The 72,089-nt window shown below is 38.9% G+C and overlaps 1 protein-coding gene across 2 annotated transcripts; it reads right to left on the minus strand.

The window, feature by feature from the left end:
* Positions 1 to 28,153: 28,153 nt before the first annotated feature.
* AMIGO2 (adhesion molecule with Ig like domain 2) lies at positions 28,154 to 36,932 on the minus strand. 2 transcript variants are annotated; one of them, XM_084206097.1, is made up of 2 exons: positions 36,555 to 36,932; positions 28,154 to 29,859 (listed from the first exon to the last, which is right to left on the minus strand). In XM_084206097.1, the coding sequence occupies exon 2, from the start codon at positions 29,787 to 29,789 to the stop codon at positions 28,224 to 28,226; it is 1,566 nt and encodes a 521-aa protein (XP_084062223.1). In that variant the 5' UTR covers positions 29,790 to 29,859; positions 36,555 to 36,932; the 3' UTR covers positions 28,154 to 28,223. The 2 variants fall into 2 exon arrangements, with proteins under 2 accessions (XP_084062223.1, XP_084062222.1); XM_084206096.1 differs by having other exon boundaries at positions 28,154 to 29,862; positions 36,555 to 36,931.
* Between the last annotated feature and the right edge of the window lie 35,157 nt (positions 36,933 to 72,089).

Below are 72,089 nucleotides of genomic sequence, written 5' to 3' on the forward strand. Positions count from 1 at the left end.
AAGTGTTTGGTAGAAAAACATTTGCACTGTTTTTGAAGTTAACATAATGAAAGATGAAGCAGTAATGATTCACTGAGAGAGCTGTAGCATAAACAGCTCTGTTTTCTCTGAGGGGAAAAGAGAAGTGGTTTGATAACTTTACCCAATAAGGTGGCTAAAAATTTTACCTTGAATTTTGGCTTAATTTGCTTCATTTATTTTAGTAGTGGTTAAAAAAAATAGAAAAAGGAGAATGCCCTGATATAAGGGAAACATCAGTTTTAGGGGAAGGACAATCAGTCATCTTTTCCAGCTTTTCCAGGATTTGGGAGAGCACTAGGAGGGAAAACCTCACACAAATTTTATGGGGAAAAAAACAATTTAATGAAAAGTCTTCCTGATAGATATTTATTTTTCCTCATCAGTTTTCTTTTGTTTAGAGCATCATTCTGGTTTGGAGAATTAAAATTTTACCTTTTGGTATCGTGGGGACTGGCAGGCACTCCTGCTCTTTATCTGATTGGAGTAGAAACTCACCCAGCAGAGACTCTGTTTCAGTAGCATTGACTCTGCTCTGATTTTGTCCAACTTGAGTCCTCAAAACAAGTGCTAGCTGCATGGCATGGTATATAGTTTGAAGTTGGTCTGGGCATCTATATTACCTGAATAAATTTTAATGAAATAGTTATGGTAAGAATGCAGTGCTTTGTGGCTTTGTGAGAAATAAACTGCTCTCTGTAAATACCTTTTTTTTTGTTCTTTTACTTTTCACAATATGGATCTTGTCTTTTTTTTTTTTTTTTTTTTGTGCACCTAATTATCTGTCTTGCATTTTCATTCCTTCATTGTTTTATCATTAACTTTTTTATCATTCACTTTGTTTGTAGTCATTGACTACAATCATACCATTTGTCACAAATTTCTGCCATAATTTTTTTGCCACACATCCTCATCTTGCCCCATCCCTTTCCGTGGTGGGCAGGGGTCTGGTGCTAGAAGTGGATTGTGATGTTCACTGCCACAGCCTAAGGCTGATAGCATCCTCACAGGGGATGACACCACACACATGTCAGATGGTGCAAGGAAGGTCTCTCCAAATCTTGCTGTGTTCTCATAAAAACAGAAGCCAGTGGAGTAACCTGGGTATTTTGATGGGATTTCCCCACCACAAAGCTAGAGGGGGTGATGAAGAGGGAAATGAAGGAACAATGCTCCTAGATCTTGCCATGTGCTTTTTCTTTCCTCAGTGCTGGAAGGTGGAGCTACAGGAAGAAAAGATGCTCTAAGACATCTTTGATCAATATCTACAAATTTATTTGATGGCTGCAATTAAAACTGAAAATAAATGCAGTAGATTCTGAAAAGAGTAGGACTGATCTAGTTTAATGAAGAGGTTTGACAAAATTATATAACGTGGTACAAAAATAGTACTTCTATTCATCTCCATAGTAAAAGAACAAAGCAACTTACAGTGAAATTGGAAAAAATCCATTTTAAAGCTAATAAAAGAGAATGTTTTGATGCCCTGTATGCTGTTAGCCTGGGACTCCTCACAATTTTTATCACAGGCAGCTTTTGGCTGGACTCACCATTACTTGTGGGAACATTGAGACAGCTGATAATAAAACACTGAAATAAACTTGGTACTTAAAGGTACATAGGGACACACATGAGTATTAAACCATATATTCTTGTCTTCCATGAAGTCCTTATAACAAAGGTAAGTGAGATGCTTGCAAAAATATTAGGGTTTTTTTTTTATTTTGCTCCAATTTCAGGCCTCTTGATTAAAATATATGTCTAAACAACATAGCTTGTGCCTACTGATTAAGATGACAATATTAATCTCTTACAACAACTCTACAACTCTCCAATAAGCTTTAATAATAATAATAAATAATAATAATAATATTAAACAACTTTTCTCTACTATTTCCTTTCCTGTGCAGGAGGCATATTATGTGTACATTTATTTAATGTTTCTCGACTCCTATTTTGAAATTAAAAAGTATATTCTGTATGTAAAATAAGACTTTAACAAAATTTTTAGAGTAGAAGAAACAGAAAGGGCCAAATCTGCAATTATCCTGCATTTTCCATGGTTAAAGGAGTCTGTAAGACAGTAGTGAATTCATAACATTGTTAATTTCTGTTTTACACTTGTGTCTCTCTGCCATTCCCTTTTTATCAGAAGTGTTTGAACAGGACTCACTGGCAACCATCTGCCATGGATTTTATTTTCATTGCACTGCACTAATAGCAAAGTTGTTTATCTCTGAGAGGCTTACTCGATACAAGAATTTGTCTAGCAGTGATTGCAGGGGGGTGGCTCTCTCTGCTGCTGAGAAGAGTTCATAGAAAGAACATGAGTTTCTTTCCTCTAGTGCAGTGAAATTAAAATCCACGTCCAGCTGGTTCATGTGCCATGTCTGGTAGCTGAGTGTGGGCCATGAGGACAAATGACTTTTCTGTCACCAGCTGGCAGTGGGATGGGACTTCAGAGAGAGCCACAGCTGAGGTCCATCCTGGTGCTCACCCTGACCCCTGTGCAGGCAGCTGAAGGTGTGGGGCAGCAGCCAGAGGGATTGCAGGCAGGGAAGGGCTAAAACCACCTCCAGTTCAGCTGCCTTCTGCTCAGCCTCTGGGTTTGAAGGGTGCTGGAAATAATCCTCAGAGAATAAAAGACTTTTCCTTGCAACCTCTCAAGCAGCATGCCATAGGGAAGCAATCAACAGCTAATTTGGGAAATATTCTCATGAGCAAAATGCTAAATCTGTTGTGCACTGTTCCTTGGTGGCATTTAAGCAAGTTTCATGTAAATGTTTTTCTCTGCCTTCTTTTTTTATTGGTGATATTCTTTAATTAAGCAAGTTGGCCTGATTTTTTGTCTATTTCTATAACTTCCTGTGATCCAGTGCAACCATTCTATCTTATTTTATATATACACTATTATAGAGTGTGTACCTATATATTTTGTTTAATTCTGTCTACCTTAAAATGGAAACCAGTTCACAATTATGCACATGGAATTTAACCCTTAACCCATTCCCACCAACAGTGGAGTTTGCATGGGTGTTCCCTGCTCTGCTTCACTGACCATCAGTGTTCCTAAAGGCTGGTTTGACTTGGCCTGATAGACCTCTCTAGAGCAAAGAAATAGATTAAGATGCATGGAATAAGAGCTGAACTCTAAAGGTACAGAACTGGACTGTTAAAGGTATGATATTTTCTTAACAGCAAAGCAAAATTTCCTGGAACCACCAAATTACAATACTATTTGTAAAATATTTTAATTTTCTAATTATTAATGTATTATTAATAATGTAGGAATTTAATTAAGATTAATTATTTATCAATTGAATTATTATTAATAATAAAATCATATATATATTAATAATATTGATAAATATTATTTTTTTAAATTCATCACTTTGTTATTTATAGGTTAATGTGCAATGGAACAGCTATTTCCTCATGTTTGAAAAAATATGGTAAATGGCCATCAATGAGTTGGGTCTCAATTCTGAAGTAGTTACCTATGAGTTTATAATTTCTATTCTTAAACTCATGTTAGATTTTAAGCTGTTTACTCTGAGGCATGATTCACTGCAGAGCACGATGCAAAGTACACTAAGTGTAACCCCCCCCATCTTTCTGTATGTGTATGAAAATTTTTGTATTTCAGAGCCTTGGTGAATGTGGGAATTATACACATTTAGAATAAAAAAAGTAATGGAAAAATACTTAAGCCCAGAACAGCATTAAGAAAGATAGACTGGCTATGTCTATAATGGACTTGTGGACCCAGTGTGACCCAGCTGGGCTCTCTGCCTCCTCTCTGCCTCTGCTGGCAGGGGACACCCTTGGAGCACAGCCTTTAGCAAAGTGCCACTAGTGAAGTGCATTGACCCTTCCTCCTCCTCTCTCTGCACACTGGGAGGATGGGGAGAGGTTCAGCCAGAGGGACTTAGTGCACGTTTTCCAAAGGGAGGAATGGTGTGGACCATGCTGAAGGTCATTGTTATTTGCATCTCTTGTGACCTTTCAGTAAGACCCACTGCACACATGGCTGACCTTTCCATGGTCCAGATGCTGCAGAGTTTGCAAAGAACGTGTTTAACTTTGCTATTTGTAACAGGAATTGTATATTTATAATGCAGGTTAAAGTCTTGCACAAAGACCATAGGACTTAATATCCTCACCCCATATCCTCTCGACCCAGGATAGTCTTAATCTGTTTTTATTGTGTCCCTTCAAGTGATGCAATGATGATATTTCAAAAATTATTACATTCACATCCAGTTTGAGCCAAAATAGATGTAAAGTTGTCCTGGATAGAGCTATGGAAGAATGCAACATTTCTGTTAAATGTGCTATGTCCACAGGTCATCTGTGCCTTTTGCTTGACTTGCTGTTGATCTTCTCCCCATAGCTGCCTGGAGTTGGGCAGACTGGAGCTGGGCTGGTTTGGGGTGCTCTTCATCCCTTTTATGTTGATGGGTTAACACAATATGGATCTAGCAGGGATCCTTGCTACCTGCATAGTTACAAATACTCTGTGTTCTACTCAGTGATGAAAATGGAAGCACTAAATAAGAGAAAGCAAATCCTTGTAATAAAGGGACTTTGGAAATAAATATACTGTGAAAAGATTTCTTACATAATTGTAATCTGAAATCAGGAAACTGTGAGAGGAGCTAAATGAGGGAGAATGGGGAGTTTGGCTCATGGTGGTCGCCTTTGGAATAATTTTTCTGGACAGGTGTTTACCTGCTAGTTTCACTTGGCCTTTCTGTGCAAAGTTGGTTAATGCACATTTTTCCTTTATCTATCTTAGAATCTCAGAATCTGCTGTATACCTTGTTCTTCATTTCCATTGTTTCAGTAAAGTGGCACAGCTCTGAAAGAACAATTCTGATGTATGAATTAACCAAGCAACACATGGCTTAAAATAAATAGTTTTAGAAGGAAGTCAGGAAGAAACTTATATTACATATGCTCATTATAATAGGTCACTGAATGTAAGACTAAAAGGCAATTTAATATGGAATCTGTCTTGCCTAACTCTAGCAGTCAAAGCTAAATTAGGAACACACAAGGCAACTAGGCTATCAAAGACAGTCATTTAATGTCTTTCATATAAAGGGAGAGAAAAAGATACCATCACAGAGAAGTTTTTTAAAGATACTTAGATATGTATTTTAGATACTCCACTGGTTATGGAAAATCCAAGCTGATTAGCTTAGACTGTGTGATGAACATGTAAATTAAATGAGGCAAATCTTTGTCTTGGTACTGTAGCAAAGCAGATCACGAGATAAGGCAACAGCAAGTTATTAACAGCCATGGCTAACAGTAATGACATTCTAATCATTGAGATGATATTAAATAATGAAGAAATAATTCCTGAAGAACCAGCAGAAGTCTGTCATTGACTTACCTGCTTACAGTCTCCCACATTCACCGTGTCCATACTGTCCCTCTGCACAGAAATGGTTGTTTGCCTTTCTTGTCTGGTCAGTAGGATACAGGGAGCACTGGGTTGAGATGTGTGGTGGTTAGGTTATATAGATCTGTCCGTGGTGTCTAAATTGACAGAGTTGTAGCTGAAACACATTTAATGTGAAAAGAAGCAGTCAGCATCAATGAAAAGATATGACCTTTTGTTTGGAACTGAGGAATGGTCATTTAGCAGTGACTGGAGGAAAGATGAAAATGCTGATGTAGAACCCAAGAAGTCATTCAAATATTTTCTGTTTTCCTGCTTTGTATTTCAGTTCTGAACTTAAGGTTGCTGCAAATGAGGCACGGTAGTCAAAATGTGTTAGTGGCCATAACAGTGACAGACATGCTTGTTCAAAAAAATTCTCTCAATATTAACTCTTGTACTACACAGATAAAATACTAACATTTTTGTTTCAGATTCTAATAGCTTGATTGAGTGAATACTTGTGATAGGAGTTCTTTGGGAGCTACTAAAAAATGACACTTAGAAAATTCTGGTATGCCAGCAGGGTTGCTCAGCTCCTAGGAAACAACATCTCACCAGCACCAAATCAGCAACAGACTCTGTGCATCAAGAGGGTATGTTGCTGGTTACTTCTGCTCAGTGGCTGTTTTGGTTGAGAGTTGGAAAGGGAATTAATGAGCTCATGGTGTTCCTTGCTGTCTTTGTAGCTGGACAAACAGGATGTGCTGAGACTATGAGAAAAGTGACAATTCTTTATGACTAAATGACTTTAGTTTAAGGCTAAATAGGAAGGCTGAAAGTATTAGCTTTGAGAATGGGGAGGCTATTAAAAAGCTATTTAAATGCCGTGTAGCTGGAATAGATAAACAGATACTGGACACTATTGAGAGGAAAAAGACAGAAATGGCAGGAAATTCTTGTGGTGGGATTGCAACTTGCCTGTGTGTAAGAGGTGTCATTGAGTTAGCTGTGAATCATATGAACTTGGCACTGCACTGTGATTTTTGGCATCTATCAAATTGCAGTGAGTGACCTGTGCATTTGGTGGCTATATTTTCATGTTCCCTCTAATAATTTCTTGCATGTCAGTCATTTTGTAATTCTGTTAAAGGCTAAGCTTGAAGAGCAAGCCATATGCAAATCCTCTGACATCGCTGACTTTCTATCTGTGCTAGAAAAAAATGACAACACAAGTACAACGAGTGGGATGACCCTGCCTACTGACAGTAGAGCCAGAAAACATTTCTGTAGGGGCCATGAAAAGTGTGAGAAGCAGAAATAACTAGGACAGAAAGTATCTGTATGCCCAGAATAAACACAGAGTGGAAGTCAGTGTTTCCTCTAAATGTTAAGCTGTGGCCATTCTAAAGTCCATATTTGTGTCCATCCAGATGGCAACCCCAACCACTGTTAAGAGAGTATCCTGGAATGCATGACAGGAAGCTGCTGGGCAGCTCAGCATCCCATGGGCTGTTCTCCCAGATGCTCCTCTGCCAGTCTTTGAGGGTTCTGGAGATGTATCTGCTGCTTCCTCCAGAGCCACAGCTGAGGAAAGAAGGGCTGACTACTTCCCTTCAGCAACTAGGTGTGTTTCTCCTGAAATCAGAGGGATCTGCAGAATCTCAAAAAGGAAAGGTTTCTGAGCCCTCCAACCTCCTATGCAACTCTGGTCCACTGAGAATGGTGCCCTTGGAGGTAATGCTGAACCCTGCAGCATTTCCCACATTTCTGCTGCTGAATACCCAGAAGCTGGGTTCTAGGCACTCTGTGTTTCTAAACATGGATTGCAAGCTGTCCTAGTTCCAGCCAAGGACAGGGTTAAATTTCCCAGTAGCCCTTGAGAGGGTAGTTTGGAGCCATGTGGGTGTTGTGTTGCCCCATACCATCTTACAAATACATTGTGTTACCCCATACCATCTTACATCATGTCTGGGGTGGGGGAAACAACTCTCACACTTCTGAGAGGAAGGGGCACCATTTCCAGTCGTGGAAAAACGTGGTGGATGTAGGGCCCAGCTGCCATGTAGGGCCCAGCTACCATAATTCCTTGTCTCAGCTTGTCTCATTCTGCTTGTAAATTGCCCTCTCTTTATACACAGTAGCTATTATATTTATGCTGTTACTGTTCATTTTCTTAGCTCATTGCTGTTTCCAGGAAATTGTTCTTATCTCAGCCCAATCTCTGCCTTTTGTGTCTCCCACTGGAGAGGGAAGGGAACAAGCAGTCCCATCTGATTTGGGAGAGTCTCCTTGTAAGGGGACACTGAACTAGGGAGTGCTGTTCCTAAAACACAACACAGCCCAAGATCACCCCTCCAAGAGGATGGAACTCACAGTGGCAGACTTGGAGTACCTGCTCACTTCATCCCTTGCCTGTTCTAATTCCCTGAGAAATCCAGTGCTGGCAGGTAGTGCATTTGCGACATGTAACATAGAGGCAAGCCAGAGTGATAGCACATGTCACAGTCATGTAGCCAATATCAATAGTTTACAGGACAGTGAGTCTTCTAGTATTTGAAGCTAGGATAAAGAATAGAAGTCAATTAAAACCAAGATTATTGGTCCACCAAGGTGAAAATAATTTGCCTAATATGTGAGTTTCACTTAAAAACATGAAATTTTCTAACTGTTGCTTTCCTTGAAAGAAAGGCATCATGAATTTTACAGTATTTATGAGCAAGTTTCATATTATTCATGGATAAGACTTCTTGAGCCAATTACACTTTATTCCTTCTCATTTGATTCTGCTCTTCTGGAGAGAAGTTATATTTATGTTTCAGTCATATTTGGCTTTGAGATAACCCAAACATGGGTTTTCGTGATTCTTAGAAGTTTGCTCCCTTCTGGTCTTGCTCTTGATGGTTTAATTTTCACACACACACACACACACACACACCAAAAACACACACACACAAAAACACAGAGAGCCATGTAGGGCATGTAACTTGTACTGGACAAATGCTTCTGTTCACCAGCTATCAAGGGAATCTAGATAACCAGCTCAGATGTCGACATCAGCTGAAGAGATGGCTGGGGTTTTCTGCTGAATTTCACTGTAGGTATGCTTCTGTTCTCCTCTATTGCTCAGCCTCTGCATTTTGTAACCTGCCAATGCCCCCATTGGGAAATAGGGCCAGCAGAGTCAATGCTTGGCCCTGCTGCTGTAAGTTGTTCCACAGAACACAAGCATCCTATGGCCCCAAAGACATGGTGCTCTCAACTGGTGTGTTGATCTGCTCACAAATTTGTGATGCTTATCACTGATTTTCTCAGGGTACATTTAACCATGTTCTTCCCATATTTAGGGTTTCATGTCTCAGGGCTGGATAGATGTTATATTTGTGCAGAAGGTTTTGTGAAAGGAGATTTTTTTAAGGTTTATGTCCAGGCTCAGTACAGATGGAAGCATATCTGATCTGCTTGTCTGGCTGATTGCTGAAATATATTTCACCCCTAATCTGGAAAAGCCAAGGCTTTTCTTTTGAAAAATTGGCATGCAGAGGCAAATCTGGTCCCAGCACTGCAGAGGCATAAAGCATTTAGCAGAGGGATAAATGTGGTTTTTCTGCACAGACTGTGCTTCTTCTCTCTGCAAAACCCAGTCCTTCTCTCAGAGGATCTCTGCAGGAAAGTCAGAGTGGTGCTGATCTTGGGGGATAGTTTGCAGCTTTTCACTGTCTCCTTTGTCACTGATTCAATGCATGAACTCAAAGCCTGCAAGAAGAACTCTGAAACCACTTTTGCCTTTAATGAAGATGAAGGACAATTTGGAGACTTCAGAAGAGTCATATTCTTATCAGTCAAGAGTCAGAAGAAACATCTACTACTAATGCCTTTTTTTTTTTTTTTGGTACAAGATGGCATTTTGAGGTTGTTTTGTGCCTCTAAAAATGTCTGTGAAACATACATGGAGAACGGAGAGGGAGATTTTGTCTGAATGCATTAAGGTGAGATATAACCATGCACTGGCATTTTAGATTCCCTCTAAACAAAGGGCTGAACAGTAGAGCACAAGGCCCAGAACAGGAAGAGCATTCTTTCCACGTCCTTCTCAAATTATTCAGGATAGAAGTGGAACAAATAATTTTCTAATGGTGGACTGGGAATATATAATCATTATTTTGTCCTTAGCTATTATGACAGAGGCCTGATGACTCTTCAAATGAACTCCTGCAGCTGAGGATGCATTAATAAAAATGTCCTGCTTATCCTGCTTTACTAGACTTTCTAGAGTAGCAAACTGGGAATAGCTTAGTTTTTTTATTTTCCATAAAAACACCTGGAAATAAGTTAATCTCTCTTAGAATGGGCATTGGAGTCAAATCAATAAATAAAATATTGTAGTTCCCACATGGTCATGTAACTGAACAGAACTGTATTTTGATAGTCAATATATGAGAGCACTGAAAGACAATTATATGCATAGGGGAAATTAAGGCAATTCTGTGGTGTTTTATGACAAGATCTGCATGAGTGAGAAGAAGTATGTACAAACTACAACTAGATGTGAAAGCACTGCCTGTCACTTTGGTCAGAGTTTCATGAGCTGTCAGACCAGGGAGAAGCCATCCAGAATGAAAATCATCTCACCTACATAGAAACTCAATGTCCCATATCAATGTGAATTGCCCAGCACACACTTTAGAAACAGGTGCTTCTGGCAAACAATTTCTCTGCCCTGTTTTTAGGATTGAACACAGCACCCTCTGAAGATGCTTAATTTTTAAGGAAAGGACCTTAGCCTGAGGTGCTGATTTGAGCTGTAAATGATATATGTATGTTTAGATCCCTAACTCAGGGCAGTTGAATCTCACTACTAAAATAATGTGAGACGTCTGTGAAATTAAATTTTTGACCTAAAGCATTTTGTGGAAAAAACCAACAAATCTTGTGTTTAAAATGATGAGTCATGAAGGATATGCTGCATTTTCTAATAAACCTAGTAAATTTTCTAGTTTTTTAAAAGCCCTTTGCTTTATTTATAGCTTGGTTTAGTCCACCTTCAACTTTGAGCAGATAGATCTCATTAAACCCTGGCCTGCTCCAGTGAGCTACTGCACAGCTTTGCTCCAATGCAGTGTATGTGAGGATTTATCTCTTTTTAATTCACTTGTCTCAGTATCAGGTGTCTAGTCTGAATAAATCATTTACTTTCCCCTCGTGGCCCACGGAGACAGATAATGATTTGTCCAGGTTGTTTGGGACATTTGTTTCTGCTGGAGGAAAAGCATCCTGGGGTGATGACACTTTCCTTCAGTTACACAGGAGGCCTGGAAGAGGTGACTTACATAGGTGACACTAGATCAGTTAAGATCAGGTGGAATAAATTCTTCTCTGAGATGAGCTCATGACATTCCTAACCTTGGTCTCATTAAATTAAGCACACTAAATTAAGCTGCTGGAAACAGCTTTTAAAGGTTTTCTTAAATGATTTCTCCCCTTTCCTTCCCTCTCTTCGATAGTTTGTTCTGTTATTCTCAATTGAATTCTTCTGAATTTCTTAACACTCCTCTCAATGAGGGGACACCAGAAGTGGACACTCTTGGCTCATAGGAACATACTGTCCTGCTCCTACTTGGGATTCCCACTTGAAATTGTAAGGATTATGACAGCCCAGTGCTTTGGATGATGCTCAGTTACTCATGCCTCAGTATGACAGATTTTTCTCCCATGAACCTCAAATTCTATCTAAATAACCACATCCCAAAACCTGGTTCTCCAGCCTGTGCACATGGCCTACATTCTTTGAAAGGATAAATGTTTTGAGGGACTAAGATAAGCTTATTTATTTTAAATTCCAGATCTCAAGACACATAAGGCAGACACTTTGTAGAAGGGTAATATTTAATCTGTAAAACTTGACCTTAGCTGAAATCACAGGGATGTGGCTCAGAAGAGACAGTATTTTGTGAACCATATGTTCTCCACTTATGGAATCACAGTGAGTAGAATCACAGAAAGTAGCCATAAAATAACTGTTTCAATGCCTGACAGTCTGTGATGAAGAGGAATCCTGCAGGAATTCTGCCTCCTGCTTACACATCCCTCATATGTGCAGTGGCAGGTCTTTGGAAGGAGACCTACATTTTCTGTGCACATAAATGTCACTTTGGATGGAATCTGATCTCAGCTGAACCAGCCTGAATCTAAAGGAACATCACTGACTGTGCAGCTGTCACTCTAGGTTTACACACTTGTAACTCAGCCCCTTCTGAAATCTCAGTCAGTCTGCATCTTCAATTATACTGAGGGTATAATTTACTGAAAGTTTGTCTGCAGGAGAGAAAAGACAAAGGATATACAGAAAAATTACTCAATTTCTCAGATGTCCTCAGAATCTTAGGAAAATGTCAGGTGCTTTTAAAGGGAGGATACAGAGACTGATTTGGTGTATGTACAGATGTAACTTGGTGGCTCTTGGACTCCAGGCCAGAAGTTACTTGCCAATTGCTGTTGCTTGTGCTCAAATACCAGGTCTTGCCAGTTTTTGTTTTTTTTTTCTGGAATGGAATATAACATTAGCCCATGGTAAGAAGAAAAGATTGGAATATTTTAACCCCATATATTTTTAAGGAGCTCCCAAGTACTCCAGTGTCACAGATACAAGATTTCCTATGGAAATATATAGCTAACTTCAGTCCTTAAAACCTAAAACTAAACTGTGTTATGCTTGAAGTTGTATATAAAAGCTGTGGACACCTGCTCCCATTTCTGTTCCATACTATACCAGTGCTACTGGGATGGTTTTCTCTTTATGTCCTGTTTTTATTTTATTTACTAAAGTCTTCTGGTTATAATAAAGAAAAATATTCATGAAATTCAATATGGTAATTAAAAGAAAATACTTGCTTTCTACAAAATAATTGCCCTACATTTTTTCTTCTGGTTTATTTATTCACCTTCCCTCCACTTCTTCCCACATGTGGGTCTTTTACTCAGCTTTTTTTTCTCCCTGAGGAGTTAGAGATGAAATCATCATCATTAAACATTTAATTTTATTCCATATCCCTCACAGCTTCAGATTTACTCCCCTAAGAATGTGTTTTATTTTAGCCATAATGGTTTGATGGTGCTTACCAGAGGCTAACTTTAATAAAGGTGCCTAAAGGTTTTCCTAGAGAATAATTTTCTTTTGGAAATACTCCAAAGAACAGATCTTTACCAAGAATGTATCAAAAGGTGAATAAATTGCAACAGGAAAAAAACTGCAACAATAAAACTGCCATGATCATACCAAAATGTTTTATGCTGGCTATGCAGAAATACAGATTTTTGTTTTTTTTAATTTTCATTTCAATTTGCTGTATGCCTAAACGTATCATGAAATATGTATTTTTTACTATTTAGTGTTAGACATTTTCAAACTGTCAGAGTAAAATGATCTTAAATCAAAATAGATTATAACAACTATATAAATTCTTGCACACTGCATCCAAACAAGACAAGACTGGCTCATTTCGGAGCTGGTGCAGCAAAACAACACCCAAGCCCCATCAGTCTTTCAAGCACCTCAGCCAGCATCCCTGGAGTTTCCTGTGTCCTGAAGATGGCTTGGCTCACACCTGAGCAATGCCCTCTCTAATTACCTTTTTTGTTCCCATTCCTTTTCACATTCCTACCTTTTTCCCCCAGCCCATTTCTCTCTCCCTCCTCCAAGCCCCTCCTCTGTGTCCTCTCACCCTCTGGGACAGAGTGATGTGCCCCATCTCCTTCAGGGCATGGCAGAGCTGTGGGCTGCCCTCTTTCTTGCTCAGGCAATCACATCTTCCAGCTCACAGCAAAAGCCCTGTCAGCTGCTGAACAGAGCAGAGAGTTGGGACTGCCTCTGAAATGCATTTCTTATTATAGAAGATTTGGGCTTGAGGAAATATAATGATAGCAGGTGGCTTTAATGAAAATTGTTTTGGCATGATATGACTCAAAAGCCCTAGCTCTAGCCACCATTTGCCCCTTAATATGCTAGTACACACTCCAGGAAGATTTGAGTCAATTAGCAAGCCTCAGTCACAACTGACTTGAGGAGGAAGAGCCTATCCACTTGAGACTCTTCAGATGTGTAACTAATAACAAGTTGTCAGCTTACATTAATTTTTACACGTCTTGGCTACATCAGAGATATACAGGCAAAATCTAGCGTTCAGAGAAATGACATGGAGCTGAGGGCTCCACAGGGAACTTAATCAGTGCACACATTATATTGATCACAAGTAGTTTTTTCATTGTGATGAGATTTCTCTCCTTGTGTAACTCTTTTAGAATAATGTGTAGGAGAAAAGATAATAGAATGGAAATTGCATCTGTGAAATACAAGAGGCAGTTGGAATATTTTGGGCAATGCTGCTCAGTGAAGCAAAACATCTTTCACAGTACGAGTTCTCTGTCTGAACAATGCATCCAATATGCATAAATGTAGGTGACTTTCAGCCTCAGGAACATGGATTGTCACATAATCATAAAATAAATCATTGAATGGTCTGAGGTAGATGGGGCCTTAAAGATTATCCAGTTCCAGCCCCCCTTTCATAGGCAGTTACACCTTTTACTAGACCAGGTAGTTCAGAGCCCCACCCAGCCTGGCCTTGAACACTTCCAGGGATGGGCAGCCACAGCTTCTCTGGACAACTTGTTCCAGTGTCTGACCACCCTCACAGGAAAGAACTTCTCCCTAATACCTAATCCAAACCTACTCTCAGTTTGAAGCCATTCCCCCTTTTCCCATCACTTCCATGTTCTTGTGAAAGGTCTCCCTCCATCCTTCTCACAGGCTCCCTTTGGGTACTGGAAGGCTGCAATTAGGATTATTTATGAAGGGCTGAGTCTGATCTCTGTTAAATCTGCATGATCTGAAATGAATTGGTTTGATTTTACTAATGCAAATGGGATCCAAGACTGGCATCATGTTTAACCTGAGGAAACTGTTGCCCTTTTTTGCAATAGCATCATATTCTCGAAAGAAATTATTAAAACTGATTACTAAAAAAAAAAGTCTTTACAAAATGTACAGAAAATTGAAAGTGTACCTAGACCCAAACCTTTCAGACATCTACCTGACACCAGGAAGCAGCTAGTACAGATTTCTGTTTTAACTCCTGCAGTAGGAAGACAGACACAGAAAGCACTGAGGCCAAGTCCCATTTTATCTGTGAAATATCAAGGCACAGATGAACTCAGTGACTTTGCCTGAAAAGTCACACAGATAATCTCAATATACAGGATACTCCCAGTATAAAGGCTCATTCCTTGCTTAAAACACAGAGTTAGTTCCAGTATCAGTGGAAAGAGAAGCCTAGACCAAAGTACTGCCCACAGCTTGGACCATTTTGTGCTCTCCAGAGTTGACTTCATCATCTCCAGTTCTCCCACACAGCTCCCTGCAAAGGTATCTGAGAGTCTCACAAGTGCCAAGTGTCCATAACCTAAAGGATGGGAACATCATGTTACACAGAAAGAAATTGTTCAGATCAACACTGTTAAATCTTATTTATTTTTATTCCATTCTCATGCTCCTGATGGCTGAATGTGTCTAGAATACTGCAATTTATTAGAAAACACATAATGTAGGAAATCCAAAATTTTTCAGTCGGGTTTCATACTTGGGCTAAAAATTAAGATGGATGTTACTAGTTGTGCTGAGTTCCATCTTGCTGTTGCTTTGCTCTTCAGATCTCAAGAGGTTACTGACTATATTAAGGGCCTTAATTCTGCTCTTAATCTAGTTTATTGTAATTTTATTAAGTTTAATTTTTTATTCTGGTGCTCTGATGCAGCCATCTGAAAGAGCACAATCAAGCCTAAATCTGTATGAGGGCAATATATGAGGCTTGTACTCTTTAAGAGGTCCCCCTTTAAATATAAATGTGGCAATTAGTTTTTAATAAAATCTCATTCTTTTAATAAAGCAATAGTTTTTTAAGATGTGTTTAACATCCCAAGCTTGTTCAGACTCTTAATTCTGTTTTTGTTATGATATAATTGGCAAAATATACTCTTAATAGGTCTGAATACTTATATATTCCACTACTAGTGATATATGAGGAGCTTCCATTTTTTCCTAAAAAGGTTCTATCCACAAAAAAGACCAGGCAGCAGAAGTAGCAAGGAGATGCTCTAGTGGAGCAAGACTCTGCCTTGCTCACTCAGCAGATTAATGTTTCCTTTGAGAGGATGTGCTATTGGAAATGTGTAAGAATTTCCTACCATTTGGTGATGAAGTATTTTACTACCTGAAATATTGACTAGTTGTTACACCACTAAATAATAGACAGTCAAATGAGATACATAATACACAGTGAAGGCAACCCTGCTTTTGAAGAGACAACATTGTCTTTCAAAACTGGTCACACTCTCACAAATACAGGGGAGTAATTATTCATTTCCATTTTGGGGCACTCTTAGTGACAGGCCCACATTTGGAGAGGTGAAACAGACCTCTCTCATTTTTCAAAGTCCAACCCAGGCTGTACAGTTTCCTCTTGCAGAGTAATAGAACATCCTGCCAGCAATCCCACTGACCATGTCTCTCTTTCATGCTGACTGTGTTTACTGCCAAGCAGACTTTAGCCCACAAGGCCCCAAGAAGGTATCTGTGTCCTCCAAGGCCAGGTTAAACCTGCCTGCACTGATAGAAACTGTGAAACAGAGAAAGACTCATCTTGGATGGTCAGCATTTACAGCTAAGGCAATATTGTGGTCCAGTGACCTGGAAATATTTGAAAAGTGTACCCAAATGACACTGCTTGAGGAGCTGCTTTGAAAGCAGTAGCATGGCACAAGATTTTCTCAACATGCTCATGTTTTTAGTGCAAGGCAATTTCAGGAAAAAATTACATTCACTTCTGCAAGAGAGTGGCCACAGTTTTTCCCCCAAAAAATGAATCAGTCATCCTGTGTATGACATTAGTTTCAGAGGTACTGTTGAGAAAGAGCAGATTTCAGAAGTACCATTTGTATAAATTTAAGGAGCAAAATCAAAACAAACTTCTGGGGGAAAGTACTGCTTGCTTTCTGCTAAAGTTTCCAAAGGAAAATGAAGCACACATGAACAAATTCAATTTCAAATCAATTTAAGTAAAAGAGTTTATATGTTATCCCAGACAGTCTTCAGCAGTCTGCATTCAGGGCAGAAAACATCCAATGCAAAACATCCAAAACATCATGGGGCAAAGGGGACCTAAACAAACACTGCCTGTGTAATACTACAGACCTGGAAAAGATCTTGCAGCTCTTCCAGTACAATACCCTACACTGAAGAAAGACCAAAGATGCCAATAACTTTCACAGAAGTTGTGTGCCCAGCTTTTCCTCAAAAATTCTCAAGAGAAAGCAAAGAAAAAGCTGCAGCAGCATCTGTCAATAGTGTCCCCCACTGTTTCAGTGTCCTTTGCCCAAAAACCTGTCCTTACTATTCAGTCAAGGCCAGCTAACTTGTCAGCAGTGAGCAGGCTCAATACAATTCATTCTTGTCAAATCTGTCAGCTGTTTTCACCATTTTAATATGCTCTAGGCACTTTATTAATGGGTTACCTAACCACCTATTCTAGAATAATTCCAGGAAGTGGTGTTGCATGGAATAGTCTATAATTCCCTGTTTGTGGTTGGATATGTTTTTAAAGGTAGGTATTGCATTTCCTTTTCTTGCATGGGATCTACCCATCTTCAAAGTTTTCAGAGATAACAGAACATTTCAGAGATTTTTTCATATTTTTTCAAAGGACTGAAGTCATCAGGACTTCATGGGTTCAATTACATTTAACTTATCCAGACATTTTTTAACCTAATTTAACACTACTCTGGTCATGCTCCTATTTTCACATTAAATTTAATGTAGTTAAGTATCTGATCAGAAATTAATCTTTTTATGTGAAGACAGTGAAGACTTCAGGACTCTGTGAATTGTCTATTGGGTTATGAACTTTTACTTTGCCCTTCTTTTGCTTCTCATGTACTTATTTCCCTTTGCAAAATTTTGCTACCTTTATGTTCCAAAATAATGTTAACACCTTACCCTCAAACTTTCTCTATTCCTATTAAACTCATATATCATTATGTTCTTTATTTCTACCTTCTGAATGACTCCTTTTGAGTTTAGGCTCTTAGGAAGGTCTTGATGCAGTTATAATACAGTTTGCTCCTAATATTTTATCTCCTGTAAGTTTATATGCACGTTTGGTATAGCTCCTTCCATTCCTATGTGCCTTATCTCTCAGATTACGTATTTCAGAAACTCAAGTAACACTTCTTTTTACTGATCTCTACGCTTCTCTCATTGTGCTTTCTTCTAAAATTTAGCTCACTTCTAGCTTTAACAACCTCACTGATGTAGTGATTGCTGGTTTGTGGGTGACTAAATTAGAGGGTTTTGTTACTGAGATTCTTAAATTGGAAACAATGATAGAAAACTGAAGTGCCTTTGTGCTTCAGCTGTGAAACTTAAAATTGCTCACAGACACAGTATATTTATATATATTGTTCATGTAAAGATTACTGACAATCTCAGAGGATTTTTGAAACATTCAAGAAACCCTGCTTTGAATATCAAAAGTCAATTTGAAATTCTGTCATAAATTGAATAACGTGTCTTATGTTGTCAGATCATACCTGGATATTATTCACCTTTGGAGGGAGTCCTCAGGAGTAAAAGGCCTTCTTGGACCTCTTGACATGTGCAACCTCATCATGGTCATGAGCAAGGCCCATGAGGCAGGGAGAGAGGAAAATAAAGGCAAAAGAGGTTGCACAGGGACAGTGTAGTTAAGTCTGGCTTATATTCATGAATTCATGTAGAAATTAAATAAAAGCAAAATGTAAAGAAACCTCCAATGTAAAGAAACCTTCAGATGCTGCTCTTATTTGAAGAAGGAAGTACAGCTGACAGAAAGCAAAGCCTAAACTCCAGTTGTGTCAGCAGATTAATGTCAGGAATATTGCCAGTGTTACTCCATAGAGCAGTCAGTGATGACAACATTTTCTCAGCAATAAGAGGCTTCAAATCCACAAAGCCAAAATCAGCATTTCTCTGACAGCCTGGAAAGGGCAGCTGGCATCCAATCTTCACTGATCAGTAAGGCTCCTTCCTGGCTACTATAGCACACAGCTCAACTTCAAGGACTGGCTTCATACGTGAGTTTTTGGAGAGCCTTTCAGTGTGAACACCACAGACAAGCACTTGTCACAACTATGAGCATGGCCTTTTGAAAGGATTCAGAGTTAGACTCAAATGGTCCATTATGGCAACATTCCTGCAGGCTAATGTATGCTAAAGGACATTAATCTCCCATTTATTTTCTGGTGTGGTCAAATGCAGAGAGAAAGGCTTTCTGAAGCTCTAAACTGTCTTCTGGAGGAAAAGATCTCCAAGCTAAGCAGATGGCAGGAGGCTGCAGCATGGGATTTCTTGTATTAAAATGCAATAGCCACAGACATTGTATAGGTATTAATAAATACCTACCTGTAGATGTATTTGCTCCTTAAAGTACAATGCATGTTTATTGTCCTTCACAGAAACATGCAAAAAGAATCCAAGGTGAGGAAAGATCTTAATATGCTACAGGCTACTATAATGCTTTCTGTCCCCAGAAATCAAAATGTTTTGCAGCTACCAATGAACTATGCCACAAAGATGCTCAGAGTCAGATTTTAAAGTAGACATTACCAAAATACCATTAGCACAGTACTCCACAGTGGTTATCAGTGATCAGGAATAGTAGCTTACAGCTTCCTAGACGTACATTAAGCTTCTTTTTAAAGTCTTATAAGCCTGGTCAAACTCCTCTCATATACTCTGGGAAAAAGAAGCATTCCTTATCAGAAAGGCAAGGCTAATCCTACTTTGCTGTGTATGAGTGTGTTGGAATACCTGAAATGTGGTATCTGTGCATTCTGTTGGCAGCATGCAGTTGGTGTAGAAGAGCTGTGTTTCTTCTGCCCTCCATGAGAACACAGTCTCCCATACTGGCTGTTCAGGAAACCATCCAGAGAAACCGTCATCTTTTATGTTTAGTCTCCAGAGATACACATGCATTTTCCCCTCTTACTGTGTCAGTTCTTCTCCTCCCACTACAAGGGTAAAATATTAATTAGCAAAGCTGACAGCAGTACACATACCCTGTTGCAAATACATCTCTAAAGAAGAAAATGTTACATTTTGTCTTTAGGGCACAATTAAGTCAGTTACTTCATTTTCTGCAGAGGAAAAAATAAAAATCCTAAATACTCCTACTTCAATTCCAGTGTTTCAGTATCTTACAAGTGATGGCTTGGAGACAGTAAGGGAATCTACTCAAAACCACAAAAACTTACAGAAATTTCCAGGTCACTACTTCTCTGCCACTCTTAGAAATCAGTCCAGTTATCCACTGCTTCTTAGGGAAATCATGGATTAATATTAACATGGTTACCTACTGGGAGCAACGTGGCCTGAGCTCATGATGACAATTAAAGATAATCAGAAAGTACTTTTCTCTCCATATGTATGATCTTGTTTTTTCTGGGATGAATGATCTGCACCTGCATTATTGAGACAACAGTTCTCTATGCAGGAGGAAATTGCTACAGCAGTATGAAAATTTAATATATTTTCAAAAGCCTGAGCCCCTGTGAAGGTTCAGGTACTGCTTTTGTTTTTCACTTTTGACTTTTGACTTCTGTACATTATTTTCCCACCTTTACTCAAAGGGTAGCATCCTTCTTCTGGCAAAATCTTCCCACTGCAATGTTTCTATTTTTAACAAATTGCAGCCTGTGCTCTCCACAAAAGAAGCTCATTGCTTCTGGGCAGCAAGAAACAGCACTCCTCTGAGGCTTAGTCTTCACTCTGCCTTTGAACAGTTTTGATGAGGAAAAGGAGCCCCCTCACACATCATCACTGTGAAATGCACCCTGCATAATACAGCAGGTGACACATCCACACAGATAATGCAAGTTAGGGGAGTCCTCAATTCCTTGTAGTAGATGAGCATAAATATTGTAAGTTATGCCTTACTGAGAAGAATCTGTAGGAAAGCTTCAGGAAATGTCCCCAAAACTCTGAGTTATGACCAGTGCCCATGGTATCTTGTATAGGCTTAGTTGGATAGGGAGAGATTTAAGGGTATTTTGGAAGAATATGAAAACTACACAATAATGACAGAATAGCTTTATAACATTTTTATGCACCATAATAATGAGAATTTTAAACTTCCTTCTATCACTTTTCTTTATTATGAAGCAATTATAAATCACTATGAATGTGCCAAGTACACAGCACATTGATTCTTTTGGCATACTTTCCAACAATTTCTCCCTGATGAATATAAAAGGAGCAGGGTCTGGTCATGCTGGAGAGCTGGCCATGTGCATTCTTATCACTCCCAGGCACTTAGATGAGGTGACAGGCATATGACTGAGCTGGAAATTCATCACAAGCAGTCCAGCAAACAGCACTTTGCAACAGCAATTTTCCACACAAAGCACCAATGACAATTAGTTTTCTTTAATATGAAATTATAACGCCAAGAGCCACGCGAACCACCCTACAATAAAATTCCTGGTGAATAAGTGATGAAAATGTATCTCCTACACTCTTATAATGTAAATGTTTTGCTTGCCATGTGAAGGGAAGAAGCTGTTTTCACACCTGATATGAAGCAGGTTCTCTTGAGAGCCTTCTGACTCTGCATTCAGTATGAATTACTAGGTGGGACTGCTAAAAGACAAAATGTTACAGTGTTAAAGGAAAAAAAAATTACTGTTTTCAGTAAATGTAGTGATTTCTGACATTCTACTGGATTTTTAAAATCTGTAATGGAAAGGAAATTTTAGAAAAATTATATGCCACAAATGTAGCAACAATAATAACAGCACATCTAAATATATTTTTAAAATGTAAATTATATACAGGACAGCATAATCAACAAATTGGCTTATCTCTACAGAAAATATGCATCACAGAGACCATTCACTGCAACATGATCATTTTGTTTAAATTATATGGGCTGATTATCCATGCTTGAAAATAAAAAGGGGAGGGGATACACATGCATTGAAAAATAGTTGCATTATCTTTTTATGGACAAGAAGGGAAAGAGAAGACATAAAACATAATCCTTTCATCCTCAAATTACAAATCAGCTAATAGAGTTGCAACAACAAATGCCACTCACTTGCATTCATGAAAGTAGTTTAAAAAGAAGATTTTAAATTATTTCAGGCAATAGCTCAAATGTATTAACTTATGCTTAGCAAAACAAGGTCAGAGAAGCAAGTTTACCCTCTGCTTTTGCAAGGGTGTTTTGCAAAACACCTCCTTCAGCAGGATCCAGCCTTGACTTACATTTGTGAGTGGTGAAAAGCTTTGTTTCCCTTCCACCAGTGTTTTTACAGGCAGTGGTGGACTGCTTGGAAAAAGGCTCAAGATTTTGTTTGTTCTGAGTACTAGTAAAAGAAAAAAAAATATATATAACAAACCTAGTGGCTCTCTGTTTCTAATGTCAGGTAAAAAGAGCAAAGGGGACAAAAGTTGGATGTAGCCGGGTCTGAGGCTCTAGCTAGTACTATAAACCCTCTGCTCCAAAGGCAAAAGGCTAATTGAGCTGCTCCAGGCAACAGCAGTGCTCACCAGAGCTGATTTATTTTGTGGTCTGTGATTGCCGACATCACCTCAGCTACCAGGGAAAGTGCCAGGAATCCTTTTGTTTTCTTGTCTTATGCAAAGGCAGCCTTGCTGAGGCTCTCGCTTACCAGAGCCTCCACCCCCTCTGGAGGGGTTGTCAAAAATTTGTTTGGATTTGATGAGCATTTTGAATTTAGGACGATTAACCCTTGAGAAGAGAAATTGGCAGTGTACCATACTGTGCAGTTCTCAAGCAAACACGGTCACTCCCCCTCACCTGCTCATTCCCTCTCCTGATGTCCCTATCCGTAATATATGCTGTAGCAGCCTGTTATGTTCCATGCGTAGTTCCAAAGTGCAAATGAAAGCACTGAGTTCAAAAAGGAATCTGTAGTAAGGCCTGAATGGGGACTGCAATTGAATTTGTTAAACTAATCTCATTGGAGAAAACATCTTCCCAATTGTTGAGGAAAGGGCTGTATGATGCAATTTGGCTCTGCCTTGCCAAGGAAATACCATTGACCCTTGGCTGTCATGAGAATTCATACAGACTGGACAGCCTCCCTATATACCAGAGCCATTTTAGGCTAACAGAGCTGGTTCACATCCCTGATGGCTTCTATATCAATTTAGTTATGTAGATGTTATGTAGAAGTTTCAAGAATAGTCTTTCTCCTTTAAAAAACCTAAAATATGCCATTTTGCATTATTCAAATGAGACAGATAATATCAGTAAAATTAAAACAACCCACAGGTTTATGCCTGAATAATCTCATGTTTGATCAGAGAATACTTAAATCTACAACTAACTTTTCCTGACATCTCAGTAATGTCAAGCTGATTACATAATTCTTGACCCTTCTTGCCTTCCCTACTAAATGCAGACTTCATTAGGAGAACTAAATGAGAAAATATTATTCCCATTAATCACATTATTCTGCAAAGGACAGGAAAATAAAAATTCATACAAGGAAAAGAATCTTCCTAACAAAAGCAGAACATAAATCAGTAATTCACAAGAAAAATACTTTCTCCATTGCACCTGTTCAGTTCTTTACTGTTAATGTTAGAAATTTCTTTTAAGTAAGGAAGAGAGGTATGGTCCTTTTATCTATGACATGACCTCTTCAGCAAATTTGGGATACCCCTTGTTCAGAAACTATTAATAGTACTCTTATGCTTTGATTTTTGTATGGATCACTTTCATAGCTTTATTACGGTCAGAACTCTCTCTGTAAAGATACAGAACCCCCAAAACACCCATTAAATCTGTACTTAGATAATAAGTGCTTGGTTTATTATTTTTTTTTTAATTTTAAACATGTACCTACTGAAGACAAGAGCTAAGATATTAACTGTCTTTTAAAATATCAAGTGAACTTTGGCTCAAATTAATTCATGCCCTCATCCTCTTCAACCTCAAATTTCTTCTTTTATTCATATCTGAGCCCTGCTGGACAAATGGAAAAAAAGAGTAACAGAGGGAAAAAAATCCTTAAATATGCATTTTCTTTTTCTGTGTGTTTAATGATTCAAGTGCAGTTTACCAGAAAGAGCAAAAAGAAAGTAAAATCTAAATTGCTAAATCTGTAAAATGAATGCGTATCCTAAGCTACTACTTACCAGTGTCAGCTCTCATGATTTAGAATCCACTTGGAAGTAGTTGCTTTAATTTATCAAATCAAATAATCCCTTACAGCAATTTTGCAGTTCATCCAGAAATCATCTTCAGGAAGCCACTCCTTAAGCTGGAAACTAGGAAGGAAGAGGCTGGAACAGGTTCCTGCACCTGCCACGGCCAACTGGTGAGGACTCAGCCTTGAAGATGAGAGCAGGAGTGTGTGCTGGCAGGGATGGCCACTGGCTGCAGTCCACAGGGGAGTGTCACTGCTGCATTACTTTAGAGATGACAACAGTATGGTTTGGCTCTTAAAGGCTGGTTTATTTTCATCCAGATCAGAGATATGAGAGGTGCATAGGAAAAAACTCTAGAAAAGGTACAAAAGCACTCCAAAGGAGGTTGATTTATTCTAGAGGGAAGAAATCATCTTGTGAAATCCTAATTAAAGTTCTTGGTTTAATTGCAATTTTGCCCTAGGGTTTTGACTGTTGAGAAGAATGAGCTATATAATCTGTTATAGCTGCAAGTTCTCTGACACTCAAGAATTAGCAGTCCTTAGAAATCTGGCTGTTTGAAGCAGTGATGCTAAGGAGACAGACACATTACTGACCTGGAGCACCACTTGCCTAGCAAGCAGGAGGTATATTATGGGGCTAAAAGCCCATAGTACCAGCTAACATAACTAACTGCAGATTAAAGGTTGCTGTCAGGAAAGCACTTTGGTTCACCCTCAGCTTCCAGCATGGATGGCAGCTGCTCAGTGTATTTGAGGGGCTGTCAGATACTGTATGTGTTGTTAGTGAGGTGGTCTGAGTCAGACACTGAGTCTTACCAAGGTCAGAAGAGATGACCAGCAAGCAGCTTTACCTGTCTCCTGCCACTACAGGTAGAGAACTCAGGGACAATGTGGCTGTGCAGCCGCTGTTGTTGCACTCCAGACCGACCAGAGAAGTTTCATGCTGGCTGTACATGACTTGTTTCCAACACACTCCACAAAAGCTGATGCCTGCAGTCGTGTGTGGTACTGAAAACAGAGGCAAGGACATAATTTCCCAGAGCTGCCTCCAGACATTATCCTTATTTTTGATCCATGAGACAGCTGGAACCAATGTAATAGGCCCTTGAGTAGGAGAAAAGCTGCTTACAATCATTAAAGCAGTGGAGGACATATATTCAAAGGAGCCCCCACAAAAAAGACAGTGTTAAACTAAAGCTTACAGTTTTGCCTATGCCCTTGTATGGCAGAGTCTCAGGCTCTGGAAAGAAGACAAGGGAGAGCAAAAGCACCTGGGGTCATCAGAGCTTGGTGGGGAGTATCTCACTCCAGGCACCTTGCAGAGGCAGTGAGTGACCCCATGCCCAGCCACAGAATTCTTGCCAGTTGTTTGGTACCTCTGCCTAACTGCAAACTCATTTTAAGAGCGTGTCTGGACTGCTGCCAGAGCATTCAGCCCCTCACAGAATCGTGCTATCTCTGCAGGCCTGTCAGCAAAGCCCTTCTAGGAGGGTGGATCCCAGTGGAGCTGCAGGTGAGGCACCTGGGCAGCCCCTTGTGCCCGTGTGACAAGCAGGGCGCTGCAAGGAGCTGGATGGCAGCACTGGCTCCCTGCTCACAGCCCTGATGGGGCTCACATTGCTGAGGGAGGACAGGAACTGATGAGCTGCAGGGGCTTCCCACAGCCTTCCAAGACAAGAGGTGACTGGGGATGTGGATTATGGCGTTGGTGCTATAGAAAAATATTCATTAATGATTAAAAATCATTAAACCTACTGAACTCATGAGGCTATGATAATGTAAAGAAGCAGCAAAAAAGCCATCTCTTCCAAAAGATCTGTTTTTACCACCTTGTAAAACTCGGGGGTTTCAACTGTGAGCACTTTGAAGGAGTCAGTAAAATACAGTTAGTTAATAGTCACAGTGAATATCTGCTGTTTAGATCAATGCTCAGCTTCTCCAGTCATCTGTCAGGATTACTCTGATCCCACAAATCCCCATGCCTTTGCTGCAGGGCAGCAGCCCTGTGGAAGAAAGGCTGAATGATCTCTATCCTTTTTTGTTTAGGGCTACCATACAGATTTACCATGCTCGGTGAGTTTGATACACGATACTCCCACTGCCTGTGCTGGAAACAGCAGTGGAGTTCACCTGCTCAGCTGTAGCTGCAAAGGAGAAGTGTGTCAGCCTCCCAGCCATCCTGACAACTGCCTGTTTTCTTTTTCTGCCCAATTTGGAACTGACCATCCAAGCTCTTGTGTAAACACTGAAATCTGGGTCAATCAACCTGATGTATGACAACAGAGTGTAACATCTGCCCAGAGCTGTAACTGATCTGCACAACTGTCTGCAGAGTATTGGTCTCTCTGCTCCTACTCTGCCTCACCACCATTTCAGCCCTTTGGCCATGGGTCACCCATCATCTCCTTGCACAACACAGAAGACATCCACTCGCTCACCAACCATACATGTGAAATAGTAGGAAATCAAGTAAAATTGTAGGGAGAAAAAGAGTCTTTGAGAAGGAGACAATGTCAAACCTTTGCCACAGTGACATATGACTCAACCTGATTTTAGCAAAGACACTGTTTTTCCATCATACTTTATATGTAAAAATATAGATTTTGAGTTACTGCATATACACAGATGAAAGAGGGAAGGAGCTTTATGAAAGGACACAAACCTGCTTGACAGCAGAAGCTATTCCTATATTTACACAGATAAATGTACAAATAAAAGACCCAAACTTCTGGTCATCTTCCTCTCCTCAATATTTATTATCCTCTACCTAGAAAGATAATTTCCATTATCCCATTCCCGGAATATCTGAGTTAATGTCTCCAGCTTTTTTATGATTCCACATACTTTGTATACAATACAGAGACACTGTTTGCTGAACTAATCTGATAGCTTCAAACAATTAGCTACATCAGGATTTCTTCGTAGCAAATCAATAGCTTTGGCTCAGTCAGATATAAGCTTTAGCATGCTGACACGCCTCTCAAAATAAATCACAAAAAATGGCAAGTGGCTGTTACAGTAAGCTGCTTAAAAATAAATTACAGTTGCCATACCATGTAGCCCTTTGATTCTGATTTAGTTTATCCTTTACCCTTTCAGTATATTCTCCCAAAACAGAATGAGACAGACATGCTCCAGTTAGTCTTTGGTAAGCTGTAATTACTTGAGAAACTCCTTTGAAGTTGCTACTTATCAATGTGAGGAAGATTGGAAAAGTCCAGCCCAGCCCTAAGGTAAACAAGCCTAAAAAAAAAAAAAAGGGGCACATATAATAGAAAAAGAAAAAGCTAATAGAACAGAATGCTCATTACAATATGTGCTTTATGCAATTTGTATTGCATAACAAGTCCAGGTCAGTTTTGCTAGACATATAAACTTTCACTGTGATACATGCAAGAAAGAAAGCAGTATAATACAGACAAGGGCCAACTCTAGGTAAAATCTGTGTTTTCTGAATTTAGAGTGTGTAAAATCTTTTATATTTTCATGAGTTTGTCCAAATACTGCATTTCCTCTTTTAAGAAAAAAACTCTGGGATCAAGTTCAATAAGGCTCCAGAAACTGTGTGACACTAAAAAAAAAAATTAAAAATTTCTGTGATTTCACAATTATCTTTGAAGAGAAGTCACTCACCCCTAAAATGAAGCAGAAGCCCTGGTGACAATGGCAGATTTGTGTACCACATGTGATGCCAAGTGAGCATCAAGTGAGCAGCAGAGGTTAAGACAATTGGTTATAATTAATCCAGTTATCACTGCTTAAAATGTTACTGCTGATTTGTGTGTCCTCATGCCTGACAATTTTCATTTTTTGACTGAGGCAACTGCAAAGGTAGCATATTAACTTTTACCTGTTTTCGTTACATTAAACATTTATAAAGAAATACAAACACACTTCACAAGTTATCTCATGACTATGTTTTGAATAAAATTATTGTAATGCCCCTCATTTAATGTTTTCAAGCAGGTATTTGCAAATACATTATCAGTTGAAAGCCACATTTACCCAGTGCTGCTAGGTGTTTTGTTGGCAAATTCAATCCTTTTGTGCCAAGCAGTCCAAGAAAAATGATTACTTTTTCCTGTGGTGATTTTATGTAAAGATTTTATAAGGTTTTGAAAGGAATTGCAGGAAGTCTGGAAATTTTTCTCCTTAGCCATAAGCTGCTTCTGTGCACACTTCAGAAGAGCTGAGTTATCAGCGTGACTGGGTGTTGCACAGGGGTCAGCCTCTGCCTCTGCAGAGTCAGCTGTGTGCACTGAAAGTGTCTCTAAACATGCACGAAAAATTGCTGTGTGTGGACCAGAGAGTAAAACTGAGGCTAAGCTTGCATTAAAAACATTCACAATAAGGACAAGCTGCTCGCTTTTCCCGAATGAGCTATCACTGTTGCACGGCCCATACAGAGAGGAGACGCAGCTCAAGGACTGACAAAACATTCTTTTTTTTAAAACATTTTATCTCTTTTTATTTGTTTGTCCTGATGGTTTGCTACAGGCAAAGGAGGTATTCAGAAATGGAACTGCACGATACAAACACAGGCAGCAAACTAAGCTGGCGGCATGAAAGGTGTATCTGAGAACACAGAGTTGACAGAGTCAGAGTCAGATTTTGTTCGAGTAGTTTTTAAGATACTCTCTGTAATGACACTGTCATTGGGGAACAGTTTTACTTTCCCGTTCTGACTCTGTTTTGGTTCGTGCACGGGTTCCAGGAAAACCACCCGTTTACCAGTGCTAGCCTTCTTCTCGTCGGCCGGCAGCTCTTGCGGCAGTGCGGAATTCAGTATGGACGGGTGGGCACTGCTTTGGTTCAGCTTCCTCTTCTTCTTTTTTGCCTTACATTGACACGGGCAGGGGGTCAGATAGAGATACAGCAGCACTAAAATAATACTGGCCACACAGGCAGCAAGGGTGGTAAAAGCTGTATTAAATGCTTCGTGAGCGTGGGACCTGTTCACTGTGAAATTGCTAACATTTATTCTGACCTCTATGGTTTCATTTAATAGTCTTTTCTTATTTATTGCAATGCAGGAATACAGCCCTGAGTTCTCTAGCTGGGCATCTGTTATCTCCAGGCTGCCATTAGGAAACACCTTGAAGTTATCGGTGTCCCTGTCTGGCTCCAGCAATCTATTGTCTGGACTAACCCAAACAAACTGTGTGCCCGTATCGCTGATTCTGCTGTCACAGTGTACAATCAGCCTGTCACCAACCTGGGCATCATGAATAAACCCAAAGGCTTGGAAAGAGCTGTTGACAGTACTTTCAGAGCAATTCATAACGCTGTCGTGCAGTAAAGGCAGTTTATTATGATCTCTTGGGTCTGACTGCAACAAACAGCTGTATTCATTTTTGAAGTCCACGACTGAGCTGAAATGCCTTTGATACCAGAAGACTAGCATGGAGTACAGGACACAGTCACAATAGAACGGGTTGCCATGAAGATAAATTCCACTAAGTTGTTTGGCTGGCACTGAACTCAGGCGCTGAACAGGCATCGTCTGGATGTGATTAAAGGAAATGTCCAGCAACACAAGGTCAGTCAGTTTATGTTTTCCAACATATAAGTCCAGTGGGAAATGCGTGACCAAGTTGTAGCTTAGGTACAGTTTCTGTAATTTGTACAATCCTCCAAAGGCTAAAGACTCGATCTGTGTTATTTGATTGTTGTAGAGCAGGAGAACCTCCAACTCCTTTAGCTCCTGAAACACAGGGCTGCCCAGTGTTTTCAGGCTGTTGGACGATAAGTCTAGATACTTCAGATTTGGAGTTGTGGAAAAGCTTCCAGTGCTAATGCTGCTAATGCTATTATGATTGACTATTAAAGTGTTCAGTTTCTCAGACAGCACTGGGACCCATTCAGGCTCCAAAATCCCAATTCTGTTATAACTCAGATCCAGCCTTTTCATACATTTATAAAGATTTCCTGGCACTCGAGTGAGGTTCTTATTAGTGCAGCTCACGATATCACTGGCACAGATGCAGGCTGCTGGACACATCCCCGGGGCACTGCCACAAACACTCACGGTGAAGACCAAGAGGCATGCGAGTCCTTTGCAGTTCGCTTTAAAAACTCCAAGTCGAGTAGGAAGTGTCCACCAGTTTAAAGACATTGTCACTGTCTTTTAGTTGTCTCCCAGTGCTCCTCGCCACAGATTACTTGTGCAGTTAGCTTTGCACTCGCTGCTGTCAAAAGAGGGACACAGAGGTACAGCATGTTAACATTTACTATTCATACTCGGCATGATTTCTGATGCCTTTTGAAAAATACAAGGAATTAATCCTTAGGGCTTCATACAATTAATGGTATAATCTAGTTCTAAGGTGATGTAAACTTAACATTGTTTTGTGTAAACATGAAATTCTGCATTCATGTGTCAATATATATACTTTAGATACAGTATTTGTTGTCTTCAAAAAGAATGCAACTGTTCTTCAGTCTTCAACAAAGTAATGCAATTTCTGACAGTTCATTAAAAAAAAATGGAAATGTTCCTCTGTGGAGCATGACTTGGCAATGGCAACTCCTACCTGTTTCCAAACCAACACAGACAGAATTCCCAGCAGAAGAAAGAAAAAGCCTCATCCTAAAATGTTGTTTTTCTTGTCAAGTGGGAAGCAGTTATAACATGCTTTTCTTTATAATCAGAAAATGTCACATATTTTCAAGCAAAGGATTTTCTCACCCTCTCTAGCTTTAAATGTCATATGAATTTCTTTCCTTTTTTTTTCCTTTTAATTTAGTAACCTATGGTTCAGGTAGCAACAGCCTATTTTTAAAGTTATTAAAGTTGTTTAATAACAATATTTTGTATTCCGCTTCTTCTACCTTTGCCAATATAAGTAATGAGGAAGAAATCTACCAAGTGCTTACCTCAGGCATAAGTTTTGGGACCATTTAGTAAGGATGAGTCAGCTCTTTCTCAAAACATAGTAAGGAAAAAAATATTTTGCTCATATGCAGATAGAAAAACCCCAACAATACTCTTTTCTGAGAATATTTTAGAGTCAGTATTGTTTGAAACAGGGATGCAAGATTTGGCACAGTAGGTATTCTGTGCTAAGGGATATGCTTTTCACCATCTTCTGAGAAAATGTAGACATACATAGCAAAGGAATAAACATTTCTGTTGATTCTTGCTCTCCCTGGTACCTGTTTAGAGTTTTTCAGTACATTCACAGGTGAGTTTGTCTGCATTGATTATTGTCACCCCTTCAGAGTTCAGATGTGGTATTCAGCCCCCACATTATTATCCTCAAACTCATTTCTCCATCTCACCCACATGTTGGAGCAGTATCTGAGCAGGGCAAACCCTGCAATGTCTGCTCTGTGCTGCTGATAGTGGCTGTGGCCAGGAGCCTGTGGACAGTGGGATAAGGAGAAAGAAGCAGCCTCAGATGGAAAGGAGGAGACTAAAAGAAGAAATTGTATACTCTGATGATGCAAGACAGATGAAGAAAAGATGAGCCTTGAGGGCAAAAAAATTAAAATCAAGACCTACATGGTGGAGGGCAGCAGGGCAGAGGGACAGTGAAGGAAGGGAAGAGAGAGAAGGGTAAGAAACTCAAAGGGAAGGAGAAGCAAAACCTGGGGAGGTGGATTCTAGTGGAACATCATCACTGTCACTAAAGAAACTGAGGAGGAGGTAGTCTGAGGATGCAGAAATCAGTTAAGGCATATGAGATTGGAAAAGCAGATGAGAAGGGTCTAAAGGGAAAGAAGAGTCTAAGCAGAAGACAAACAAGAGTTTCAGGAGGTAAACCTTAGAGCATAGCTCTCCAGAGAATTTACATCTGCTACTTAAGAACCTAAGACTACCAATGCAATTAATTAATATATGAAAAAAAGAAAAAAAAAATTCACTCCTCCTCAGTTCTTTATTCCCCTCTTCTGTAACCTCTGCCAATCTGTCAGGCTGCTGTCTTCAGCTGACAATCTACTCCTCAGTCAAATGGTAGAAGATGTGCTATGAAACTAAAGAGCTGAACTTTCTAATGAAGTTAGAAAGAAGAAATATGAAGGCATCAAAGGAGAATGGGACATGAGCATAGGAGAATGGGACATTTCACTTTTTACAAGAACTTATATATTGGCTTTGTTTGCATTCCAAAAAAAAGAAAAACATTAAGAGAATTTCAAGACTGCCAAGTAAAATGTTCAAAACTGAAGTGTCAGAATTACATTTTTCTTTCCATTTTAGAATTTATATATAGTCCTTGGTTACAGGATTGTTCAGTTTTCCCCCAAACCTTTCCTGACACTGTGCACCGGTTCTGAGGAAGGATAGGGAAAAGAATGGGTGATTACATCAAGAGCTTGATAAATCCTTATCCCTCAGAACTGCAGCTGCCCTAGCCTTTGCCACAAAATTCCTGTGAGATCAGGCAAACTATGTGAGCTGGTGACTATTACAAAATAATGAGCATATTACAGCCACTAGCTTGGCATTTATAAAATATGGAACTTCTGCATGTTAAATTTGGGAAGGACTGATATGAGGAAGTCCTGAGGTGAGACTAAAAATGCTGTGACTCTATCTGGCACTTCTGATTGCACAGGGATTCCTTGTTTATACAAGGGATACACTAACATGATTTTAGCTATAGAAATATTGGAAAAATAAATTGATTGGTTTGAATTAAAGTTCAATGTGAGGATTCATAAATTCTTCGAGGCTTTTAAAGTCTCCTGAAGCCTCTAACTGCATGGGGTTTTCAATGGAAAGTTAGGAAACCAGAGGAGCATTTTTTAACCAGTCCTAAGCTTCTTACTTAGTTGTTTTTACTAGTTAGGTAGTCTATAGCAACAATCAATAGATACAAGTTCTTCTAGAAGGTGAGACTTATGAAGCATTAGAGAAACTGCCATCAAAAATAATTACATACCACGGTGTAAATTTGTGTGGTATATAGACATAAGGCACAATGAAAAAACCCTAGCAGATGAAAAAGCTATTTAGCAATTGCTCATTTAGTTAGTCTACTGTATGAAGCAAGGCATCTGAAAACTACCATAAAGCAACACACCTGAAGACTGGATTATAAAGAACCCACAAAACAGGAGATGAACACATGCTGCAAAGGTTGCCTTTCCCACTAACATGTGAAAGCCTGACTCAGCAAGCTGTGCAGCCTAATTTTTAATGTAACTGCACTCACTCGCAACAAGTGAATGGCACTTGAAAAAATCATCTCCCATGCTGAAAATAATTGTGATCCTGGAGATACTCTGAGTGGGATGTACTAGATCAATGCTCAGGTTTGTAAGGGTTACCAAATTTAGTACACTAGATAACCTTGCATGTTTGCTTCTGTCCATGGCTACAATTATCTCATCAGAAACTCCAAGCTAGTCTGCAACAAAAGCCCACGGGAAAACACAGATCAGTCACTGGTGTATATCAGCATAATACCTTTTAGTTCTAAGGAGCAAAAACAGTTTGCAAGGGCTAAAAACTGGACTGTCCATTTTCAAAGCTCACTGGAGTTGCAAAATGAAAACTGTTTCAGATAACTTGTCTTGTCTGTGTGGGCAAATCCAAACTATAGACATCCTAAACATACCACAGAACACACAAGAATATTTAGAGAGTACTCTGATTAGCAGAAGCCTTCCTTTCCATGCCCAACACCCAGAGTAGTGACTACATTCCCAACAGGTTCTTTGCTCTTTTGGAGAGTAGGACTGTTGAGCTGCAACCCGCTCTTCAACCTGTGTTTCCCATGTCTATTGCACAAATTATCCAGCATGTTCTGCAAAGCCAAGCATGTTCAACATAAATATTTACAGAGTATGTGATCATTTGAACTTACTCAAAATGTCTGCATAACCATTTCTGGGTTGTAATGTGTTAAGTGACAAGAAGAACAAAGCCTACAATAAGCCCTATATTAAAAAACCTAGCATTTTGTTTCATCCTAGTAACACTACTTCAGGTCTTAGAGAAGACTTATTTTACACATTTCAATATTGCATATTTTCTCAAGAGAGATACTGCTATTGAATACTATCAGCTAATGTGTGCCAACAGACTTTCACCAATACTTCTGAATGAGCTGGGTAGATACCTTTTCTGATTTATAGTAAAGTGAAGGACACGGTTGGGAGTTTTGTTCTTGAATTCCGTTCAAAGAAATAATTTCTTTGTGACATTAAAGTGCAATATTTTAAGTTCAGTGCCAAAACCACATTACTCCCTGAGATGATTCATCTGAACAGTAATGGTGCACATGCTTCTTAACTGGTCAAGAAGAAAGGCGGGACATATCCTGCTATCATAGGGAAAATCCTCTGTGGTCAGAAACAGCAAAATTGACTACAACCAATCACATTCAAGAGAAGCTAAGGATTCAGTTCTTGTTTTGAACTTTTTAATGTGTTTATTCCTGTTTTCTGTTTATTTCTGAGGGGGGTGATTGTTGTTTTGTTTTTAAAAGTAATGAGCACTTAGACCCGCTTATGGAAAAGAGGACTGCCGGGCAACATACAGTCTCACCATCAGTTATCACTTGAAGATCAACTAATGTCCTAAACACTCCTTCTCCTTTTTCTGGGCTCGCTCAGCAATGTGACATTAATAATATCTACAGCCGTTTTCTTATCCTCAATAAACCTTTAGGCTTATTGTTGTTTCTCCACTGGAATCTGTGCATCAAACTACCTCTCCCAGTTCATTTGAGACCTTGCTAAAAAATTCTTATGTGGCACATCTCTTAATTTAGGCAGTGAATTGGACTGGAGATCACAATTCACCTGAATGATATTTTGCAAACACTACTACTAGTCTTTTCACTGTTAAGAAAATTGGATTGGTAGATGTTATTCTTACTGTAAAGCATTTTCCTGTACATTGGTGATGCAAACAGCCCCACATCTGGCTGGGACTTTCTGCACAGTGAAAATGCAAGTATTTGCACTGAACCCTGCTGCCTGCTGTACTGCTGCAGGAATAGTGTTGAGCCTCTAGAGAGATCAAGCACTTGAAAACATTAAAGCCCTCCGTTCATCCTTCAGAAGGTTCACACATTTTCTACATCCCCTACCTCCTTCCCTTGCACCACATCTCCTGTGACTGTCTTCTCTTGAGTCTTGCCCCAGTCTCAGCAGCCCACAAGACATTAACACATCCCTGCACCTCTCACTGACTTCTGATGTTCACAAAAGTGCTCTCACCCTACACCAGTCTACATATCAGATGAATTAGGGCTGTACTAGTCAAATATAACAATACATTAAATTAAAAAAAAAAAAGATGGCTCAGGGGTTCGTTTCACCACAACCCTATTTTTTTTTTTCTGGCATGACATTTGACAAAGGTTCCTCATGAACTCAGAAGCAAAAGTGATTTCTAGAATGGGGTTTTATTAAATTATAACAACAACATTATACAAGTATAATTATTCATGCTTTTAGTCCCAACTTTATGAATCCTGTTCAAGTACATGATACAGCCATTAATTACATATAGACTAATGGCATCTTATGCAATTAGTATTTTAGAAAGTTACATTTTTAAGGAAGGTCTGCATAAATTCGCATGCCTTGCGTGTGTGTGATACTGTCAGAGGAAATATTTAGCCACCTCACCTCAGTCTCCAGGCTCTACTCTGCCTTTATCACTCCTGAGTGGAAAAGGCACTCTGCATCCAATCTTCCTGACAGCTGTGCTCAGCATCTCTGACTCAACAGATACAGATTACCCAAACATCGTAATCCGTGAGATTTAGTGACATGATGGATTGAACAGCAAAGACTGTTGGTGAGCTACATCTGGGAGGCATCTTGATACACTGGACTAAATCCCTGAACTGGGCTACACTGTGCTTGGTGCAGGACCTAACAGTGATGAAAAAAACAGCTTTACATCATATTTGCAGCAAGCTGATCCTGAGATCAGCGAGGCAAATGGAGTGCTCCCTCCAGCCAGCATCTGGCCAGACCTCAATCGTGCTGAATTAGAGATTAATTTGTCCTAGTAACCTTAGCCAGATAAAACGATCATCTCTCACTAATCCCTCACTAAAGATTGAAATTCCTTGAAGAGAGATTTTTTCTTAAAACATGATAACTCTATTGTCTTAAAGAAAACTGAGACACAGAAGAACAACTGGGTGACATACAACAGAGCCTCAGTTGGACTAATCAACAGTCTCTTTACAGCAGTACCAGCTATGTAAGTCAACATCTCTGCACCTCTTATCCCTCTGAGAGAGTACAAAGGAAATATGCATCAGTGAAACGACAAATTCATCCCTTTTTTTTCACGTTACTTTGTAAATCAAGCTGCAACCAAGCTTCAACCTTGCAAATTACTTCAGTTGCTAAGGAGATCAGCAAATAATTAAGAAAAAATGCAATGATAAGTAGCAGTGCCTATTACAGTACAGGTAACCACTTTCCAAGCAATGTCAGATCTTACCAAAGTTTAGTTGCCCAGCGAAGGATCCTCACCGCCCCCAAAAATTTATTAGAGGGCTAAACTTCACAGAAACCCCTTGGGTACGATTTGGGGGGGGGGCGGTTTGTTTCCTGCCGGTCTCACGGCGGGGACTGTCCGCTGCAGCCCCAGATTCCTACCGGGAGTCGGAGGAGGGCGAAGTTTCGGAGAGCCCAGCGACCGAACAGGCTAAACCGGCACCGGACCGGGGGCACCCACAACCATTCCGAGGGGTCTCTGACCGATATCCCCGGGCAGGAGCGGCCACGGCCGCCGTTCCGTGGCGGAGGCAGGGACCGGCTCTCCCCCGCCCGCTGCCGGGCTGCGCTCGCCTCCGGCGGCGCCTCTCAGCCCCGACTCCTGCCCCTCCGGACCCTGACCCCCGTCATACCCCGGCTACCGGGGGGACGTCTACTCCGCCACCCCGCCGGGCAGCGTTACCTGGAGCTTCCGATGGCCGCTTCATGTCCGGGGAGCGCGATGCCGGCCCCGCCGCCGCCTGCAGCCCCTGCCCCGCATGCCGCGCTCCGCCGGGCTCCGGGGGAAGTTGCGGGACGCCGGGAGCGCGGCAGCGGCTCCGCTGCGCTCCCCCGCGGACGCAGGCAGCGCTGGCCCGCTGTCCCCGGGAATGGAGCCGAGGCCCGGAGCCCGGCACCGGCGGCGGGTGAGCAGGGAAGGCGAGAGACTCCCAGGCACAGCGGCGACACGGCGGGTTTTTATCCCCTCCTGCCTACGCCCTCCCGGTCTCCCCAGCCGCGCGGCACCCGACCCGACTCCGCGCCGCTCGCCCCGACGCCTTCCCGGGCGCTTCCGCGGCAGCGGGACGGAGCCGTCGGTGCCCCGGGGGAGGAGCGCCCCGGCTGCCCCCGCCCCGCCCCTCGCCGCCCGGGGCTGCCGCCGCTCCGCCCCGCTCCGGCCCCGCTCCTCGCCCGCCGCAGCCCCCGCCGACAGCGGCGAGGCTCCGCCGCCCGGGTGGGCTCGGCCCCTGCGCTGCAGCCAGCACAGCCTCCCGCAGCTCCTCGCCGCCCGCGGGGGGGCAGAGAGCCCGGGGAAGCCCCTTCTTCTGGGGGGGCGCAGCCCAAGACACGGCTGCTCGTCAAAAATGCACCGAAACTCCCCGTGTGCGGAGATGGAACCGCGGGGTGTTCCCAAAGTGGTGTGCTAGCTCCTAGAAATCGTCCTCCCCTTAATTAAATGGTCAAGCTCCATGGAAGCTCCGTATTAAACTAGGCTTTGATCAGAGCAGTGGAGTCTATCAAATGATAAAAGGCATTATCTAAAATTAATTGCCATGTAGGGGGATTCTCTTGACCATGGAATCTGTGGGAGAACTGCTGCAAATCCAATTGAGAAGTGTGACCAGATCATGAAGAGGCTAAAGCTGAAGATGAAAGTCAAAGAACACGTTTACTTCTGTTTCACACCGATTTTAACCTCCCCCGGCCAAGTTACTCACGACATCTCCATCATAATTCAGAGTACCCTACATTTAGAGACTGAAACTGAACACGGGCTACTTTAGCAAATAACAGACATTGTGGATTTATTGTCATTCAGACATACAGTTTATAGAACATATAATATAGCGCATATAATATGCACTTGCATATTAAAGCAGCTGCAAATCACACTTTTCTTTTAAGGGCACGTAGCAAAGTGGTTTTTAATATGACGGTTTGTGGCTATATATAAAGCTAAAAGGTTCCTTGTCCTAGAATTCACCCTACAGGCAAACTAAAATTCTTTACTGTGTTACAAGTTATATGTTAAAGATCTAATTCAATATAGATCAAAGCCTGGTAAGATATAGATGATACAGCTATTGTTTTAAAAGACTTTTGGAGCACTACCTTATCATAAAAATTTAGCTTTTTATTCATTGTTCTTATTTTGTGCTCAATTTCTATGCTGTTAGGCTATACACCACTGAAGTAATTTTAATCTTGAGGTTATCGATTGAACACTGATTTGCTTCAGACTCTCCACTGGAATATTCATTTGTTTAAAGAAGTATGTTGTCTTCATTTATGCTAAACCATTAAACTTTCCTGATGACCTTGATACTACAAAATACTGGGTGAAATTTAAGTTGATCACATTACCAATACAGTCTGAGGAAGAAGGTAATCACTTTTGTTGTCTTCCTTCCCCTGTTTTCAAAACTGAGAATGTTGAGCCTGAGTTCTTCCTAAAGACTTACGGAATGAAAATTCCTTATGTGTTACCATATGGAGCAGCTGTCCATTTGTGAGTTTTGTGCACACTTTAATTGAGGTAAACTGGTTTTAAAATACTAATGATTTTTATTGCAGCTTGTTCATACCTCAGTAAATGTGGAGGACTGGTAGGTGCAAAGTGACAGTACTGCTTGTAGCTAAGTTATTTAGATTCCAGCCATGAGATCTGGACATAGGAATAATTGCTGTGGGGAAGGCAGGATCCAGATCAAAGTGAAGTGCAATACTTAAGGCAATTAGAATTTTGATTTTCAATTTTATTTTTTCTCATTAATGCTGTCTGGAATACGCTTTTTATATTGGAGATCTCAGGGCCCAGATGCTCAAAAAATTGATGGGAGTTGTGATCATCCTTTCATGAGTTGCTCAGCTTACAGAGAAGTCATCTGCCAGTAAGCAGACATTGCAGAGAAATCATGATCAGGGGATGCATTGAACAACCTGAAAGGAGTTCAGAACCACAGGATTCTTGTAAGTCTAAAGGAGTTCAGAACCACAGGATTCTTGTAAGTCTAAAGGAGTTCAGAACCACAGGATTCTTGTAAGTCTGGAAAGAGCTGGTTGTAAGCCCAGCAATTCTTTTTTCTACTGCATGCTGACAAATTTTAACGTGGCATGATACAATCTAATTTATTGTGCTATTTCACAACATAAAGGTGCTTTTGTCACTAGTTACATACTAAATTAAAAGGAAGATTGCCTTTTAAAATCTAATTTGGATGAGAACAATTGGTATTTGTCTTTCCTCTACCAAATAGCACTGATGTGAAAACAGTACCTCTCCAAAATCTTTGTTGATCAAACATGGGCGCAAGCTGTGTGAAGCTGACAGTACATTAATTAGGATGTGAAACTTCTCTTTTGATAATCTGTACAAATGTAAGGTTTCTAGCATCACCAGTAGAGCTTCTTATTGCAGAGAATTGCTGATAGCTGTCTGCTCCTTCCATTCCATCAGAAATGTGCCTGTGTTTCCCTGCCCCTGCACTGAACTGTCTATTAGAGTGGAAGCTTTTCAGTGCTTGTTTTCACATCCTGTGCAGTGCCAGACAGACTGATGGGGCTTGATACGATCTTTTAATAACAATATTTACCACGTGATCTTGAAAACCCCCACAAATACAGAAATGCCTCTAGTATCTTCAATATTAAGTTTCTTTATTAAAACCACAAATTTATTACAGTTGAAATTGATCATTAAAAGACTTTCAAAAGCCATTTGGCTAGAGGGAGTTTACAATACCTTCATGAACAAGCAGTGTAACTACTAGGCTAGAGGGGTACTGAAAGAAAGGAATATCCTCCTCCTCTACTCTTGCACTCTGCTTCTGGCAAGGGCATGATTTTTCCACCATAGTGCTCATGCAGGAATAAGGATTGCCAGCCTCCATTTAAGTCCAATCTGGGGTTTAGGGTACTTCAGTGAGCTGAAAGAAGTGGCCTGCAGTCCCTCGGCATGAACTCTGAGCCCCCAGAAGAAGGCAGGGATGCCAGTTGCACAAGGATTTAAACACAGATTTGTGAGTACCTGAAGGGAGTCATCTTCCCCCAGCTGGCACAAATATTTTCACCAAAATCCACACCAAACAGTTGGACAACAGCTCATGGGCCAACCCTTTAGCAGCAAACACGAGGGCCATGGATCCTGTCTGGACTTCACTGTGAGACACAAGCAAACATGCTTGGTCCTGTCAAGGCTCTGACACTTTTGGCATGCCCTGGAGCAGAAAATGTCCTCTGCCCTGTCTGTGTGACTCTGGGAATTCTGCAATGCCTCAGCGGATGGAGAGAGCAAAAAGCAGGTCTGGCAGGTATGGCTGTGGCAGACAAGTGTTTTAAGGCTCTTATCAGCTGATAACAGAAAACTGTCACTTGAAAGTTGCACTTGCTCTTAGGATAGTTTATAGGGTCTGGCTGAGATGGAGTTAATTTTCCTCAGAGCAGCCCTCACAGTGCTGGTCTTTGCTTTGGTAGCTGGAAAGGGGTTGATAAGACACCCGTGCTTTGGCTACAGCTGAGCAGTGCTGGCACAGCATCAGCCTTGTCTCTCAACATCTCCCTGCTCCATGATAGGATAGGCTGGGGGTGGGCAAGATCCTGGGAGGGGACAAAACTAGGCCAACTGACTCAACTGGAGGGATATTCCATACCATATGGTGTCAGCTCAGGTGTAAAAGCTATTAAAAGGAGGAGGAAGGGGGGACTTTCATTATTTACAGTGTTTTCTTTCCTGAGCAACTGCTACATATGCTGCAACCCTGCTTCCTGGGCAGTGGCCTGACATCACTTGCTGGTGGGAAGTAGAGAATAAAATTATTTTTTTTTTCTCTTTGTTCATGTGCATGCAAACTTTCACTTTTGTTTTACTAAATTGCCTTGTATCAGCCTATGAGTCATTTTCAATCTTATTTTCTCACCCTGTTCAGTTGGGAAGAGGGGAAGGGGGAGTGATCGAGTGGGTACCATGGTGGGTACCTGTCATCCAGCCAAGGTGAAGCCTCCAAAAATGATGATGATAAGGTTGAGTTCCTATGGGTAGGGATCAGGGGAAAGCTACTAAGGCAGACATCCTGGTGGGAGTCTGTCACAGACCATGACATCAGGATGAAGAGGTGAATAAACTATTCTCTAAGCTGCTGGCTGACACTTCATCAGCCCTTGTTCTTCTGGGAGACTTTAACCTGCCTGATGTCTGCTGGAAGCTCAACATAGTGGAGAGGAGGCAGTCTAGGAAATTCCTGGAGTGTTTGGAAGGAAAGTTCCTGACTTGGGTCACCACAACCCCGTGTAATGCTACATCCTGGGACAGAGTGATGGGAAAGTGGCCCAGTGAAAAAGAACCTGGGGGTGCTGCTAACAGTGGCTGAACATGAGCCAGCGTGTGACCAGGTGGCCAAGAAGGCCAATGGTATCCTGGCTTGCAACAGAAATAGTGTGGCCAGCAGGACCAGGGCAGTGATTGCCCCTCTAAACTTGGCATTGGTGAGGCCACACCTCAAATCCTGTGTCCAGTTTTGAGCCCCTCCCTTCAAGAATAACACACAGGTGCTGGAATGAGTTCAGAGAAGGGCAGTGAAGCTGGTGAAGGGTCTAGAGAGTAAATTATATGAAGAGTGGCTGAAGAAACTGGGGTTGTTTAGCGTGGAAGAAAGGAGGCTCTATAACCACATGAAAGGAGGTTGTAGCCAGGTGAGGGCTCATTCCAGGCAGCCAGTGACAGGATGAGAGGACATGGCCTCAAGCTGCACCAGTGGAAGCTTAGGACATAAGGAATAATTTCTTCCCTGAAAGAGGAAGAAAGGGAGGGAGTGGAGTTGCCAGCCTTAGAAGTGTTCAAGAAACTGGAGATGGCACTTAGTGCTATAGTTTAGTTGTCATGGTGGTGTTGGGTGAAAGGTTGGACTCAATGATTTTTGAGGTCTTTTCCAGCCTTAATTATTCCATGATTCCTTTTGGCTCTGCTTTCCAACTAGTCTGAAGCTGAGAACAACTGAGACCCTGAGAACAACTCGTCTGTTCTACCAGGACACTACTCACCAGGCTGCTCACTCTCCAAGGAATCAGACCCTTTTCTTCTTTTCTCTTCTTTGTCTTCTTCTTTTTTTATTTTCTTTTTTTTTTTCCTGCTGAAAAGCTCCTTTTTTACTCCCACATGGCATGAATGCTATTTATTATACTAAGGACAAAGAAAATGAGTCTTTAGACCAGTGTGGGGATATGAGAAGATTGTGCTCACTCCATACCTGCACAAGTGGTTCCTCACTCTCCATACTTAGGCATTCAGAACAGACTTTTCTTCCTGTCACTCAGACATATTCTGTTGCTCCCTGTTTTCACTTTCATAGCTCTGCAGATCTAGGGGGGAAGTTTGAAGACACTACCTGCCCACCAGTGCCATCTTTTCTCATTCTATCCTCAGAATTGCAATCAGCTGGCAAATACTGTTGAAAAGGGAGTAAGAATGGCTAATGTTAAGTTGAGCTTCTCATTAGGAGTGTGTCTATTTCAGAACAAAATCTTAATACTACTTTTATTTGTTGATATAGCCCTGACTTCTGGCCCTTTCTATGTTCAAATGCCTCTTTATTACTCAAAATATTGGTTCCTCAGTTTGGCAGATTTGCTGTTACTTGCAGTCCTCCCTGATGTCTTTGTTTTGCCAAGGATTTCATAAGACCAAAGATGGTAAAGATATCATCAGATACATCTTAAATATCTCTGTTTATCAAATTGATTTACTTTACTTGCTGTGTGCTGGCACCATGAAGTTTGTGTATAACTTACTGAACCTGCAGTTTATGTCCTGGATAATTTCTAAAACATTGAAAGAGCTTCAACTGAGATATTCTCCATCCAAAGGTGTGTTTCATACATTGAATAAAAAAAGAAATGAATAGTCTCAGATTTCTTATTTTCAGATAGATTTGCTCTTGAAATCAAAGTTTGAAAAAATGTAGGTGTCAGCAGCTTTGTGTGCCTTGTGGATTTTTAGGGTCTGTAAGTCTTTGAATTTGTAGATCTCAAAAACACCCAAAGACTTTGTTAAGCAGTATTCAAATCTTCCTTGCATATTTATATGCAAGGAAGGCATTGTTAAGCACTAGAAGATAATTTATTTTCATTTTCTGTTCCATAGGCAGAACTTGAGAAAATGTTACAAATTAACAGTAAGTTATTGGTTCACTGAATTGAGCCTTTAAATATAAGGACGTTTGGGAGAGTAATTTGTCATGGCCTTGAGCAGTCTATTTTAAAGCAGTGTAGTAGCTTTTCTATGATAACAGGTAACTTAACCTTTAAAATGCAGTTCTTCATGCAAATAAACCTGGGTAATGGACTTTAAAAGGAGATTTTGCATGCCCACAGGCATTATTATTTCTTGGAACTCTGTGTCTCTCTCATATATCCAAAATAAAGCAGGAAATCTTTTTAGAACCCCAGATTCATTTTGCATTATAATGGAATGTAGTGATGTCCTACAATAACTGTAAAATATTGTCTAAAGAGAAAACGTGCGAGTGGATTTTCTAATGAAACATGGTTACTACCCCACAATAATATAGAAACTATTTGTGAATACTCTAGATTTGCAATCTCAGTCATGAGGTAAAGGAAGATGGACAACCTCACTCTTGCCTTTAATTGCTCATGGATACAGCACTCGAGTGGCTGTATTTGTCAGGAGTTATAGTTCAAACCCATTTTGTGCCTATGCAGCACTGGTAGGAGATGGAGAAGGTTCTTGAAGTATCTTATATTGAGTGTGTGACTCATTTAATTGGCTCCTACGTCCTGCTCCCCCTCATACTTTTCATGGTGCTTTTCTGCACATTTTCTGTCTCATTCCAAGACTCCACATGCTGAATATGGCAGACCATGAGTGGTCAGTTGTAAACATCACTGGAATTACAGAGTGGGAGAAAGCACAGGAGGTGGTGCATTGCATAGGAATAAAAAAAAAAAAGAAGAAAAGCATAAAAGCAATTTAAAAGTCCACCTGGAAGATCAGTACAGCCTTCCTCTGCATCTCCTTCTCCCCAAGGTGTGAGCTGTAGACCTCCATTCTGAGATCAGTGTGTGGAACTTCAGATCACTGTGGCACAGGGTTCTCCAGGCTGACACAAAGACACCAGATCTGGTACATCAGTGCTGTGTGTTTGCTCAGGGGCTGTGTGGGGGTGTAGCTACAGCTCTGAAAAAGACAGGCAAGTTTCTGACACAAGTTCCTTCAGAAGGGAGTTAAAGATCTGTAACTCCTTATGACAATGAGTTATGGCTGCAAGTCAACAGACATACCTTTTAGGAGATGCAGAACCAATGTTTAATTTTTACATTTTATAAATAAAGAAACCAAATCTCCTAACCGTTATGACACCTTTCCCCAGCCTGTGTCTTGTTTAAATCAGATATTTTACCACTTGCTTTTAACAAGTGGCTGACAAAGAACATGGGAAAACTAAGCAGGAAAGAAATAAAATTGTATATTACTTTGGTGAACAATGCTTGCTTTGCAACGGGTTTTATGATCCATAGTAATCCAAGGTAAAACTGCTCTGTTCTTCCTTCAATAACAGCAGGGATGAGCACAACCATCCATTATTAGTTACTTTTGGGAAAAAAGGATTTAAAGAAAAATCTGTTCAGAACTGTCACTAAGATCCTGGACATTAAGTCAGCTTCTGTGCTTATTTCTGTAGGCAATATATCATCTGAAAATAAAAGGACACATTCCCCTTATTCATAACCAAGCATCTTGAAAGCAGCAAGGTGACTGTAAGGGTAGAATTTTGTTTGTGTGCAGACTCATGTTCATTATGCTGCTTATTCTTTTTGTTACAACCATAAGCCAGCACAGTCCACTGCAGTAGCTCCCTAATGTATTTCCATATGCATCTCCATAATGACCAGGTACTGCCTTCTTGTGTGTGGTGCCTGAGGGAATGCTGGGGTCACCCCTCACATGGAGCATGCTTCTGACCCACCCCACATTTTGCAGAGGACTTTTATCTTCTTTCAGTTTCAGGACAGAAATGATTGCAGTGTTGTTCCATGCAGTTTGCTCTGAAGTAAACTTGTGTTTGTAGAAATTAGAATTCCCTGTCCTGCTGTCTCAGTCTTGCTTGTGTCTTGTGCAGAGATGGAAGTCAGAATCAGCATCTGTTTTAGGCTAAGTTCATGGTAAGGGGTACCTGAGAGTCCCCTTTAAACCCTGATATTTATAAGAAGGGAAATACTGATTTAAAAAACAATGTATTTTGTTTTGGTTTTTTTTTTAAATTTGGCTATGTTTTGAGGCATATGATCTGACCAAAGTTGAGACCTAATTATGGCTTTGATTGTATCCCAGTTTCAAAATAGCAGTTAATTCTGCTATATAAATGAATACATTTTTATTGAGAGCAAACTCAAGAACATATTCTGCATTCTTGTCAGTGTACTCAGCTGAAGTTGTGGTCTTTTCTAGTAGGGACTCATTTCTAAAACACCTGGATGGCTGATAGCATCTGAGCACTTGGGTTTTGAAAAATGGAAAACTGAGAAAAAGTAATATATTCAGAATAATCAGAAAATATTTCAAGACAGCTTAAATTTGAACCTCAAATGTATCTGAAAACAAACTGACAGGTCTAGAACTTGAGACTGATTTTAAGGTTGGGAAAAGAGTATTTTGAAAAATGATTACCCAACAAATAAAGGAGACAATCATCTTTTTATTTGTAGGAAAATCCCCATTATGCTGGAATAAGAAGCTTCCACAAACCATGACTTTAGTCACCACCTCCAGTTACATTAAGTAAAGCATACATGTTTGGGAGCATGAGAGAGCCTATGGTAGAGACTTACCCTCTCTGGCTCCCTGTTTATTTCTATTCTCATTTCAGTGTTCTGAAAAAGCAAATATTTATTGCAAATCCTGATACAAAAAAACTTTTTTTTTTTTTAAATCTTTGCATTTTCACTTGATTACAAACTCCTATTGAAGATTTTCATGTGAATAGAGCATCTGCTGGGTATCCTGTCCAGATGGAATCTCCAGTAAAGCTGAAAAGCTCACGCTCATTTGCTTGGTTCTTCTTTCCACTGTCAGAGCATTTGCTTGTTACTTCTCCTTTATTCAATGATTATTTTTATGAAGCTTGTTGGTCTAACATTATGTCTGAGACTTTTGTTACTCTGTAAGTTTGGCTGAAACTTGAAGTCCCTGGGGAGACAGACAGCTAGAGCGACAGACAGTCTGTCTGCACAAGGCTCATTTCCTTGAGACACCATGTTGGAAAGAAAGCAGCTGAGATGGGAATACAGTGCCCAGTCCCTGAAGAAGGAGAAGTGGGAGATGCTGTGCATTGGCTCTGCCATTAGTGCCTTTAAGAGTGGGGGACTGCAGTCAGCTTTGTTAATGGTTATGTACATATGGTATAATAGATTTCAGAGGGTGCTTTCACTTAATAGCCACTATAGCCTCATTTATGGCTGACTTAATTGATAAGAGACTGAACAGAATCATGTTGGTAGGTATTGCTGAAGTTAAAATTGAGTAATTCTGGTAAATGACACTTTAGAGTCTTCTGACCTGCTCAATTCAAAAAGCTTTAAATATGTAGGAGAGAAAGGACATCCCTCCATTTATAATTTATTCAGGTAAATTCATCCCCTTATCAGTTCCTTGAACTGTTCTTACTTTTCCCTCTCTTGGGCTATATTTTTTGTTAATAAGAATTTTCAGATCTACCAGAAATTTAAAATACAAAATCTGAGGCTAAGATCATCATGGCATCCAAATTACTTTGGGTTTTTTTTTTTTTTTTTCGTTGGTTGTTTTTTTGTTTTTTGTTTTGCCCAGGACATACTCATCTCTATCATTCTTGTCAGTAAGTAACCAGAAAGAAGAGATTTATAAAGCAGATGTCAGAATGTCAGATCTGCCTTCAGCTGATTTTCTATAAGTTTATTACTGCATGAACTACTGTGTTCAAGGATGTAGAAAAAAAGCCCAGAGTTTTATTTACATTAGTAAATAAAATATTTCAAATGTGAAGCCTACACTCCAAGCACTGAAAAAAAAATTCAATTCTAACCTTTGGAAGGAATTCTACTCTTTTGCCACAAGAACCAATCTGTTTTTATCAGACAAAGCCTTAATCATTTGATAATAAAAAATATTTTACTATAATAATAATAATAAAATAATAAAATAATAATAAATAATTATAATAAGAATAAAAATAATAAAAATAATTATTGTGCCCTTACAAATGACTGTGGCTATTTTCCATTAGCCATCTGACTGCTTGAAGTTTGAAAAACAACACATGGTGAGGTAAAATATCTACCATGCTTTAACCAACCGTGTCTGCTTTTCTCTTCTGGTAAGTTCCTGGGTTTTTTTTTTTGGCTACAGAGAACATCTGCTTTTAATGAACACAAATAAGTCAATAAAATTCATATGTACATTATGATGAGGTTTCCTTCCCTTTCTGTGTAAATATGATTAGCATTTTGAACTCCAGATACCTTCTTTGGAGTTTAAATATAGCTCCTTGTTTTTTGGCATCAATACAATAATAAAGATTATACGCATTGGAAGAAGCTGCAAGGAGTTAACAATTTGTGAACCTTCTGTGGTTATTCTTGGCCTCACATAAATACATTAATACATTTCTCTCTGCATTTCCTAGAACTAATTTCTGTATTCATGCTTGTGTCCAGAAGGATCTTTCAAATGTCAGTGTGAGTGGAGACAATGGTAAGATTAAGACCCAATTAGGAATCTGAGTCTGTTTTCTGTCCTAGTTCCTTTTTGGTAAGTTTTGAGAGTCAGGGTTTTTTTAATATTAGAACAACTTTGTTTTCTTCATCTTTGGCCATTGCTGCCTATTTCAACTTGAACAGTCTGTACCCACACAGGTTCTTTTATTTTTTTGTTGTTTAGGGGTTTTCTGATGTGACACGTAGCTTGCACCCAGCCAAACATCAAAGCATGTTCTCAGACAGCATGCATGAATCATTTTACTGAGATATCAGGTCATCTGTGCTCTTTATTCCTTTTTTTAATTAGTGCCCTCAGTAGCTGCAGGATTATTTAATCTTTGTATTACCACAGATCTTTGGGCTGGGAAAGTGGGAAGATGTAGCCAGTACTCATCCTGTTTTCCAGCCTTGCCTATTCACCTGTGGTGGTGAGATCCAGCAGGCGTCTGCTTCTCTCACATTTTTCTGAGCTCTGCCATAACTGTGGAGAAATAGTTCAGTTGTTTTTGAAGGAAATAGAAGTTCATATGTTAGACAAAAAAAGTCTGGTATATTTGTCAAAACTCAGCTAACATCACCTGAGCCAAGCCACTGCTTTTGGGACATGGCATTTCCATTCAGAGCTTTTATTTAGCTGAAGACATAACAAAATTTTATTTTAGCCAGACTTGATTTTAGGTTTAACTTGGACTGACAGTACATGGCTAACTTGAAATTAGAGATAAGGTATGTCATCATGTAAGTTTATGCTCTAGTTTGTTGGTTTGTAATTACAATTTTTAAGAGATGACCAAGGGATTAATTTTGTGGCAGCACCTTTTTTTGTTGAGATAACTGAGTAATTCCCACTATAGGTTTCAGGTTTTGGTTGCTTCTAGCCTTGTAAATATTTCACAGTTGGAGCAAAAATATCCCATACTGTCTCAGATTGTGCTTGATTAGGAAGTGTCAGCATTCAGACATTTCTGAAATGCTCTGAAATATGTCTAGGGGAAAAAGGAAAAATGAACAACCAGTGTTTCCTGTGTTAACATTCATAATGTATTTTCCCCTAGCATCTCATTTTGCAGGAATTTGTGAGCAAGTAGTCAATTTGTAAATCTTTGAATAATTATGTTTTGCACATTAATACACAACATACCTTTAAAGATTCTGCCTGGCACTGCAAATGCCCTAGGCTAGGAGAAAAAACCTGTTTTTTGGTCTTGAACCTGACATCTAAACTGGGAGTGCATTTCTTTTTTTTTTTTAAGGATCACTTCTGGGGACAGAACAGCTAGGAGAAGGCAGTAGGGAAGAGGAATGCTTAGAGGTGGGTATGAGAGAAAAAAGGTAATGGAAAAGAAGAGTAGGCAATAGGTTAACTGCACAGAGAAAACGTATGAACTAAACTCTAAACTTTAAACTCTACTAACACCCAAGTTTTATCCAAAAATCAGGTAATCACAGAGGAGTTTTAGATGGGAAGGAACTGTTGGAGATCATCTGGTCCAGCCTCCCTGCTAAAAGTCAATCCAGCTGTGAAGTCAGATCAGGTTTCTAGGGTCTTGCCTGGTTCCAGCCTCTCTGAGTAACCGTCTCCCATATCCCACTTCAGCTTGGCCAAGCTGAGACAACTTTGAGCCTCTTTCCCAGGCAGATAAAACTGACAAGCTGTCTCCTGAGTGGGAAACCTCTGAATCACTCAACGCTGCCTAGGAACATTGGGTAAAATTGTTGATTTCAGTGTAAATATTGGCAGTGGATGGCAGTTTTTTGTGAGCTTTCTGACAGTGATTTTCTGTGAGAGTTGTATAAAATGAGGTGTACAGGTAGCCTGCAGCATCTGTCTGGAGTTACAGAGATCTCTGCTGTATTTCCCTCATTTTTGCTGCATCCAGAAATGTACTTTTTCCTCTGTCTTCTGTCCTTTTCCCCAGTTTACCTGTTTCTAATCTAATGGGAAGGAGATCTTACTGGAAACTAAGCTTTTTTTCAGCTAAGCCTGTCTCTGCATGAGCCACCACCTGCTCTGAATGGACACCCCACTCAGCCTGAAGATTTAACTTGGCAGAACTCAAGTTTCTCAGGGAAATAAACTTTACAATTTATCCTGATATCTACCCCAGCACATCACGTAATACAGTTAGTTAGGTAGGATTTTTTAAGAGCATTCCAAAGAGGAAAGAAAAAAAAAAGGGAAAAAGCAAGTTTTGTCCCTATCCCTGTTATACAAAGTAATTAACAATGTTTGAAAATTTAGAACAATATTTTGATTAACAGTAATGGCTTGTTTTAAACTTGTATGTCTAAGCTTTCTAGGTTAAAAAAAAAGTGCATATGTCTTGCATCCAAAAATAATTTCAATTTACAAGTATGGACAATGTTTATGTCAGCAACAGATTTGGTCATGGCAGTATAGCATCTGGCATGTGGGATCAGCATCACAGTCAGCTGTTGTATTGGAATAGCAGCCTTGGTTTTTATTTGTGGTTTTTGCCTTTTTTCCCATTTATCTACAAATGGAGAAAAAGAAGTGAGGAAAAAAACCCCGCTGTTAGGCTTCTCTTTGAAGGTGTAAGGTGGTGGATACATAATTCCTTATGTGGGTTTCATTAACACAGAATCTTTCTGCAGTTTTCCAAGGCTATAAAGCCTATTCAGTCATTCTGCCTGTGTATCTGTGTATCTCTGTTCCAGGGGAACAAAGTTTTACTCTATTGTTTGGTGTTAATAACATTTTCTCAGATGAACAGACCTTTTGTTATTAGGTTACTTAAATATAGTTCCTATTGCAGCTGAGTAAGGGAGCCTTCCCTGGGAAAAAACCTGCAAATTGCCTGCTCTGTTTGGCCTGGTGCTGGCCAGACACCTGGTGAATGCTGCTCAGCAGCTCAGCACAGCACAGCTGGGAACCAGCCCAAACACTGGGCTTGGAGGGTGGGCACAGTGAGGGGTTGTGGGGGCAGGTGGGGGACACTGACAGGCAGAAGAAGTTCATCACATCCAGAGAAGCAGGAGCCATCACAACCAGGGGAAAGGCAGCACTGCAAGATCCATAAGCTTAAAAGCCTCCTGAATTCCTTCGTTGAAAGGACTTGATACTTTTTAACTTAAAAGTGATATATCAAATTTAAGGCATGGTGATGCTTTGTAGTAAGCTATCCATTGTGATTAAATACAGGCTCATGTTCTTCTGAACTCTGAAATCAGATCTGAAGCTTTGCTGGACTTCTATGGACACACAGTTATGCTTTTAGTGAGTTTGTGTTTGACCCGGGACCAGTACACTCATTCCAAGCTGATTAGTATGCTCTGTGCTCTAATTGTTTCTCTAATACACTTAATTCACAATGATATTTATATGCTACATTAGTACTTAAAACCTAAAACTCCTTTTTGTCAGTAGTAAAAAAAACATGTAAGACTGAGTGACTGATAGAAAATTTCTGGTGGTGAAATAATTGTTATTAAATAGCATCAGATTGTATGTTTTCATTTTGAAGTCCTTTTCTTAAAGATCTGATAGTTCTCCAGCAAACCTTCAGAAGACTTATGCAAAGCCAGGAAAGTCCCTTTGGAGTCCTGCAAGGTTCAGGTCAAGCAGAAGGATCTACCCTCCCCGTGGGCAACAGGTAATTTTTCAAGGTAAAGACACTCTCAGGGGCAACTACTCCTGGGGAAGAGAAAAAGGGTGTTGAAAGATGAAGTGAAAAAACTTGAGCACTCTTGACTGGAGAAGTGGCCTCAACTCTTCAAAGAGTCCAGTCATAAAGAAAGTACTGCAAAAGAATTGTTTTTGTGACAAACTTGCTTGTGGGCATTTAGAGGACAGAGTGCTTTGTATGGTGATTTGTGCCAGACATCTTGGGACCATTCAGTGTAGTTTTGGACCTCTTCCAGCATTTTGAGATGAAAGGATGAGGAATGAATTGATCTTTCAATTTTTCTTAAATGTGGTTGGATTTGCATTGCTCTGTATTTGTTCCTTTCTATTGTTAGTTGAAGAGCAGTTCATAGTGATGCTCATCTCATTTATCAATGTTTATGCATGGATTTGAAAAATATTTGTGAAGGTGGGTCCTATGACTACTTCAGGTTCACAGATTTAATACTTCAGGAACAGAAATGGATAATGACAGACATTCTAAATAACATCAATTAAATGGAAAAACTGGATGTATATTTGTTTGTTGCCTTTTCCCATGCCATTTTCCACAGAGATTTGTCTAACGGTTGCTTCTATTTTGATGTGGGAGCTATAAGTTCTAAAGGGGTTTTAGAACCATGAACACATGGTTTCTTCATGGAAAGAGTAGTCAGCTCTTTCCTTGAAGGTTAATAAAGTGAGCTAATTATATTTACTTCTATTAGGAGGTGAAGACTTTAGAAAATGAAGGCTGATTATGGAAAAACCGTAATACCATCTCCTTCCTGAGTAGGTTTTGCTGTGGTGTCTCTGTTCTGGAGTGAAATGAGTATTTAACTAAATTAAATGAGCTTTGCACTGAAATGAAAACAACAGGCCTCCTCTTTAATTCAAGGTAAACACTATTTCTGAAAGACTTGATTTCCTTTTAAATATCTACTAACCAAATGTTAATTTCCCAAATTTAAGACTAATATTTGTTACCAGAAAATTATCATCAATCAGTACTAAATTTCCAAGAACACAGATGGGCACATAATGCCTGATGAAATATGGTGATGTAAATGAAAATCATTTGATTTAAGAGGGTCAGAACCAGGAGCAGGATTATTTCTGTGACTCTCAGTTCCTAACTATTTCTTTGCTCCATACACTTCAAGGAAAAAAGGGGCTGAAATGCCTTTTCCTGCTGTCTATGCCATTAGGCAGAGAGATCCACATGGTCCCCTGCCAGTTGCAATTATTTTTAATGTGTGTATTCACAGCAATGTATTCAGATACAATTTATCAATAGTAAAAAAATGAGGTCCCCAACATTTTCCATGACAGTTTGTTTCAATATTTACTCATCCTACTTATACAACCACTGCTTTTTTCACCATGATTTGGTATGGTTTCTTTTTGACTCTTTGGCTTCAGTTATGTCTTTGACATATGCATTTTACAGAGTGGCATGGTACATGAGGACCTGCCAAGCTGCTAAGAATTTAGCATGACCTTGACAAAAGTCCTTGTCAAAGTCCATCATAATGCTTTTCTGCTACATCGTGCCAACACATCACTCAGTAAGCCATCTCTGCTTAGGAAATTTAGCTTCAAGGCTGAGTATGTTTGAGTAGGAACAAAAAGTTCTTCTGCATGTAATAAACAAAAAAGTTATTTCTGTTTTATGATTAAGTCAAAATTGATCTAGCTTTGCTTAAGAGTAATAAACATTCCTGAGACAAAGTCTGAAAAAGAGCAGAATATGTAATTGCAAGAAATTCTTTTGATTGTGGAATTGTGTGTTTATCCTGGCTATGTCTAACATGCATATAATTTGATTCAAGCTTAGCACAAGCCAGAATTAGAACAGACAATTGCTTACTTTTAGGAAGAAGTGTAATCCAGGCCTTTACTGCTTACATTATTTGTGTAATTAGAAGATGGCTATGGTTGACATGACTAATTTAATCTCCAACAGACTGTTGCTTTTGGTAACCTACTGATATTGAAATCACAAAGACTGTAGGACACATTTTAACTAATCTGTAACTGAAGGAATAGTGGATTTGTCTTTTTATAGTGTTTTAGTCATGACACTAAATGAACACTGGAAATGAAACCACAGTTTCTTAACTATCTTACACGTTTGAAAATTTGATTTTATTATTTGAAGATAATGTATAGATCTCATCTAATATTTACACGACAGCAGTTCAATATTTGGATTCTCAGAGAAAAGTCTGCTTTTTTCATTTTCAGATCTGGTCTAATGATAAGTTCTCAGTTATCACCATGCACACTTCAGCCTTTGTCTGCCCTCTGCCTGTTAATAAAATTTAATCTAAGTGACATAATTCAGTGATCATAAATCATGGTTTAAGCTAATCATAAAAAACCTTAAATTGTGTATTTTTTTATGTTTTTCACATATGTACATTTCAATTAGGTTCTGTATAATGGCATTCCATATAACTCATTTGAATAATGACTTTCAAGTAAATTTAACCTTTACAGTTGGACATTCACCTTGAGTTACAAAAGATAAAATCTCTTTTAGGTGAACAACTCCTACAGTGTTACAATTATTTGTAATTGTTTATTAAGTGTTTTCAATATGGAAAAAAATGTAAACAATATATTTCTTAATTAGTTAGTAATTAATTTTTGTATTGGAAGTTGTGGCAAGCTGCATTTGATTGGAAATTAAGACCCACTCAGACAAAAATCAGATTCCTTTCTATTAAATTAGAAACCCTGTTTCACTTCCTTAATAAAAGAAATAAACGTATCAGGTGCTTATATTACTCTGTTGCATGGAAGAAATTCTGACAGTACTTAATAGTTGAACTGAATCAGAAGACCAAGTCTTTCAAAGATTTAGACTTAATAGATCCTCTCCATCTCATTTGTCTTTTTGAGCTGAAAGAAGACAAGATTTATTGCCTTCTTGATTTTTCATTTGTCAACCAAATAATCTGATTCATGGGCAAAAAGACAATGTCCTGAAAAAAAAGTGTTTCAAATTTTAATCGCTTTCTGTTCGAGACAATTAGTCAATATATGCCATCTTTCTTTGAAATTGCTACAAACTTGTACTACTTCAATGACTACCATTTGTTATGGGTGGTATGACTGATGGGTAGTAGTTAGGGGCATAGCACTGTTATCATCTTCTGCTTTTAGGCATTTAATTTAGTACTTTGTGTCTGGAATAATGGCATGCACTTCCTTGACTGACCTATTTGAAAACTGCAGTACAACTTCAAAAGTTTGCAGTTTCTTTTGTGTAGGAGGTTCTTTGGTTTTTTTTTTTTTTTAGGTTTTTCCACATCTCAGCAGTGTTCTCAGCAGGTTGAATTAATCTACCACCTGAAATTTAACTGTAAATAATATATGTTACATTGATAGAGAATTGCTAGCAAGTACCTTCCAAGTAACAATTAATAGTCTTTCCAATATACTTATTGGAAAGATTTGTGAAGATTATTAAATTTCATTTAGTGCTATATTTTACACTAAGAACTGAGAGGAAAGCCATGAATGTGCTTCAGAAAAAGTATAAAGAGGATTCAATTAATTCACGTATGTCAACACTGTTTCCTCATCATTGCTTTCAAAAGCATATTATTATTAAGCAATATTTGTGGTCTGTAGAGGATCAGTTTTGTCTTAGATATGCACAAAATAATGTATTAAAGGCAGATAGCAGGGTGACCCATCTGTTCTAAAAAAAGCTCAAAAACCCAAACTTCAACACAAGCAAAAAACCCCCACCTAAAGCAAAAACCCAAAGAAAAAACCCAACCAAGATTAAAAAAACCCAAAAACCCCAAACTTTCTTCCTATGTTGGTTCTATGTGAAGCTAAAATATTGTGGGGAAGGAGGCTTTATTATACCTTCTCTCTTATTTCCAAAAGAGGTGAAAGTTGCAAGGGGAAAATGAGAAACACCTTAAAGTAAAGAATCTATCACCAACTTGCCCATTAGTTGCTTTTACAAAGATGGTCATGTCCCTCCTTCCTTACCTCTCCTGCTGTACCTCTCTGCTGCTTCCCCACAGCTGGATCTAGTGCTTGTCCTTTGGAAGCTGGGTTATCTTCCCAAACCACTAGCAGACTAACCTAGGGGAATAAAAGTCTGCTTCCAAAGGCCACTGTGTAAGTGAGCTAAACTGAATTTCTGTGGACTTAGACAAGTATGAGAGCCCCCCTACAAAATAAGATATAGAGGTGCAGAGTAAAATTAGGCTGTGAGATTGGCTTGAATTTCAGAAAAATTAGTTCTCTGAGCCTTGAAGTGGAACCTGAAGCAATGGATACATGCTCTAGAATGTGGACCTGTGCTTCATCACCTGCTGATGGAGAAAGAAGTTAGAAGGAAAAACTCATCCTTACATGACGGAGAATATTTGTTACTTGTTCTCAGTCCTATCCCTTCTAGCTTATTCAGACAACCTCAGCCCAGAAGTAAAGCTAAAACATGGTAGGAACCAGTCTGCAGCATTATGTGGTCACATGTCTCTTTGAACATGTGAATATTTGGTAAAGTGAATTCAGACCCAAATATCTACAGCTCTAAAACTCAGAGACAGACAGGTTGTGTTGTTGGCTGAATCAGGAGAAACATTATGAAAGACTTCTTTTTCACTGAGTACATGTTCAACTGTATGTAAAAGGTACAAGGCAAGGATGTAATCATCAGGGTTCTTGAAAATAGGATTGCACAAGGGAGCACTTCAAAGGTAGTGCAAGAAAATCCAACTGCCTATGTACACAGCTTGACTTTTTGCCACCACAGCATCTGCAGCATCTCTGTAAATAATTTCCTGAGTAGAGACTTTGACATTCTTTTGTGTTATTTAAATAGAGACCTTGGCATTCTTTTGTGTTATTTATTATTCAGTATACAGTTCATGAACCACTGGGGAGAATGAATTTGTTGCTGCATCAGAGACGCTTGACTGAACATAAAGTAGGAGCCTATGGCTCAACATTGTCATTGATAATTATCAGCAATGCCACTGAATTTGTGATAGAAGTGCTATTTGCAACTGGGCACTAATAGATTCTCTGGGCACCAGAGAAATTAGCAGCTGGTAGTTGCCCAAGGCTATGTGCTGATTGTAGCGTGAATTGCAGTAGCTCTACGCGAAGACAATGAAAGTATTAAAAAGTTTTCATTAACTCTTTCTGAAAAATGTTTACATTTCTTTCCTTCCAGAGAAGGAAGCTTCTGTGAAGCAATCTATAAGGGTTCCTTTAACCATAAATTGGAAGCTCTCTGTTATACAGGGATTATGGCAGGGTTTCTTCCGCCCTGGTCTCTCTGTTCTTTGCACACCCTGTAGGGAGGACCCTCCACTTCAGCTGGGGCAGGCCCAGAAACAGGCAGCGAGGAGAAAGGATTGAAAGCAGCCCTGGGAAGAAGGTCTTCTGAGTGTCTGTGGACAAGAAGCTCAACGTGACCTAATAATGTGCACAGAAGGCCCAAATGTTTTCTGGGCTGCAGCTAAAGAAGCAGGACCAGCACTCTGACCTGGAGTGAAATGGTTTGGGCTGGAGTCAGAGCTGTGAGCCTGGGAATGAAGAATGAACATGGGAATGGAGATGAAGGGAAGACATGGGAAGTCAGATGCAATATGAAAAGCTGGCCACCAGGCTTGTAAAGCCATTTTTGAGGGAGAATGTGGAGATGAAGACATTCTATCTAGGGCCCCCTAGGGAAAAGTAGGAGCTAAAAATGAAGATTTTCCCATCTGCAAGCTGAAGCTTGCTTCACCCATCTTTCTGATACTAAACTGGGGTGGGAAAATCTGCTAAATTTCTTGTCAGCAAAACATTTTAATATGGTATTGATCATAGGTAAAATAATGCTTTTGTTGAAAGGGTCTTTGTATCAGCAGAAACAGTTTGTTTCTTTTTAGAGGAAAATGAAAGACAATGGGCCTCCAAGAGGACTTCAGTGCCCCAGGCTTAAGGAAAACAGTAGGAGAATACTGACAGAATTCTATCTCATTTGCAACAGAAAATGTTATCAAGGGTGAAAAAACATGCAAGCTAAAAGATTTGGAAAAGTTACTCAGATTGAATGAGATGCTTAGCTAAAATACTGTCTCCCACAAGAAAACCAGCATTCCTCATTTTCTAATCTTTCTTGGAAAAATTTAGTCAAGGCTTACCACCTGATACCTTTTTTTTTTTTTTGTTACTGAACAGAGGCACAGTTAGGAGCAGAAATGGTGAAGTTTTATTTTTAGAACTAAAATCTTGTCTTATTGTTTTATTTTCATAGTAATGCAGCATCCACATTGATGCAGACTCTGAAAACACACTAGTGTAGACTTTAATTTGTTTTAGAATTTGGATAGTTGTTAGGCAATGTCTATCATGTATTACAAAAATTCCTATGTATGTAATGAATATTCAGGCTTCCTTGTCTAGTGTAGGGGCAATCAAATAGATCTTTTTCTCAATTCTATTAATAGCCATGGAAGACTTCAATGAGCTGAAAGTAAAAATATCATACATTTCAACACTGCTCATCTTACTATGCTTTAGACTACTTGCATAGCATGCATACTGTCTCAGCTTCTAAAAATGATGCTGTGATCATTGGTTTTGATGAAGAGGACATTATTTTTCCTTACTGTGGTTTATCATATTATGCCCTGTGGGTCTCTAAAGCACATTTCTATTTATTTAGGAAAATGCCATGGGGAAGAAATCAGATGGAAAAATAGATTATAATTTCATCTCACAGATGATTTTCAAGAAACCTTTATACATTAGAAAGCTTTAAAATTGTCAGAGAGCAGACCTCTGTTAACAGGACATCAGTAGCCATCAAATTCTGTGGGGTTATGGGATCTTTTGCCTTCTTGTTGTCCAGAATTATGACATAGCCCAGTCATGGAGGTTTACAGTCTGAAATCACTTGAAACTGTATTTCAGCAGCCTGGCTTATTCTAGACTGGGCCATGTCTTTTTCTGGGAATTATCCAAAAGAATTGTACATAGTGTCTGTGATGAGCTTAGGGGGTGGAAAGCTCTAAATTAAATGGGAAAGGAATTAGCCAATGTGCTGTGGGTAGTAACTTAGAAGAAAGTGTTTTACTGTGGGGGTTTGGGGTATTTGTGCTTGGGAAAGACTGAATGTAGTTTTGGGTACTTCACACCATTTTTTAAAAGTATCTGACATGGTGGAACTTATAAAATCACGTACTTTACCTTGCCATTGGATCAACTAAGAACATGCACATATTCTTTTAAGGATCACTGATAAGCTGATCAGCAGGAACAGGTGAAGCTCCTTAATGTAATCACATATACATACTCTTAATCACCTTTAAAATAGCTTATGTCTATCTGAGAGTGCTGCAGAAATGTAATTGCCAGGCAGTGTCTAAGCCTTTTACCAGAACTGTGAAATATAATCTTCCACACAGATAATATTCTGCTAGACTGTTTTTAATGATGGATCCTGTTTGAAAATGTAACAGACTAAACCATTCTTCTTTGGATCAAAAGCTAATCAAACTCCCTTCTGCTAATGAGAGACGAGATCAAAACTGTGGAAAACATATTGTGGACAGTCATCAATTAATTGAAAAAATATGTCTGCTTTGGGGTTCGAGCCAGACATGCTGTGAATGGGGTTGTCAGGCACAAGTGATGCTGAATAATGTGGGAGAGAAAGGGGAAGCTGTAATCCTCCTAGTCTCTGGTATGACTTCTAGATGTTTTATCACAACTAGTTGGCTAAAGATCTGTCTGGCCCTGGAAGCTATCTAAGGTAGGTAGACTCATCCTTTCAGAAATCAGGTAATAAGACAGGTTTGGCAATGTTTTGACCACATTTACTCCACTTGAGAGGTACGGTGATGCTGTTAAAAAGAAATAGAAATCAATGCAACAGAAATCAGTTGAGATATCAAGTTTAGGAGCATTTTTCTTTCTATAACAAGAACATAAAAATGAAGTATTAGAAAACTTGGATCACAACAATGTGTGACAAACCTGGTTGCCCACTAAAGAAACTAGGCCTCCTCTATGGTAATTAAAGCCCCTGGTAGACATAAATTTGACAGTACTGCTAATTACCCAACCTTGTTCACTGAAAGGGAGCTAGTTGCCTGTAAAACAGAATAAGTATAATAGACTAAGTATAATAGAAATGACAAAGACTCAGAGTTCAAGAGAAAAATAATACGTCTTGGATTAGGAGCACAAGAGTCTTTATATAGTTTCTCCCTCTATTTATGCAGACCTGAAATTTGTTCAGCAAACAATTGTGGGGAGCAAAGAGCTAATGTGACTCATGAACACTGGCCCACCCATTGGCTTGATTTAGATTTTCATTCTGAGTACTTCCTTTTTCATTAGCTGTCGCAGTGAACTCCTATTGTGTGTTTTGATCTGCTGCTCCTCATCAAGCCCAAATGATAAGTCAGGCTGGAAGAATCAGGCTGGTCTTGCTTAGGAAAACATTATTTTTTGTAAAGCTTTCTGCCTGTGTTGTCTTTTACCAATAATGAAGTATTCATGATCTTCATACCAAGTAACATTTTTTTCTGTTGGTTTTTTTCCCCCCTGTTTTTGGTTTGATGGTTTGTTTGTTTTCTTATTGATGGAGTTTTATATGTTTTGGGTTTTTTTTAATTAATATAAACCATGAACAGGGAGAACAAATAATTGGATAAGGGATTCGCTTGTGAAGCTCAAATTTCTGAAAAGTGTTCTGTAAGCAGCTGATTGTGCCCATACACCCATCTGCATCTTTAAACATTTTTGCTTCATGTTCAGCAGAAACAGTATTGTTTATTTCCTAAAGGATAAGCAATTAGAAATGAATTTAATTAATACATGTGGCACTTTTTTCCGGTCTCTTATCAGAGTCCCAACAAGCCGTCCACATGCTTCGGTAGGTTTTATGAAACATTTGCAAATGACAAACAGATGGCCTTTTTGGGTTGCTGTATTAAACAGTGAAGATTAATATTGCCACTCTTCATGCAGTATGTTCAGTCATATCTTGTCTGCCAGGAACTGGTTGTTTTCAGTGTTTCTGTCTGTAAATACTTATGGCCTGTTCTATAATTGAACAAATAGAGAAATAAGCAAGCTTGAATAATATTCCTTAAATAAACTCTTAATATTCTTAAAAATATATCTATAATAAATGAGATTTCTCATAAAATAGCAAGGCCTATCCATCCCTCCTGAATTTATACATGTTCCCTTTTTAAAATTTATTGTAAGTGACCACAGTATGTTTGTATGGTTTTGCTGTCTAGTTCCCATTGAGGAAGCCAATGTTTGTTGTGAGCTCTTGTCAAGTTAGGGAAAATAGCACATGACCATTTGGTAAGGGTAAGGACATTGACTGGCAGTGTAAGAATGACTTTCTATCCCTTCCCATCCAGATGCGCTTTTAGAAAAGGCAGACCTTTCACCTTAATATTTGACTTCCCAAGAGATGAATAAAGAAAACCTACATTTTCCTTAGGCTGGAAATAGGGTGGAAGGGTGGACTTGGCTATTTCTAGATTTTCAACACTTTGGAGCATTTGGCTAAGAGGTAAGGTTTGGATTTATACCTAACAACTACTCTGCCTTGACTTCCCAAAGTGAAAGAGCTCCACAAGATTCCCATTTAGGAAGAGGAATTTCTAAAGAATAAAACTGTCTATGCAAGATGTTTTTTCTGTCTTATACAGTGACATTTCCTAATCTCTGTTAATCATTATATGTAAAACTAGCTGGGAGTGTCTTTTTTTCAACTTCTGTGCAGCACTGTGCACACTTTACATAGATTGAATGACAATTATTTCATCTCTTCTGCAGGCCTGAGGAAAGACTTGCTGACTGAACTCTTTTGATGCAGTCATTGAGACAATTTTTATCCACTTAATTTAATTTTTCTGTTTTAAATGAAAACAGAGAAATAATTTTGGTGTCTTATTACTTTGGGGATATTATATCTCTACCATTCAGTGAACTTCCACCACGGTTAACTGTCCTTTTGGAGATCACATAAGTGTCTGAAAACCTGCCTCATGCTGTATTCTGCAGCTCATTGCTTTTCTCTTTTATATATACTCTTGCTCATGCTGATCAGTGGTTTCATTGTGTGTGATGTTACAAACATCTTCATCTTTCAACCTCCCACAGTCACAACCCTTCCTGGATCAGTATTTCATCCTAAAGGCTTCAGGAATAAAAAGTTCAATTGGATAAAGTTATCTGTGAAAACTGTATGTTGGGAAGTGCCAGACTTTTTATTAGCTTTGGCATTTTTTAATAGGTTATTTTTCCTGAGGAGTTCATTAGTTGGCTTTGACTGGATAACATGAAGATTCTCAGCACTCATATTAGAACTCAAGATATGACAGCTGGGTCTCACCTCAAAGAAAAAAACTAAAATTTGAAAAAAAAAAGACAAATTATTCCTAAATGTGTACTATTTCTAATACTGTGAAAAATCTTGCTGCCTTGTACAGCAGTACAGTTGCTCTGAACTGAAAGAGAAAGATCAGGAAGCCTGTTTTTTGGAGACTTTGCAATAATTCATACTCTATGTCCACACCCCCAAACACCAGTCATGGCATGATATCCACTGACAGAACTGAGCCTGTGGAATGGCCAGTGTTCCCATGCTGCCACTCCTCCTTGCAGTCATTTGATGTCACAGCTTCTGGATGCAGTTGGTGCTTAAGATAGGAGAGGGAGCCACAGTCTAAGTGGATGGGTAAAATCAGAATGGCCAAATACCTAAGAAAGGCTTAACTTGGCTTTGACAGATATAAATACTTGGCTTTTTATGCAGGGGCTTGCAGGTTGCAGAATGTTGGCTGTTGATATTACAGGATTGCACAGCAGCTTTCTTTGGAAGTAAAAGTGATTTTTCTTCAGAAGAGGGAAGATAAACCTTCTTGTGAAGGTGATGATAACAGTAAAGGGAGCCTAAGAAATGAGGCTAGAGTTAAACTACCCTGCTACTTTTTAGGGAGCTGAAATTAAAATATTTTTTCTGTCATGCTAAAAATAAAACAATAAAAATAGAGACTAAAAGATGTTCATTATCCCCATATTTTTCTTTTAAAATAGTACCTTATTTAATCTTATTGCCCTAAAATAAAAGAATACAAAATATTAAAACAAAATGATTTTGTTTCTTTAAAATTATTCTTCTTATTAAAAATGCCTGCATTCTAAAACTGAATTTAGCTTACATCAGTTTTCAGATCCTGTTAGAATCCGTCTGTTAAAGGGCTATGATTCAACAGACAAATTTCTGTCATATATATATATGATGTTTTATAAACTTCCTCAATTTAAACTTCACAATCCCTATACAGACTATTTTGGTATGCTCATGGGTCCTGTAGTTGTAACTTTCTGAGGTTTTTTTTAAACAAAAGCCCTGGGGAGATCTTTTAAACCTAAAATGTTTGTTGTACTGTTTCCTAAAAAAATTAATCATTCCTCTACTAAAATAAATACAACATAAACACAGTTAAGGGCACAGCTGGGAAAACAACTCTGAATGAGAAAAGGTAAAACAGTCTAATTTTATTGTGTTTAAAAGCAAACATTTTCATGTAGCTTATTTTAATGATTTTTGTATTTGGTTTTTTTTGGTAATTGGAAAGTAGTTCTTCCAGAGGTGGATGGTTTCATTATGGCTACTTGAATAGCATGAATAATTTGATTTCATGCAATATTTAGCAACATATGTTGCTAAAAATAATCATGATACAGCTACAATCATTTATCTATGTTTTGGAAGTCATAAAGTTGTACATATAGATACATACAGGAAAAAGGGGTTTGCATAGTAATGAATGAAGTTAGTGTGCTTTAGGTTGTCCACCTGAGCCTAATTCAATGTTCACTGTGGTCTGTACATTTCCTTTAATGAGATTTGGGTTGTGCAAATGTGAAATCTATTTAAGTTTCCAATTTGATACTGCCTTAAGGCATTATCCACACCATATAAATGCCTATGATAAACATGGAAAAAATGACTGATACTTAAAGAACTAAAATAAAATAAAAATGCCCACACTAATTATACTGTACTATTTAAGAACAAAGTAATTTGAGATAATCTGTTGTTTTAATTTGTCAAGAAAAAGTAAAAAGAAATAAAGTATTTTTGCTAGTTTCTGATAGCCAAAGAAAACATTTTCCTATGCTTATTTGTTGGATTATCTTTTTTGTCTTTTAAAAATATTTCAATGATCTTTGTGTGTGTGACTTACAAAAAAATTTATTAGAGAGCTTTACCTTATCAATAGTTCTTCTGATATTCCAGTTATTTCTGGAAATTACCCGAGAATGCAGTTAAATTACTGACTTGCATTTAAGGAAGTAAATAGAGCATGAATTTCAAATGTGTATGTCATTTATCTGTAAGAAAAAAAAACAGCTTTCATAAAGCATCAGATTTCTCAGAGTTGTCCAAAATTGTTCTAAATTTAGGGGTGGTTTCTTTAGTGAAAGGAAGCAGCTTTGGCTGCTCTTTGGAAAATAATGTTCAAACAAATGTACACCATGAAGCCTATCTAAAGAGTGGTGAGTGACCCCATATCTGAGACACTGACAGCTCCTGCCTTTACTTTCTGCCTAACTACTCCTTTTATCTCTCCTACATAATATGTCACCTAATTTGCATCCTGTTTGTGTCCATAATCAGAAAAATGCATAACATATTCATCCATAAATTGACTGTGGGTGCAAAATTATTCAATGTGTATTAAAGACCAATGCAACCAACTTCATTTTTTATTTTCATAAAGAAGTAAATCATATTATGAAGTTGTATAGTCTAAAAGATAGCTTTTAAATGAGAAGGGAAATTTAATAAAGACATATTAAAATAACAGTTTTATTACTGCTAGATCTAATAATATTTCATTCGATATTAATGCTACTATTGTAGGTTTAATGCTATTACTGTAGTTTCTCAGTTTAATATCCTGATTTGAGAAAAATTAGTATGATTCTTCTTTATATGGCCTGGTTATTCCTAAAATGTTGTGAAGTAATTTTTTGGGTGGGTAGAATGTGAAAAACATAGGGATTATGGTGATTTCACAAGTATTATTCAGTGCTGAAATTTTAATTGAAGAAAATCTGCATGACTTTTGTAGAGGACATAAAATTTATGGTAGGAAAAAGTGCTTTGAAGTGCACATATAAGTCACTTGCAAGCAAAGCAGGCTCATTACAAAACCATCTCTCTTCCTGCAGCTCCTCAGCTGTGCTCTGTGGGCCACCAGTCATCTACAGGACATGCTGTGGGATGCTCTCTGGAGAGCACAGTGGTTCCTGTGGTGTTCTTTCACTTGGTTTCCATTCTTTTAATTGCATAGAAAGAAGTTAAAAATCTGTCAGTACTTTCACAGTACAGTCTAGCTTCCCTGTAACAAACCCCAGGGAGTCAGGGAGAATTGTTCATCCCAACAGGACTGGTTTGGCAATTTGCTGCACTAAAATAGTGAGGAAACATCCTAAGTCAACAACCCAGCAATATGTTGCACTTTTTTGACAACTGCCTCGCATTGCTAAATATTTACAAGACGCTTTAAAAAGAAAGCAATGAGGAAATGAAAAAGAAATTAAAAAAAAAAGTGCATTTAGAGGCTAAATTCAACATGCTGTGATAAAGACAAGATATATGTGACTGGTGCCTAGACCAGTCTTTTGTAAGCACACACTCCAGTAACTGATGACCAAGGAGAGCAAGTCTGCCTGCTGTTGAAATTACTAAAGAAAGGGAGTGGTTGTGACTTGCTTTAAGTGAATTTGGTCAATATTTGATTTCCTTCTAAACATGTAATTGTTAAAGAGGTAGAATTCATTTCTGTTAGAAGAACTGATGATTGTGTTTGCCATGATCTATAGAGAAGGGGGTCCACAGACAATGTTTTTCTTCAGCTTTCACCTTTTTTGTTTTTTGGTTCCCTGTTTTAATCCTCATTGCACCAACCTATAGTCTATACTAATGGGGTAAGTTTATGTCCCCATTTAAAGTCATCAGAGACAATTTATGCCAGAGGTACTTTCAGTTGCTCCTAATTTCAATAGGCTCTTTAGCTGATTTATAGAAGGAAAATCAACAAGCATAACTCTTTTTTTAAATACTGTTTTGTGATTGTTCCACTTCAATGTAATTTTAGTTAAATCTAATTTCAAGCCATCTCAGCTGAATTATTAAATAATAACATTAGAAAAGAAACAAACCTGAAAGAAAACCAGATACATACTCAGATTGCAGCTAAGGAAAGCTAAATATAGACAATAATAAAGCTTGTAATTATTAGAAAAAAAATTATATTTTTTACTGAACTAGTTGTAGGTATTAAATCCTGAGTATTAATATTGGGCATATTTGGACAATCATTTCTTCCATTTGCTACAATCACCTTAACATAATCTAATGGTTGCTATTAGCAACTTTATATAAATTCATTCTTTTGGATGTCTTTTAAAATCAACATTTATTACCAAAATAACAATTATTTAAGTAGACATGCCATGGTTCAGTTATCTGGCAGATTCCAGCTGAACAGGATAACTTTTACTCCTTTAAAATACAGCATTATAAATATTTACAATTTCCATAGCTAGGTTCAGATTTTTATGATTTTCTCAACCTTCCATACATGATCCATTGAATTTTTTTGTAGGGAGCTTCATAGCAGTAAGATAGACAGAGAAAATAAAGACAGTTTTCTGCTTCAGTCTTTGATGTAGCCTTGATGTCATTGGACATTGCTCTTTGGGCCAAAAGAGCTGGAGAACTGGCTTAATGCTGAGACCCAAAGTTAAGATGTGTGTGGCTCCAGTGTTTGGGGCTGATATTTCCAGAGAGCAAACACTGTGGATCTCCTCATCCTGCTGTCTGCTATGGGAAGCATTGGTGGGCGCAGCCTCCCCGTGTTGTGGAAAACAGCCTTAAGTGAAACCAACAAATACCACAGTTTTGGTCATGCAACATTTTAAAATTGACTGGTAATTGACAGACCTGCCTCAGCTGCTGCCCAGCATCATGTGCAACTCTCAGCACATTCCTGCTCAGAAGGAAGGCTCTGGAATGGCCACAGAGCTTGTTTGCAAATACAAATTTCATTGCAACGACTCAAACTATGTTTCTGTTACTTACCCACGATGATGCTAATAGTATCCGAAGAGTAAAAATACTTTCAATTTGTTATGTTTTTAAATTGCAGTTGTTCTCTGACAGCTGAAATGATGTAGTAAACATTTTTTTTCAAAATACAGCATTTTCTTTTCTTATTCAGTTTGCATACTAAAGCATCATTTTTGTGGCTTTGAAAGTAAGTACTCATCTGTAGAGACAGAAGCTTGTCAGATGTATAATACATATGCTTCTCTAGCTACAATATCTGTTATGTAACTTGTCCTAGGTCAGTCTGCTTAATCATGACTTTTTTTTTATGCATCATTATGCTCTGCAATTGTCAAAGAAATTTTATGAACTTTGTTGAGGTAAAAAATTATGTCCAGTCATTATTTCCTCATAAATTTCTTCTGTACAATTAACAAAAGCCAAAGAATGGGGAATGATAACTTCTGGTGGTTTAATGTGTAAAAAGAAATGTTTGTGTTTGGTGTATCTCAAAGCTTAGAAGTAATTGTTTCTACTATTGATGCAGTGAATGTAAAATAATATTACTTCGCTAATAACCATGCTGTGATTTTAATTATTTGATGTCCCTTTAAAAATGTTCTTTTCTAAGAAGCAATTAAGGAAGTTTTTGTAGTAATAACTTCTTTTTCTTGAAAATTGCTGATTCTGGTTCTCCTTAAATCAATTGTAAAAATGCCAGTGTGTTTCTGAGGAGATTGATGATGCAGATGTACGTAGCACTGATCACAAATAGTCAACTGGTGTGCAACAAGAAATCCATCTGCCCAAAGGTGAGCACCTGCTTATGGGCAGGATGAAGTAACCTCCCAGCACCAGTGACTGAGCTCGTCATGGGCACCACAGATCACAATGAGCCCTGATGAGGACTTGCAGACAGCTAAAATAGCACAATTGCTTTTGCCTTTCATCCTTCACCCCCTCACCCTTCAGAATTCTTTTCTAGCAGGCTGAATATTAAAATCTCCTCTTGTAATCATCATTGGAGCCACCCACCAAGGAGTGCACATTTTGCCAGAGTCGTTGTAGTATAAACAGTTCATATTTCAGAGGGTAGAAACACTGCCTCAAAAATGCAGCTTTGTGAGAATGCGCAGTTAACATTTTTTGGTTTGTATTTTCACAGTTCATCATGCTCGATTTCAAAACATCCAGCTGTATTTGTATGGGAAGGGCCTGTTGCTAATTGCCAGGAGACACTTTGAAGATGCTTGTTTAAACTAAATATTTATGTGTGTTTATAACAGATAGGAAGAAAATTAAACAGGATAATAATTCTTAAATTGACCTAGACATACAATAAATTTAGAAGGGAGAAATAGCTGATGTCCTTTCAGAACTATCTTGTCAACTTGTTGGTCTCCCATTTTGTACATGAACTACAGCAGCCAGAAACAAAATCCAAAATTTATTAACAATCTTTTCTCATAGATCTTTCTCTCTTCCAAACATATATTTTGGGCAAGGACTGTTGGAGATGCTTCATACACTGAGATACAAGGCATACCTAGAAGCAAAATATTATTGTATTAGTCTTGTAATGTAAAGGACTTTTTTTGTTTATTTATTGAGGGAATAATACATTTTAAACAGTTTCACTGTGTCTGGGGAATATTGTTTATTTTAGGGTGAAAACCTGTCCTGTAGCAGTAATAAGTGTGAGTGCATCAACTTTTACTGTGTGGTAGCCCCTGCCTGATATCACTGAGAAGATTATTGTTTTGTGGGAACTTCAAGGGGAATCTTTTACTAATGTCAACATATTTATAGGCAACTGGGTCACCTGAGCTGAGAGAGTACCTGTGCATCAGCTGAGCTCAGGCCACTGACTGGATGCACTCCAGGAACACTGGGAGTGTGCAACAGCAGCGTAAACTAAAGAAGTGCCTTCAACAAGGCTGTTCTACTTCACCAGAAGAATATGCTGGAGGAAAGTGAGGATGCTTGCTAAGCCATGAGGTTTTTGGAGCTGCTTAAAATAGGCTTAAAACAGGAGAGTCAGCTGAGTCCCTTTGGCATTTTAAAGTCAGTCCGTCACCTACCAGCTTATCAAATGGTGTCTCAAATCACACCGTACTTCTTTGAAAGATAATAATAAACTCTGCAGAGTTGATATAACTGGAAATATGACAACATCAATATATCTCATATAATATTGTGAATGGTGGCAGAGAAGTGAAAAGATGCTGGACAAAGCAAGCAACTAAGGACAAAAATGCTATTAAGCCACTGTGAGGGTTCCGGAGTCACCAGAAATTAGGAAATAAAAACTAACTGGAAAGCTTCATATTGTAAACTGACAAAAATTGTGTAACTTTGAAAGTTGTCTTGCTACTGTGTAAATGAGGTAAGACTTGCATTTAAATAGATTTGCTTGATGGCATCAGGGCAGAGCTGTGAGCTGTATTAAAAAGAAGTAAATGCCAGAGTTCTCCAATGATGATGTACTCTGTAGCTTAGGCTTTCTGAACTGGCACAATTAGATCTCAAAAAGTCACAGCTCAACAAGGCAATGGCTAATCTGCCATTTACAGCAATAGGAATAGAAAAAAATTGTGGTACTTAATTCTGTGGTTAACTTTTTTACTGGATGGAGGCCTCTTTTACACTGATTTGAAATACTATATTAAAGGCAATGTGACACTCATTTTCTCATTTCTCTTTTAACTCATCTTTTCTACTGTTGCCTGTAAAGGATGCATAGTCCCTATTTCCTTACTACAGCAATTGTCATCTCCACCTTAACTCTCTCAACATATCTCTCTCTTTTTTTTTTTTCCATTTTTAAATTTCACCCTTTCCTATACATTTTAATCCACTCTACATCAATTTTTTTACCAGACTATCTTGTGAGACAATTAATGTATCCATCCTAAACTGCTCTTATTATTGTGCATATTTGTTTAGTGTGTTTCGTGATAATTTCTGTTCATTGTGTAGGCTGCTTCTTTGTACTAAATCTGGAAAGATAAAGAAGATTTTTAAATAGTAGAAATCCTATTTTAAACCAATTCTTTCCTTTTATAATAGCTAAAAAGGAAGAATATTGGGATTTTCTCCCCCGCTTTTTAGTTTTAGTTAACAGTCATGTAGCTGAACTAGACAGTAGACTGAGGAAACTGCATTTTATGCAGTGGCATGTGGTTGAGCTGGTCCCAAGAGCTACACTATGACTTTTTTCATAATTGATAATTGAGGCCATTCTGTTATTTTCCACACATCTTTATGATATCTGAGTGTGCATGCACTTGAAGACATGCATTTATGATGTATTTAAATTTGTGTATATGAGAAATAGATGAATGTGGACAAGGTCTCTAGCTCCACACAGATATGTCACATAAGTTTGACAATGCATTCTCTGAATTTTTCTGCTGATGGGTAGAAAAAAAACTTACAGTTGTCAGCAAAACACAGTCCTTTACAAAATACTGTCTAATATTTCACTAAAGGTACAACTGCAAGAAATGCAATGACTAGCAATAGAAAGTGTATAGTATTTTAATGCTCTGTTAAATACAAAAGCTATTTAATAACACTGTAGGTATCTAGATGATCTACTGTCTGTTTAAGAAGACAGCTGAACAATTTAAGCTAATTAAAACTCACAAAGGTCCTGCTTCTGCTGTTGTCTGGAAAAAAACTCTACAATTTAATTTAATGGGAAAAAGGCAGGACGTTATTTAGGTTATACAATGCCATGACTTATTTCTGACATGTAGAAGACATTGTGCTTTCCAGTAAAAGAATAAGAAGTGTGGGCAGTCTTTCACTGCTTAATGAACTGATTTATTTCTTAAAATTGGTTGAAAGTGCATTGGCACTATATTATTACTGGGCCTCATAAATGAGAAGTCTAGATCCTGAGGGCAAGGGCTGCCTTCCAATGACATAAATAAAACTTGGTCCTTGACTGGAACTTCTAAGCACTGTCACACTGCAAATTATAAACATCCACAATAAAATACTTCTTACAGAATCTGTTTGGATCTGAATCAAGAATTAATAAGTTACTTCTAAAGATTCTGGAGAATAAACTCCCATCTCTTTTTGTACACATGCTGAGTTTCCAGTAATTTGCTAATTATTCTTAAAATTAATGCACCCTAGAGATGGCAGGGAAAAAGGCAGCAAATCCTCAGGCATGTGAACTTTTGAACCCAAACTTTTAATAAATTTGAGATGGTCACTTAATAAAGGTTTTCATCAGAATTTGAATGGGTGTCATTCTGTGCTGAACTGCAGAAAAAAAAATAAATAGCATACAATCCTTTGGGAATAAAATATGGCTAATTATAGCTTCAAATATGTGAGATATCTCTTGCTGAAGAGCCTTATAGCCCTTATATACTCCCCTGAAAAACAAAACCTCTGTTTCTGAAGAAACTTTTTGAGATTAAGTCTACTAGAAGCTTCTGTTTTATTACAGAAATTAAGTCCAAGAAAACTGCTGACAAGATCTCAGACTGTCATCTTTTAGAATGAATCAAATGCACATTTTTAAGAGGGAAAAAGAAAGAGCTTTATTATTTTCCCACAAGATAGGAAAAATCTCAGGATTTCAAAGATACTTTTATAATGGCCTAGACGACAGCCTGGAATGAAGTGCTAAAAGGGGTATAACACATTAAAACTGTATGGACTGACATGACATTTCATGTGTCTCAGTGATTTTGTTATTGTGGTGCCTGAATGGGCTGATCTGGTTTTGAAGAGCTTTGGTGCAGCACTTCAGATCGTACTGGCATTCTTGTTAGGATATACTGGTTGTAACCTCTGCATTATGGCTCCCTTTCCTTATTCTCACTTCTAAACCTTTTCCTATATAATTTGGGTTTGCAGAAGTATGTGAAGGGCATATGGCATCTGGTGCTGAAGTGCTGATACTGATCTAAACTCAGCCCAGACCTTTTTTACATGGTTTTGAAAAACCAGACTGATTCAGTGGGCAGTCATACTCTCAGCATTTTAACCTTCTAACCTTTTCTCCTCATGCTGTTTGGTATTTTAAAGGGAAAAATCCTAAATATTGGGAATTCAAAAACTTGTGCATGGTCTATGGTAAGTTTGGCTCTTGGGTCTCTCTCAACCAGTAGGCATTATTTCAATCAAAACAATTTGTGAGGAAAGTCAAACTTGGGCACAGATTCAACTATTCAGCTAGCTAAAACTTAAATACTCTATTTTTCCAGCTATTTCCAAATGAATGTAAGGTTTTGAAGCAAGTTTTTTTAAAGTAATTTGTTTGTTTGTTTTTTTCTGTATTAACAAGGTTTGTACTTTTTGAATCCAAAAAGAGTTTTTGAACCCAATCAGTTTTAGCTGGTCATAATCAGTGCAGCATTTTCAACTTGCTGTTATTACTGTGTATAATTTTTCAGGATTAGCAGTCTAAAATATAAAACATGTCTGTGTGTTATCACAAAAGCAATAATTTGACCAACACTGGTCTTGTGTAAGCCTTTCAGTATTTTTTTTTCTCAAGCTAACAATATCTAAAGGATTCTTCTCATAGCTTTTCTGAAGCATAGCTTAAAAACTATTGTGCTGGGATTTTTTCCCCTCTATTCAGACACTAATCAAAAGTGTTTTTCAACAATTTTGCTCGTGTTCACTATAGAATCAAAGCTGACATTATAAACACTCAATGTACTTCTGGTAGCAGTAGACCTTTTGAGCTTTCATTCTTCAAAGTGTCCACT

This window comes from Fringilla coelebs (genome assembly GCF_963513975.1).
Source record: "Fringilla coelebs genome assembly, chromosome: 5".
Taxonomy (NCBI): Eukaryota; Metazoa; Chordata; class Aves; order Passeriformes; family Fringillidae; genus Fringilla; species Fringilla coelebs.

Excerpts from the sequence above, each read along its gene's own strand:
- AMIGO2 (XM_084206097.1), bottom strand. The coding sequence starts at position 29,789 with ATGTCTTTAAACTGGTGGACACTTCCTACTCGACTTGGAGTTTTTAAA.